Source organism: Eleutherodactylus coqui, chromosome 2, assembly GCF_035609145.1.
Source record: "Eleutherodactylus coqui strain aEleCoq1 chromosome 2, aEleCoq1.hap1, whole genome shotgun sequence".
In the NCBI taxonomy this organism is placed as follows: domain Eukaryota; kingdom Metazoa; phylum Chordata; class Amphibia; order Anura; family Eleutherodactylidae; genus Eleutherodactylus; species Eleutherodactylus coqui.
Window position 1 is genome coordinate 307,906,401 of NC_089838.1, and position 72,089 is coordinate 307,978,489.

Below are 72,089 nucleotides of genomic sequence, written 5' to 3' on the forward strand. Positions count from 1 at the left end.
TAACGGGATCTCCTTCCCGAGGGCCTTATAGGATTCAATGATGGCCAGACGGATCCACCTGGCTATGGACCTTTTTGCTGCTTTGTTACCCTTATTTGGGCCACTGAACTGGACGAACAAGTTGTCGTCCCGCCTCCAGTGGCTCGTTGTATCTATGTAGGTTAGGACTGCTCTCCTAACGTCCAGGCAGCTTAGGGTTCTTTCCTCCTCGTTTTTTGGGTTACTGAAGAATGAGGGGATTATTATATCCTGGGACCTATGAAAATCTGACACTACTTTTGGCATAAAGGCCGGGTCTGTTTTAAATATTAGTTTGGTGTCTGCGATTTTCATGAACGGGTGGCGGATGGACAAGGCCTGTAGTTCGCTAACCCGTCTTGCGGAGGTGATGGCTACTAGGAAGATGGTCTTGATTGTAAGCATTCTTATAGGTAGCGCCTCGATCGGTTCGAATGGTACCGCTGTCATGGCCCTTAGAACCCAATTAAGGTTCCAGTCTGGGAACAGGTTTATGGGCCTAGGTCGTAGTCTAGCTGCTGCTGTTAGGAACCTGTGGACCCATCTGTCGTCTGCGAATTTTGTGTCGCAGATGGCGCTAAGGGCTGAAACTTGGACTTTTAGGGTGCTCGGGGAGAGGCCCATCTCTAAGCCCTCCTGCAGGAATTCTAAGATTAGCGGAGTGTCGGGGATAGAATCCCCGCAATCCCTTCCCTGTCTCCATGAGGAAAACCTTCTCCAGACCTTCTGGTAGATCAGGTGGGTCGTCTTTTTCCTACTGGACATTAGGGTTTCTACTACTTTCTCTGAGAATCCTTTCTTTCTTAGCGAGGATTCTTCAAGAGCCATGCCGTTAAATGGAGTTTGTCTAGGCCGGGGTGGTTCAGTGGCCCCTGCGATAGAAGATCTGTCCAGGTAGGGAAGGTGACTGGGTCCTGGACGCTCAGTGTTGTCAGAAGACCGAACCAGCTTCTTTTCGGCCAGAAGGGGGTCACCAGGATTAGCGTGCATCCCTGGGTTCTGAAGTGCTGTAAGACCCTGGGAATTAGTGGTATGGGAGGAAAGGCGTAAGCCAGTCCTTGTCCCCAGTCCTGGCCTAGGGCGTCTACCGCTATCGGGCGATCTCCTGGCCGGAGGGAGAAAAAGTTGCCTACTTTTGTGTTCTCCCTGGTTGCGAAGAGGTCCAACTGTGGGGTCCCCCACCGGTTGGTTAGGATTCTGAATGCCTCTGGGGAGAGGGACCACTCTCCTGGGTCTATTTGCTTCCTGCTGAGGAAGTCTGCTTTTTCGTTTAGTGTCCCCTTCAAGTGGGTTGCCGTGATCGAGAGGATCCGGCCCTCCGCCCAGTGAAAGATTTTCTGTGCGATGCTTTGCAGTGGGGGAGATCTTGTGCCCCCTTGGTGTCGTATGTGAGCGACCGCGGTGACATTGTCTGACAGTATTTTTATGTGTTGGTTCTGTAGCGAGTTGCCCAACTGCTGTAGAACCTGCCAAACTGCCTGTAGTTCTCTGAAATTTGAGGACTGTTCTTTTATCCTCTGAGGCCAGGGACCCTGAAAGAATTGGTTCCCCACATGCGCTCCCCATCCACAAGCGCTTGCGTCTGTTGTGATGTGGATGGCTGGGTTTTGTAGCCAGTGAACCCCTCTCCGCAGGTTCTCTGGGGATGTCCACCAACGCAGGGATGTTTTTGCCCTGTTTGGGATGTACATCCTTGCCCCTAACGAGGACTGCCTTTTGTCCCACGAGGATAGGACTACGGCCTGCAGGGCTCTGGTGTGGGCCTGGGCCCATGCTACTCCTGGGATGCATGATGTCAAGCTCCCTAGGAGAGACATTGCCTCCCGAATTGTGCAGAATCGTCTTCGTAGGAAAGTTTTGACTATTCTGCGGATTTTTTGTATTCTCTCCCCGGGTAGGTAGGAGCATTGCGATTCTGAGTCGAGAGTTATTCCCAGAAACGTCTTCTGCTTGTCGGGATCTAGGCTGGATTTTTCCCAGTTTATAATCCATCCCAACGATTGGAGAAGTTCTAGTACAGTCTCCAGGTGTTTTGTTAGGAGTTTTTTGGACTCTGCTATTAATAGAACATCGTCCAGGTAGGGTACTACTAGGATCGATTTTTCTCTCAAGTGGGCGGCTACCTCCGCCATAATCTTGGTAAAGATTCTGGGGGCTGAGGATATCCCGAAGGGCAAGCATCCGAATTGGTGGTGCTCTATTCTTCTGCCCATGTCCACTGCGAACCGCAGGTATTTCTGAGAATCTTTGTGGATCAGGATGTGAAAATAAGCGTCCTTTAGGTCGATGGACGCCATGTAGGCTCCTCTGGGGATCAACTTTATTGTCGAGGAGATGGTTTCCATTTTGAATCTCCTGTATCGGACGCAGGTGTTCAGGTCTTTCAGATTTATTATTGTCCGGTGTTTCCCTCCGGGTTTTTTTTTACTAGAAAGAGCCTGGAATAATAGCCCTGGGTTTCCTCGTTTCGTGGTACGGGAGATATTGCGTTTAACCGTTGCAAGTCGCGCACGCTTTGCCTTAGTAAATGTAGCTGTTTTTTTTGGGGCTCGCGTGGTAATAAATTTCCTTCTGGGGATGGACACTAGCTCTATCCGGTATCCGTACTGTAGGATTTTTGGGATCCATGGGCCCCGCAGATTGCGGCCCATTGATCCGCAAAGCTCCCCAGCCTTGCCCCTACGGGGATGGCGTCAGGGTCTCTGCTTCGGCTCCCCCTGGTGGGGGTTGAAGAGGATATTCCTTCCTCTGCCCCCCTTGGGGTAACTCCAGCGGCCTGTCTTGCCCTTGCCTCGGTAGGCCTCGGGCTGCTGCATTGGGGCCCGGGAAAAGGTCTTCGCTCTCTGTGGCTTTTCTAGAATTTTGTCTAGGTCCGGTCCGAATAGAAATTGGCCGTAGAATGGGAGGGCACACAATTTGTTTTTCGAGGCCAGGTCGCCTGACCATGATCTCAGCCATAACACCCTTCTGGCTGAGTTAGAGCGGGCTGTGGCCTTTGCTGAGAGCTTGATGGTCTCGGCCGCGGCGTCCGCTAGGAAGTTAGTTGCCATGCGCAAGATGGGAAGGGAGTTAAGGATCTGATCTCTTGGTGTTTTGTTGGTCAGGTGTAGTTCCAACTGCTCTAACCATACCCCCAGGGTCCGCGCCACGCAAGTGGCTGCGATACCTGGCCTAAGGATGTTTGCCGCTGCCTCCCATGATTTCTTTAGGAGTCCCTCTGCCTTGCGATCCATGGGGTCTTTTAGCTGTGCGGCATCCTCAAAGGGAAGAGTCGTCCTCTTGGCTACCTTGGCCACGGGACGTCTACTTTAGGTATTTCGTCCCAGCTTGCGCAAGCTTCCTCTTCCAAGGGGTATCTCCTTTTTACGCCTCGAGCGGAGAAGGAACCTGCGTCTGGTTTACTCCACTCTCTCTGAATTATTTTAGAGATGTTTTTGTGGACCGGGAAGGTATGCTTACGTCTCTCCCCAAGTCCACTGAATATTTCATCCTGTAGAGTCCGCGGCTCTCTGGGCTGTTCCATTTTTAATGTAGCCCTGACTGATTTAATTAATTCCGTCAACTCGTCTTGATGGAACAAATATTTCCTGTAGTCCTCCTCCTCTGAGGACTCCTCGGCCGCCTGTTCCTCTTGCTCTGATCCGATGGAATTCTCGGAATCAGAAGGCTCCTCGGGAACATACGCGTTTTTCTGGCGTTTTGCTGGCGGTGCCGGCTGTGACGTTAGAGCTGATCGGACCTCCTCCTTCACCAGCTTCCTAACGTCATCTAGGAATCCCCCCGATTCCTCTCTGACTAGCCTAGCCACGCATGCCTTGCATAGAGGCCTCTGGTACGTGGCTGGCAGTCTCGTCCCGCATTCCACGCATTTTCGCAGTTTTGTTCTGGGGGGGGGATGTCTTTTTTATCCCCCTGACAAACAAAGCATTTTTGCGGGTAAACATGCAATTTTTCCATATACAACATACTGGATATTTGCATTGTATTTTTGCCGCACTGGCTACTTACGGCCGCTGAGGCTGAGGTTTCAGCTGTCTCTGGGGCTGGAGCACTCATCTTTATACCAGTGCTGCAGACACCCTGCGACCTGTAGTGCTGGTGTTCTGGCTTCTCTCAGGTTCCTATTTGAATTTTCGCGCTCCTGCGCTAAGCCCCACCCCCTCCGCTCCTAATGCAGACGCGATGACGTCATCGCGCTGGACGCGAGATGCGGCGCCCCGCCCCCTGCCGTCAAAGGGCTTCCTGGAGCGCCGCGCTGTAATTTCTGCCGGAGGACGAGGGGGACTGAGGCTCCCGCTTTGAACCCCCCATGGGCCGCCGCGGGAGGAACCTGGCCCGGGGGTTACCACCCCATGTGGCGTCCCGGGAGTCGTCTGGCTGCGAAGGGATGACAGGGTGAGCCACTGCCTTCCGATCCGCCTGTATACTTTCGCTGGCTTCTCCACCAGCTCCTCTCACGATCCTGCCTCCTGGCAGGCTAGGAAGACACTGAGGAAAGTGGGGAAGGGGGGGGGGGGAGCTTTTAACCTCTCAGTATGTTCCTGTCCTACCAGGAGGAGGCAATCTCAGTTGGTGCTGTCGTGGAGACGACTGGGGGAAAGTAATGTTACATTTGTACGTCTCCTAAATGGTTAAAAAAAAAATAACGTTTTTCCAATGTGCGCCCAAAATAAAGTAAACAGATGGAAATATAAATCTTAGCAAAAAGTTCTATATTATGTTTGCACATAATTGAGATATTGCAGTTGGAAATGTGAAAAAAATGACGATTTTTTCAAAATTTTCCCAATTTTGGCGCTTTTAATAAATAAACACAAATTCTATCGGTCTTTTTTTTCCACCTAAATGAAGTACAATATGTGGCAAAAAAACAATGTCAGAATCGCTTGGATATGCAAAACCTTTCTGGTCTTTTTCCATGCTAAAGTGACACGTGTCAGATTTGCAAAATTTGGCCAGGTCATTAAGGCGCAAACAGGCTTGGTCACTAAGGGGTTTATAAGTCAGCGTGCCATCCCTGTGCAGGCGGTGGCAAATGCAGACGTGAAAACCGCCTGCGTGCATGAGCTCTAAGGGCTCCCACACTTGCGCTTGGTTAACGCGGCATTAATTTTAGCGCAAATGTCAATAGAACTTTCTAATGTTAAAAACAAAAATCGCAAAGCACAAACCAGTGATGCGTTTTTAACATTAGAAAGTCCCATTGACATTTGTGCTAACAAACACGCACGTCTGTGGTAGCCCTGCAGAGGCTGATATGCAAAGAGCAGCTTCCAGCAGTTTAGGCCGGCTTCTCATGGCGTAAGCACAATTGAGCACGCCATGCCATAGTGCAACTTTTTTGTACTATGAACACATTTTTTTTCCCCCACGTGTCAGGCGTATTTTACTTATTTTCTCTACCCTCAAAGCATATTCATATCCAAGCAGCAAACAAATGCACCGATTAAAATGGCTAATGGGTTCCAGATGTGTTTCTTTCAGTTGATTACGCAGCATTTCACGTTACTACTTGCGTATTCCACAAGCATTTGTGTACTTGCCCCTGACTTTTATGGGAACCTGTAATGCACAGGTGCACTCTTTTTGTGTGGCTGAAAATCAATGGGTTCTATCCACTGTGTATTGTGCGCACAAATACATCCATGCAAATGAGCCGTTAATGGCAAAAAAAAGTTGCTAATTTTTGTGCATTGCCATTTCGCACAAAACTTTGCAGAGCTTTTTAGCTCTGTAATGCTAAATTAGCTCTGTAATTCTGTGTGTAATGCCAGAAACCAGTATAAATTACAGCACAAATCTAGGCCAGCCCAGAGCCCACAGCTTTTCATACAAGTAAGATGAGATGCGACAAATTTATTAATAGGTATGTGTATCTTATTGCTCCTGCACACATGCGTTTTTCTTGCACGTTTTCTTCAGTCGATTGTCAATGGGACTTTCCAATGTTAAAACCGCATCACAAGTTGGTGCTTTGCAATTTTTGTGTGATGCGTTTTTAACATTAGAAAGTCCCATTGACAATCGGGTGAAAAAAATGCAGCGATATCACGTGAAAAAAAAAAAAAAACGAGCAAGAAAAACACAAGTGTGCAGGAGCCCTTAATCAGTTTGTCACGGTGCAAGAGGGAGAAATAGAGTGGCGGATGCAATGGCAGTCTTGATAAATGTGCCCCAATTCTGGTGTATGCCAATCAAGCTGCACAGCGCTGGGCTGGGAGCACAGGCCCTATTACAGGATGTCATGCGCTAAGGGCGCCTGCAGATGGCAGAGTGCGAGCTTGCAGCGGAATCGGACCCTGACGGCAGCTGCATTAGTGTAATTACGCTTCTTTACCTGTACTGTGGATGGACCCAGCGTCTCGCCGTCGGAGATGTGCAGTATACCTTTTTTTTTTTTCAAATGTTTATTCTTCCCACACCATCTCTAGACAAGGACGTGGAAACCGTGACCTGTCCGCAATATTTATTACAGACGGACCACGGATTGGATGGCTTTAATTGAGGCAGTCTGTGCGGACATAGCACGAAAATGGAGCATGCTGCGATTTTTCCTCCACTTGCAGAAATCACAATTGATTTCCACAAGTGTGTAGGTAAAAGCATTTTTCCTTAGCATGCAATGGATGCCATTTGCTGCGGATCTGCGATGCAGATGCCAACCGAAGATTCTGCAATGCAGACGCCTGTGGGCAGGCGGCCAAATGGAGTCAGTTTCTGGGAGTCTGGTCAGAAATATGCACAGCAGTAGCCCACTGAAGGTAGTCTTGTAGGGCTCTGGCAGCGCTCCTCCAGTCTTGATGCCCTTCTATGGCTTGTCTAGCTCTCCTCATCTAATGGCCCATATCCGGCTATATGCTCCATGCTACCGAGAGCGAGCTGGGAGAGACAGCAAACCTTCGAGTGACGGCATGTATGGATGTGCCATCCTGAAGGACCAGTACAACCTGACTGCACTGCAGGTAGTGCCGCGTGTACCAGTAGTGACAAGGATACCAGTAACAAAGGAACTAGAGTAGAATCATGAAGGAGAGCGGAATTGTTTCCACTCCCTTTTTTGGGGTGTCTTGCCGTTTCCTCTACGGCGCTCCTGTTGTCACTTTCATTTGCACCAAAGCGGGCGATATGGATTCCCAATAACTTCTGCTTCCTAACTGGACAGATGGACAGCCCTGCAGTGAAAGTAGCTTGGGGTTATACGAGGATGCTTAAGTGTTCCAAATTTTTTTTGGAGAAGTGTAAGATAGACATGCTGGCTTTTAATTGAAGGAAGAAACATTGGAAGTACATGCGCACATATGACATTTTATTCATCCTTATCTACTCAATGTAAACATATTTGTACAAAAAAAAAAACAAAACATAATGCTGCTATAGAAAATATCCGCCCTCATCATCCCTCTCCTCATCATATTTATTAGACGGAAAGTTATAAGAGGACTTTCTCCCGGGAATAAGAGAGTAGAAACGTTTCATAGGAACTTGCATGGTAACTGCTCCAATGTCACTATCAACTAAGAAGGGAACGTCTTTGTCACATCTGGTCCATTTAGGTTCACCAGGGCTCCAGTAGAACATTTGATCAGGTAGACAACTATCCCTATCATTTCCTCCCATGATGTAGATCCTATGTTTCCAAACTACTACTGCTGACAAGTTGACATTTTCCAGGAGGGGGGGTATTTTAGAGTGACAAATTCTTCCCATGTAATCCACACAAAAACTTCTAGATATATTTGGCTGCTCACTATACAATCGATAGGATTGATCACCACAAGGCGGGTATGCCCAACACTCTTGACGTCTGCAGCCATATCTTGCAATGACGTACAACGTCTCATCTAACACAACAGCAGCGGCGTCCAGTAACTTCACTGGAAGGTAAACCTTGCTCCATGTGTCAGAGGGTATATCATAAATGAGAAATCCCTGATAGTATGAGAATTGATTAACAGAGCCAGTCTTTCCACCAATGAGAAACAGCCTTCCTTTAAACTCTGCCGATGTAAAACTGAACAACGGCACCGGCATAGAAGAGACAGCAGTCCAAGAGTTCTCCACCAGATTGAAACATTCAGCTGAACTAATTATTTCAGTATTCGAACATCCCCCAAACACATATAGAACTTGTCTGTAATGTAGGAGACCATGTCTATGTCTGGGAATAGCCATTGAGGGCAATTCCTTCCACTCATTTTTTATCGAATCATATGCATGCAGTAGATTGGAAACTGGATGGTCGTCAGCTTGACCTCCAGATACATACAAGATGTTGCCTACAGCTATAAGTCCGGATCCATATGTAGTGCTGATAAATGGAAGCTTTTCCCAGGAGTCTGTAATTGGATCATATGAGTTTATAGGATAATGCTCTTCTTCAGAAATTATTTCATCTCTTTCCAACATATCCATGCACAAGATCCTGTCTTCAAACATTCCTTGACGCAAGTGGAATTCTGTGAAGGTTTGGGTTGGGTTTTCAGAAGGAATATCAATATTGACTTCCTTTAACTCATTTGGGATCATAAGTGGAAATCTGACAACCTGTATTAACTCTTCTGGAAGAGGGTTGCCTTTGTCAGATTGAAATTCCCACCACTGGCAAACAATGTTATAGATGGTGAACTCTGATGAAACCATCAACTGATCGGAAGAGAGGATTCTGGTTAACTCTGATAGCTCCAGGTCAGAGAAGGCCTCTTTTTCAGATAGAGTAGTCACATGCTGGCTAATGTAATGCATAGTTACATCCAGCAGGCTTTGGTCATTGTGACTAAGAGCCAATCTGTAGATCCATAGGCAGTTTTCACAGTCAGTATTTTTCATGAGGAACCTGAAATAAAGCCACAGAAGATACCAGGATTTATCATGTTGAATATGAAAACTTTAAAACCAGTATTTACATCCCCCCCCCCCCCCCCCCTCGCAAAATGTGTGAAATTTGATACATTTGCAGCTTTTATAATTTTTAATTTTGGCTAACAAAGTTTAAAGTAATAGAAAATGCAAAAAGCATACATTTAAAGCGACTCTCCCATTTTGGGATAAAATTCATGTGAAGGAGAGGGTTACATTACCTGCAGTTAATCTTCGCTGATGTCCCTCCGATCCTCCAGGTTTGGGCCCCGTTTTCCACCATCCAAGATGGCCGCAGCAATTTTCTAAATATCTAATGCACACTGCACTACTCTGATTGTGCAGTGCAGATCACATGAGCAACTGTGGCCAATCAGACAGCAAGCATAGTGCATTGGTATTCTAATGCTACCAATGCATGGTGGGGATTAGGTAGTCTGAAGATTGCGTCAGCCATCTTGGATGCCTAATAGCAGCTGCTAGAACTAGCAGATTAGATAGCTAGCAAAGAAGAACAATTGCAGGTAATATACCCCACTCCTCCTCCGGTCCCGGGACAGAATTTTATCCCAAAACTGGTGGGTTGCTTTAATGAAATCAGAAGTACACTAGCATGCATTGTGATCATAGGTCTATAATTGAAGAGAAACAGCTGTGTTCTTGAATTACTGATAGACACTAAGACACTGCAATGAGAATTCTATATGCACCATGGGCCAATAGTCAATTGGTCAATAAAGTCAATAAAGTATCTTTACTAGGTTAGCATAATGTCTCTCTGCTGTCCATCTCGGCTTGACACTCTGGCCTACACTGGTATATAAAGTAAAGTCTTGGGGTGCATTAAAGGAGGTATAGGGGCAAGGGACAAGAACATTATTCTTCCACTATATAGGCAGGGGTCCCAAACTCCAGTCCTCAGGGACCACCAACAGGTCATGTTTTCAGGATATCCTACGGTAAGAACACCTGTGGCAATGTCTGAGGCACTGACAATTACATCACCTGTGCAATACTGAAGAAATCCTGAAAACATGACCTGTTGGCGGTCCCTGAGGACTGGAGTTGGGGAACCCTGATATAAGGCACTTGTCAGGCCTCACATAGAATACTGTGTACAGAAAAGACATTGCAGTGCTTGAGGGCATTCCAACAAGGGCAACTAAATTAATAAATGGAACAGGAGAACTGGAATACCCAGAGAGGCATCAAAATTGGGATTATTCATCCTGGAAAAAAAAAAAAAAAGACTGTTATGAGGCGACCAAATAACTATGTATAAATACATAAGGGGACAATACAAGGATCTCTCTCATGATCTGTTTATACACAGGACTGCGACAGTAACTAGAGGGCATCCGCTATGTCTAGAGAAAAGAAGGTTTCATCAACAACACAGAAGGGGGTTCTTTACTGTAAGAGCAGTGAGACTGTGGAACTCTCTGCCTGAGGACAGTGGTGATGGCAAGATCCATAGAGGAATTTAAGAGGGGACTAGACGTCTTTCTAAAGCACTATGACATTGCAGGTTGTGAACATTAAATATTCAGAAGGGTTGTTGATTCGGAGGATCTTCTGACTGACAGACTGAGTTAGGAAGGAACTTTTCTCTGAAGAGTGTTGATCCAGGAATTATTCCGATTGTCATTATGAAGTCGGGAAGGAATTATTTCCCCCAAATGGGGAAAGTTGGCTTCTACCACTGGAGGTTTTTGACTTCCTCTGAATCAACATGGGATTGGGGGGGGACTGGATGGACATTTGTCTTTTTTCAGCCAAGCTTACCATGTTAATATGTAAAGGTGCGGGGATCTTGCCCTTTGTTAGCCAACAGGTCTGACAATTTGTACTTTATTTTAGATGGGAAATTTAATGAAAATGATGTTCTAATATGTTATAGTTACAAGTAAGATGATCGCATTGGTGAAGGCAGAAACTTTGCAGCTGATTGGACCTGTGGTTGGAAAGTCTGAGATTTCCAAAAAATAGAAATGTTAGTGGTTAATCTTTGTTTATATAGCACCAACATATTCTGCAACGCTTACAAGACAGGGGAAATAAAACAAGACCATGAAGTAATCAATTGATGGAAACAGTAGGGGTGAGGGTCCTGCTCCAACAAGCTAACATACTACAAATAGTGGGGGGATACAGAAGGTAAAGGGGCTGGAGATGTGCACGGTATAGTGATGTGGAGAGTCAAGGATACCCTCATAATTATATAGCGGAAGATAGTTTTGACTGTATATCTCCTTTGAGAAAAATGCCCCATAACCACATTCTGAACTATTATAGCACTCTGGCAGAAAACCACAAGGAGTCTTGGTGGTTCGGCCATAATACAAATATGAAATACATCCACATTAGGCCCGTGTGACATTGGCCATTTGCAGTCCCTACATAATCCAATTGGACACTAGAACAATAAACCATGTAGATAACCACGGTGAGCTTCAAAGATCCTCAAGATACTATTGTGGATAGAGGTTTCATGGCCCTTGTGTCTCCCCCATATTTAGAGTCATTGTAATTACATTTGACTGGACATAGTCGAACAGGAAACCTCATTTAGTGTGTATTTGACCAGGTTTACAGTTTTGTATGTACAGTCACTGATCATGCACATTACCTGCTACATAGATCCTGCAATGGCTCAATCTGCAAACGACTGGATACAGTAAACAGCTCTACCATGTTATCTATGCTGAATGTAACTTCACCAGTATATATAAAGTGCAGGATGACCTGCACGACTGACGAAGGGATATCCAGAAGAGAAACCTCTCCACTCGCCGACTCCTTCATTGGACAAACGAACAACGCTCGAAAGTAGGGACTGATGGATGAAAGGACAACTCTGTGGAACATAGAGAGTAAATGTCAGAGTGAATATCAGTATACATCCAGAACTATAAAAGGTGAAGTCTTGTATAGAGATGAGCGAGCACCAAAATGCTCGGGTGCTCGTTACTCGAGTCGAACTTTCAGTGATGCTCGAGAGTTTGTTTCGAGTAATAAACCCCATTGAAGTCAATGTGGGCTAAGGTTTTCATTTGTGAAAACCTGGGAAATTCAAGAAAGTGATGGGAACGACACAGAAACGGATAGGGCAGGTGAGGGGCTACATCTCAAGTTCCCAGGTCCCATTATTAAGCCACAATAGTGGCAAGAGTGAGGCCCCCTTCCCCCCCCCCGCACTGTCAGCGTAAAGATCGTTCTCCTCTGCCACAGCTGTAACAGCTGTGGCAGAGAACAATGTTAGCCCATTGAATTCAATGGAGCCGGCAATACAGCAATGGGCTGCCGGCGATCGCGGGATAAATTGTCGGGAAGGGCTTAAATATATAAGCCCTTCCCTGCAATTCGTCCAGAAATGTGTAAAAAAAAAAAAATTATATTATATATATATATATATATATATATATATATATATATATATATATATATATATATATATATATACACACATATATACACACTCTCCTGGTCCCGGCAGACGAAGTTCAGCGCGGCCGGCTGCAGTCCTCCTGAACTGCTCTGAACAGCTGTGAGTAGTATTCAGCAGCCGGGGATTAAAATCCCCGCCTGCTGAATGAGCTGCCCTGATTGGTCACAGCCTGACCAATCAGAGGCAGATCTCACTCACACCCATTCATGAATTCATAAATGAGATAAAAGGGAAAAAAACCTCAGCGCTCGCACCGTAGAATAGGTAGAAATAGAGTATACTGAAGAGATTAAGGTTATATCACTTACTTCAGGGAGGCGCCTTTAGGGTAGGCGCCTCCTAATCCAAATAGGCGTATCAAATATGGTGCCGATCAACAATGGTGAACAGGTTCCACGATTTTAATAAAATAGAATAAAATATAATACACAACGCGTTTCGGCCGCACGGCCTTTTTCAAGTGACACTTGAAAAAGGCCGTGCGGCCGAAACGCGTTGTGTATTATATTTTATTCTATTTTATTAAAATCGTGGAACCTGTTCACCATTGTTGATCGGCACCATATTTGATACGCCTATTTGGATTAGGAGGCGCCTACCCTAAAGGCGCCTCCCTGAAGTAAGTGATATAACCTTAATCTCTTCAGTATACTCTATTTCTACCTATTCTACGGTGCGAGCGCTGAGGTTTTTTTCCCTTTTATCTCATTTATATCTTCCTCCTTCATGCCATGATCGGAGTTTCCCTCTAGCTGCTCTCTCTTATGAGATTGTTTACAGCACCTAGGAATATTCGTCTTTACCTGGCAATCAAGACCCCTCACCTACTACATTTTTCAGTATCCTTCCAGTGAGCGCCAAATCCTTACTCATCACTATTCATGAATTCATGAATGGGTGAGTGAGTGCTGCCTCTGATTGGCTCAGGGGCAGCTCTCAGCTGAATCTCATTCAGCTGAATGTCATTCAGCTGACAGCTGTCCCTGAGCCAATCAGAGGCAGCACTCACCCAGTCATGAATGGGTGTGAGTGAGACCTGCCTCTGATTGGCTCAGCGCTGAGCCAATCGGGGGCAGGTCTCACTCACACCCCCTTCACACCCACTGCAGGCCGGCCGCGCTGAACTCCGTCTGCCAGGACAAGGTGAGTATATATATATTTTTTTATTTTTACACATTTCTGGATGAATTGCAGGGAAGGGCTTATATATTTAAGCCCTTCCCGACAATTCATCCCGCGATTGCCGGCAGCCCATTGCTTTCCATGGAGCCGGCTGTATTGCCGGCTCCATTGAATTCAATGGTCAGTGCTCGTTTAATTGAGACGAGTACCGCATCAAGCTCGGACGAGTATGCTTGCTCATCTCTAGTCTTGTACTTAACCTGGATTTAAAAAAAAAACAAAAACTGCTGCTTTCCTAGGTCTTCCAATATAACAGATATTCACAAAAAACAAATTTACGCATTTCAAATCACGCACTATTCTTACTCACAGCCTAAGCTGGCCATACACTTCAGTTGGATGTTTGGCCCACAGTTATTTCTCCCGCCCACCCCCATACTCTAAAAGGTGGTGTCACACCTGCACGCAGGGTTCCGCTTTCCTACTCCATTCGGGGAACAGGAACGAGGAATTCCCACTGCTGAACGGCTCTGTCTCAGGACGCAACCTAATAGACCCCATTGACTATAATTGTTCCCGTTCAGTTTCTGCTTAGATACCTGGTATTTTGCAAAAAACAAAAGTTTGTAGCTAACAACCTCTTCTTTCTCCATCCCACTTCAATGGTCGGTTTAATACCCAGCCTCCAAGGCAAAATCGTGTAATCCTCCACGATATTCACACAGAATAAATTCAAAAAAGTTTAAGCCATCGGTGGTGTGAATTAGTTAAGCCTTTGTTGAAGAGTGTCACGAAATTGTTACGGGAGGGACATGTTTCGGTCTAAACAGACCTTGGTCACCCTCATCTTTTAATTGTCGTCACTGGGACAGGTGGGGTCCTTTAAATGAAATACAATTTCACTGTGAAAGTACCCCAGAAATATTAGATTAGATAATCTGTTCTATTATTAAAATATAAAACTTATTATAGGACTTTATTTAAAATACACTAAATCACACCACCAAATGGCCCAGCACACATCAGAAAACTAGACGAACATAAACATACAAACACCCAAAGAACATACAGGACAGGGGATAGGTATATCACCTTATCGTGGTGATCCGCTATACCGATGTTAATTACCGTTCCCTTAATAGATTTACAGGTACGGTTATATTACTATTTATACAGTGGTAATAACGGTATAAATCTTATTTCAGAAGGCTAAGGATGATAGACAAATAATATTTAATCGACGCGTTTCTACGGCCCTGATGTAATAAGTGAGCCGATTCATCAGGATCAAGACAAATAGCCTCTGTCTTTGGTACTCAAATGCCCCAAATGAAAAATGGTTCGTAGGGCTTATAACACTTATATGTAGTTAGTTCGTGATTATTTCTATTGTCCTTCTAGAGGTACAGGTGGTCGGCGCCTGCGACCGATAATACCACTGATTCATACTGTATTTAACATAGTGGTATATTTGCCTGGGCACAGAATTGCCTGAGGTGTTTCTAGTACTTGTGATGGAGTAGTTCAGAGGGTTAAGGAGTGTAACTCAATTATATGGGGATATCCCCTCTTTTTGCGATCAGAGCCGATGTTGGCACTTGCATCAAATATGTGGATGATGTGGTATTTGATGCTTATACACACATCTCCAAAGTGTTTATGCCCAATGGCTAAAGATCGCACTGTTTAATGTATCAGTGTAAGAGTGCTCTGTTTTTAGGCTAGGAGGACTGATAGTCATCAGAGCATCCACTTAAGATAGTACAGATAAAGCCCTGAGAAATTCAGATAACATATGTCTCAGTTTTGGGCAATCTGTGCTTATCTAGTTGGAAGTCCGGACGTGCATTCACGCCCAAGAGTTGGTAGAAACTATACTTGATTGTAGCCTCCAGCAAGAGCCCTGCACTCCTCAAACACCTCTATGTCTGCACTTCACAGCGTCTTAGCCCATACTGACATCCCTGATGTCATCATCTTTTAATTGATTTTAAATTGCACAAACTTTATTAAGGAGACACAGTTTTCCATGAAGATCAGGGTGACCAAGGTCTGTTTAGTCCTAAATGTGTCCCTCCCGTAACAGGTCGTGACACTCTTCAACAAAGGCTTAACTAATTCACACCACCTGGTACTTTGAACTGGATCTGCGAGTCAACCTCTGACCAGACGTTCCAACACAGATGTAAAACTGGTCTTGTATGATCAGCTTGGCCGAGCATGCATGTCTACTGTGTGGGAAGAGTGGAGTAAGCCGCTACCATACATCTCTGATGGTGGCTTATCTGCCCAAGAACACAATGATTGTACATGAAATCCAAGTGCAATGGCAGACACTGAAACGGTTTATGGGACCTTTGACTCTCTGCAGTTTGTTGGCAGGTTCTCACACTTATGGGTATAGGGCTTCATGTTTTTTTCCCTGTACTAGATTTCTAATGTATTAAAGCTCTTTGGGGAAGGAAAAAACATTTTTCTGCCAACCATTATTTTATTTTTCCATTGACAGAGCTGTGTGAGAGCTCATCCCGTTTCAGAGAAAGAATTTCAATAAAAAGCGATCAAAAAGTCAAACGAACTCCAAGAAACTACGGGACATCTTCTATTTTCTAGGAGCTCATTTGACTTTCTGATAGCTTTTGATTGAAATTCTTTCTTAGAGACGGGATGACCAGGAGAGCGCAGTGCTGGCATTGTGCATTTTTTCTGACAATGTTCACCATCCGGGATAAATACTACATTACTTTGATAGACTGGACTTTCACGGACGCAGCCATACCAAATACATTTAAAATTGAAACAAAAAAAATTCTAAATATTGGAAAAGGTTGATTGTTATTTTAAGATGCATTACTTTTTGTTTTTACTAACTAGGTTAGCCTATAATTTGGCGCAAGCAGCATGAATTAATAACCCCTTTCTGTCTGGCTGGTCAAAACATGTCAGCACCTCCATTTATTTGTCACCATGACAGAAAGGAAAACCCTGTGTGTCAACAAGCCTATCACCGAGGGAATCACTAAAATATAACTTTTATTAGGTAAAGATAAACATAAAAATGTATAAAAGGCGTGGACTCTTATTCCAGTTACACTCCTACTGGACAAGTAGATATTCTAACAGTAGTAAGTCCATATAAGTATATACCAGATGATGCGCTAAGTTCTAACTCCACAACCACAATGACCCCATCTATATTGTTGGTGCATGGGTCGAGATATATATTATGGTTGTGTACAGCTCCACGTGTATAAATGGCCACAAGGGCTAACAAAGCACAATGTAGGTTATATTTATTGTATTTATACGTTGGAGCCGATAAATGGGTAAAGGCCAGAATAATAAATGTAACCCCCGTCTGGCAGAGTATTGAGGCATATATTAATGCCCAGGAAATATAGCATCAATCAGGTATATACTATGTGGTATATCCCCTATTATGGTGGATTATACCCTGATGCGATAACCAGCTATAGTAAACACGGTCACTAATTTCATCTATATAGTGACTCGCTTGACTGACGTCATTTAGCGTGTTTATCTAGTTTATATAAAAGCTGGCAAATAGACTGCAGCGCTGAGTGGTCTGTAACTCGGAGTTAAATGGTGCAAGGACATATTACAGCACCAAACGTTCCTTTTATTTTACCACATTCCCATTAGGGACAGACACAGCGGACAGTCTTAGACCAGGGTCATTAACTCATAAGACCCTGTCCATGTGACAGGGTCTTATGAGTGAATGACCCTGGTCTAAGACTGTCCGCTGTGTCTGTCCCTAATGGGAATGTGGTAAAATAAAAGGAACGTTTGGTGCTGTAATATGTCCTTGCACCATTTAACTCCGAGTTACAGACCACTCAGCGCTGCAGTCTATTTGCCAGCTTTTATATAAACTAGATAAACACGCTAAATGACGTCAGTCAAGCGGGTCACTATATAGATGAAATTAGTGACCGTGTTTACTATAGCTGGTTATCGCATCAGGGTATAATCCACCATAATAGGGGATATACCACATAGTATATACCTGATTGATGCTATATTTCCTGGGCATTAATATATGCCTCAATACTCTGCCAGACGGGGGTTACATTTATTATTCTGGCCTTTACCCATTTATCGGCTCCAACGTATAAATACAATAAATATAACCTACATTGTGCTTTGTTAGCCCTTGTGGCCATTTATACACGTGGAGCTGTACACAACCATAATATATATCTCGACCCATGCACCAACAATATAGATGGGGTCATTGTGGTTGTGGAGTTAGAACTTAGCGCATCATCTGGTATATACTTATATGGACTTACTACTGTTAGAATATCTACTTGTCCAGTAGGAGTGTAACTGGAATAAGAGTCCACGCCTTTTATACATTTTTATGTTTATCTTTACCTAATAAAAGTTATATTTTAGTGATTCCCTCGGTGATAAGCACCTCCATTTAATATTATAGCAACTACTAGAAACTTCCTGTTTGCAGCGGCCAATATTCCTGCAGAACGGTTTTATCACCTGGTGGAATCGACGCCATGATGAACTGCTGCGGTGCAGAAGGCCAAAGGAAGCCCGATGCACCACTAGATGGGGTCTCTAATAATTTGGCCTTTCAATGCATTTGTCAGTTCTGGTATTTTTCCCTCCACATGTGCATTGTGAAGATCAGTACTTACTTGTGACATAGGAACCTTTTATCAGCCGTCACTATAGTGGCATCACATAGGATTTCTGACAGGTAGAATTCTCGCAGTCCTGATACATCAATTAATATAGAAAGAAAGGAAAATCACATAAAGCAGCATTAACATAGCAGGCCTCATTTATCAGGACTGTAGCAGTAAGACTGTTCTTGTTGCCCATAGCAACCAATCAAAGCTCAGCTTACATGTCTTAAACAACTCTGGAAACATGAAAGCTGAACTTTGATTGGTTGCTATGGGCAACGGTGTTAACGCCTTAGTAACAGCCAAAAGTGCTGGAGTGCCGGCCCGCATATGCACAGTCGAGAGGTTGCTGCGCTGTCGCTACGGTGATGACGCGACTCCTGCGGCCATTCTGCAATGATGATTGCAGAATGGCCACGGGACGGACAGCTTCCATTGGCTTCAATGGATGCCGGCCGTGTGTAGCTCGCACAAAATCGCAGCATGCTGTGATTTCTCCCCCACGAGTGGAAAATTGCAATCGATTTCCGCTTGTGGGCAGGAAATTGCGTGTTCTCATAGTATGTTTTCCGCTGGATTTGCTGTAGAATCCGGAGGTGGAATCCCGCTTCAGATTTCGCAATGCAAATCCGCTGGTGTGCAGTAGGCCTTAATTGTATAAAATACAAAAACATTAAAAAACAAAAACATGTAACATAATAAGCATTACCGCACTCGTAATAACTCAGACAATAAAAATAGGTCGCTAATTATTGTGCATGGTGAAAGCTGTAAAAGTAAATTTTAAAAAAATGATGCCAGAGTTGCTATTTTTCCTTTGTTCGCCACCAAAAAAAATCAGAATGAAAAGGTAATTCAAAAGTCACATGTACCTCACTCAAACGGTTACCAACTAGAACTACAACTCTTCCAGCAGACAAGCCCTCACACACAACACCACTGCGTGAAAAGTGAAAAATAAAAAGGTTATGGGTCTTAGAAGACGTTGGTGAAGTCAAATGCTCTTTAAAAAGGGTGTTTTAACGCGCTGAAGTAGTAAAAAAAAAAAAAATGTAAAAAATAAAAACAGTTCTATAAATTTGGCCTCACAGTAATCGTGCCGATCCAGGTAAGAAAGTTATGTTATTTTTACTGAACGGTGAACGCCATAAAAACAAATAAAACCCCAAACCAATGGCAGAATTCCTGGGGAGGGATTGCATTTACACACAAAAAAAAAGTAATAAAAAGTTCTACAACACATTATATGTACCCCAGAATTCTGCTATTAAAATGTCCTAAAAAAAATAAAAAATAGGCGGTCATACGTAGCGTCAACGAGTTATGGCTCTTGCAATGTGACAATTAGAAGAGGGGGGGGGGGGGAATAAAAAAATCGCTTGGCCCTTAAAGTAAAAATAAGGCTGGTCACTAAGAGGTTAATCTTGGTACAAGAAGCTCAACACATCAAAACACAAGGAAAACAGAAGGCAGAAGAGCAGAAAGATTGAAGACCTTCCTCTCACCAAGAGAAAACCTGGCCAGGTAGGAATGTCCTCTAAGCTCAGTTATTAGAGCTTCTATCATCTAGTCTTGGTAACTTACCACTCATGATGCTTTTCCCCACAAAGTCATGCTTGTCCCCATAGTCCTCAATATGGGGCATGTTGCAGGTTGTCGTTTGTGAAATCTTCAAAAATCTACAAAAAGTATGAATAAGGCTGGGATCACACGGGACATATTTACCACAGAATGTCCGCACAGACATTCCACCCGCAGCTTTTTATCCCGGCCAGCAAAGTGAACGAGATTTGTAGAAATCTCGTCCACCCGCTGTGCTGATCCATTGCGGCCAAACTGCGCTGAAATTGATGTGCCACGCGGAAGTCAAAGACGCGGCACGTCAATTCTTTCGATGTTTCCGTAGTGGCCTCTCTATGGGGAGAGATGGCCGCAGCAGAATGCAGGTGGCAAAGCCGCTCCAAAATCTGTGGTGGAAGGCTGCAGGCTTTGAAGCTGCATTTCTCCCACAGAAATCTCGCAGTATTTCCGTGAGGTCATTCTGCAAGATTTTGGTCCCATGTGACCTCAGCCTTAGGCCTCCTTCACACGGGCGACAAAGTCAAGCTGCTATAATGCTACAAATCGCATGTATGTGAAGCCACGCTTTCCTATGGGTTCCTTCACACATGCGATGTTTTGTAGCATGCAACATCCCAACACAAAAACCTCACAAGGAAATCCTACTGTCAAAGCTATAATCTAAGCCCTAGTTGCAGAAAGAAAATTAAAAAGACATACATCACCTTAGAAGCGCTCTCCGCCGCAGCTTCTCCCCAGGTCCCAGCACTGCTTCTCTTCTTCATTTTCTGACTGGGGGTTGAAAAATCCTTGCCTTCTGGAAGCGCTGGCTGTGATTGGCTGACGCTTAGCCAATCACAGCAAGTGCACGATGAATAGCAGTGATTGAACCAATCACAGCCATTCATCAAGCACTGGCTGCGATTGGCTAAGCGGCAGCCAGTCACAGCCAGCGGTTCCAGAAGCTGAGGATTTTTCAATCCCCGGCCAGAAGATGAAGATTATCAGTGCCGGGACCCGGGGAGAAGCTGCTGCGGCGCCCCAGACAGCGCGGGAGAGGTGATGTATACTTTTTTTCTCCCCCCCCCCCCCTCCCCCCCCTTCAGTTACAGCTTATTTTATGGGTAGGGTTTCTATTTAAAGCCACACTCCGAAAATCCTTGCTTGTGATGCTACAAAGTTGCGCTACAAAAATCACCATATTTCCACGAGAAGATGCAGCGATATCTCTGCGATTTTTTTGTGGCAATGCCGTGTCGCTCGTGTAAAGGAGGCCTTAAAGTTAATTTCCAGAAGAATTTGACCGTAGTTGGAAAACGTCTATTATGTTGAGAAAATTAAAATACCCTTAAACTCTAAAAGGTGGCCAACTTCTCAGATAGTTGTAGACCAAATCTCATTGAGCTTTCTGTTATCTTTCCAGACTCCTTCACACTCCTCCCCATAATCACACAGGGGCAGATTTAGGCCTCATTTACACACGTGAATGCAATTTTGGTCAGTGAAAAACGCACCATTTTCACTGTGTGTGTATGTAGAGGAGAGGATCAAAGTAATGCACAAAAATAAAAGGGTAAAAAAAAATTAAAGGGGTTGTCCCGAGGCAGCAAGTGGGTCTATACACTTCTGTATGGCCATAATAATGCACTTTGTAATATACATTGTGCATTAATTATGAGCCATACAGAAGTTATAAAAAGTTTTTTACTTACCTGCTCCGTTGCTAGCGTCCTCGTTCCCATGGAGCCGACTAATTTTTGGCCTCCGATGGCCAAATTAGCCGCGCTTGCGCAGTCCGGGTCTTCAGCAGTCTTCTATGGAGCCGCTCGTGCCAGAGAGCGGCTCCGTGTAGCTCCGCCCCGTCACGTGCCGATTCCAGCCAATCAGGAGGCTGGAATCGGCAGTGGACCGCACAGAAGAGCTGCGGTCCACGAAGGTAGAAGATCCCGGCGGCCATCTTCAGCGGTAAGTATTGAAGTCACCGGACCGCCGGGATTCAGGTAAGCGCTGTGCGGGTGGTTTTTTTAACCCCTGCATCGGGGTTGTCTCGCGCCGAACGGGGGGGGGGGGGTTTAAAAAAAAAAAAACCCGTTTCGGCGCGGGACATCTCCTTTAAGATTCAATTTGTTATGCTTTTATTCAACACACACACACACACGCACACACGCACACACGCACACACGCACACACGCACACACGCACACACGCACACACGCACACACGCACACACGCACACACGCACACACGCACACACACTCACACGCGCACACACTCACACGCGCACACACTCACACGCACACACGCACACACGCACACACGCACACACGCACACACGCACACACGCACACACGCACACACGCACACACGCACACACGCACACACGCACGCACACACGCACACACGCGCGCACGCACGCACGCACACGCGCGCGCACGCGCGCACGCACGCACACACGCACACACGCACACGCGCGCACGCGCGCACGCACACACGCACACGCGCGCACGCACGCACGCACGCACGCACGCACACACGCACACACGCACACACGCACACACGCACGCACGCACGCACGCACGCACGCACGCACGCACGCACGCACGCACACGCTTTTTATCCTGCACAGCAAAAAGCATAAAAAACCACTAAACACTAGAGATGAGCGAGCCAACCCGGCCACGCCCCTTTTTTGCCCGAAAAAAAAGTTGTGTGCCCCAAAATGGTACCAATAAAAACCGCAGTTCATCTCGCAAAAAATAAGCCCTTACCGAGCTCCATACATGAAAAAAATGTTTTAAAAAGTTACAGGACTTTAAATGCAGCGATTTAGAAAAAAAAAAATCCCCCAAACAATTCACACAAGAGGAAAAACCTAAAAAAAATAAAAAATAAAAAATTTGGTATCGTTGTAATCGTACCGACCTGCTTAAAAAATGGAGTGCGTCATTTATGCTGCATGATTAACGCTTAAAAAAAGAATTAACCCTTTCCAATCCAATGTCGGGCCTGCCCCAACATCATCATTTTCCTCCACAACTCCGATGTCGGGGCAGGCCCGACACTGCAGTGCAGGAGTGCATCTGCACCCGATCGGCAGACACACTCCTGCACTGGTCCTCATCGAGGACCCCCGAGGAGAAGGCAGAAAGGGTTTTTAACCTTTTCTGCCTTCTCCTTTACACATTACATAGCGCTCAATTAGCGCTATGTAATGCAGGAGATTCCGCCCGGCGACCATGTGACTGCCGGTGTTACCTGACCCCCAGTGGTCACATGAACTCCGAGCCGGGAGCCTGCACCGTGGGGGAAGGGGGGGGGGGGGGGGGCGCCTGCTTACCTGACCAGCGTCTTGCGCATTCTCCTTATGTCTCCCGGCCCGGCGATCATGTGACCGCCATGTGCGACCTGACCCCAGCGGTCACATGATCGCCGAGCCGGGAGGCAGAGGAAGAATGCGGAAGACGCCTGACAGGTAAGCAGGTCCCTCCACGGTGCAGTGAGCACCTGCACCCTCCTGAACTCTGTCAGTTCAGGAGGGTGCAGGGAAAATTTATTTTTTCTCACCCATTTTCCCCAGCTCTAATTTATTTGGAGCTGGGGAGAATGGGTGAGAAAAAATAAATGGATTGGAAAGGGTTAAAAAAAAAAAAAAAATCTATGGCAGAATTGATGCGTTTTCTGTCCCTGCAATCATAAAAAAAAATAATAAGTTTTACAATATAGTCAATGTACCCAAAAATGGCAACGCTAAAAATTACAGTTTACCGCACAAAAAAAAACAAGCCCTTATACGGCCGCGTCGATGGAAAAATACGGAAGTTATGGCTTTTGAAAAAAGGAGATTAAAACCTGCCAAAAAAAAAAAATTATAAAAATTGCTGCGTCCTTAAGCCCAAAATAAGCCGTGTCCTTAGGCCCCCTGTCCACGGGCATTGCGGTATCCCACTGTGTTTCTCCGCCGCGGGAGCCACAGACGGCTCTCCGCTGTCAGCCTGACAGATAGGCTGACCGCGGAGAATCGCAGGCTATTCCCTGCATGCTGCGAATTGCCGTCTGCGAGCGGAGGATCACAATGATTCTCCACTCATGGACAGGGGGCGGCGCTTTACATAGCAATGCTATGGAGAGCTTTAAACGGCGTGATTCGCTGGCGATATCACATTTATGGACAGGGGGTCTTAAGGGGTTAAAGAGCCTCTATGTGTGAGATCTGGGCTGAGGCTCACCGGTGTCAGTTTCTGCTCACTGGCCAAGAACAGACTATCAGGCAGCATATAGGGGGGCAAATACTTTAATCTGCATATCCTAATGGAAGTATAAGATTTAAGGAACTAGCAACCAATCACAAGTAGCCGCCCCTCCCCCCCTCCAGGTGCGCACAGAAACCATCTGGAATTAGTGTAAATATCTCTAATTCAAATACCTGTCGTAACATGGTCCAGAATACAGCCCGGAGCAAACGGCGTCCACTGTCACCAACTGCGCGTGCGCGAGAATACAGGGGCAGTACGTAACCTCCATTGAGAACTACGCCCCCTCTCCACTCAGCCGCGCATACGCGGGAATCCAAAAGAGTTCCCGGGAGCAAATATTTATATGCCACAGCACTTCTACTCGACCCAACCCAAACAACCAATCACTGCGAATCAGCCACCCATACAACCAATCACTGCGAATCAGCCACCCATACAACCAATCACTGCGAATCAGCCACCCATACAACCAATCACTGCGAATCAGCCACCCAAACAACCAATCACTGTGAATCAGCCATTCCAAACAACCAATCAGGTTGCGAATCGAGTAGAAGTGCTGTGGAATATAATAATATGTTCCCGCGGAGCATATATTCCCTTTACTCCCCACTTATGCACTATAGCAACCTCTGCAGCTTACCGAGGCTCCCTGCGCTCTGGTGACTGCCACTGGGGGCTCTGTACGTGCTTCTCGTGCACTCTCTCTTCTCTGTATCCTCGTGCACATCTCAAGGGGTTGTGGGTGATTTTTTTTTTTTTGGGGGGGGGCGGCGGCAGTGTCCCAAACAACCAATCAGGTTGCTATAGTGGATAAGTGTGGAGTAAAAGGAATATATGCCCTGCGGGCTCCAGCAGCTAGCGCTCCATGGCAGCCCTGGACTACATCTCCACGGGCTCTGCACCTCAGTCAGTTGTGCTGTAAGCAGGATTCCGTGTGCATGTATGACCCAGGTGTGAATGTGTCCCTTTGTGTGATAACAGGGTTGTACTCATATCCCCTCATTGATAAGATATGGGGTCACACGTGCATGGGAAAAAGTCATGTTTAAAGCCGCACACATAGATATTATAGTGGCATAAAACCTCCCATCCACCAAACAAACCAGTTCTAATGTTCTAAACCCATCCATCATTATTACCGTCTAACCAGATATTAGAGGTATTATTGTACCTTGTCACCACTGGAAGTTAGGGGTGGTGACAAGGTAGCAGCTGTCAAAGAATGTAGCAGCGCCCCCAGCTTCTGATTGGGGGGAGACACGTTACTAAATTCAAGGAGGGCAGGAGGACAGCGCCGAGGCAGGGAGCTGGCGCCGGAGGACACTGACCACTGCTATTCAGCAACGGCATGAAGACAGCGCCGATTCTGCCACTGCATAAAGACAGGGCCATGGCGGGGAGGGCCAGCACACACAGAGACGTCGAATACATAGGGAGGACGACCGCGGCAACACTCTGAGCGGCGGGTGAGGCAGAAGCGGCAGCTGAGCCACAGCAACACCGCACCCCATGAGTGAGTGGCCAGGGCAATTGGTGGCAGCTACGGAGCTCACAGGCAGCACAGCGGCTGCAAATAAATGCTAGAATGGAGCACTGAGGGAGCGCAGGGCCAGCTGCAGCATTTGTACTGCTTTTGCCATGGCCTGGATGGTTAGGGTTACGGGTTAGTTTTGCTATTAGGCTTTCATTATTAGCTGTTAAGGCTTCTGCAGTTACAGCTAATATTTAAAGCCTAATAGGAAAGCTACCGTGTTTCCCTGAAAATAGGTCCTACGCCGATAGTAAGACCTATCGGGTTTTCGGGGGAGGCTTGAAATATAAGGCCTCCCCTGAAAGAGGACCTAGCGGAGGTGCCCCAAAAATAAAAAAAAATCAATACTCACCTGGTCCACGGCATCCCAATGGTCTCCGGCAGCGCTGCGGCAAATGGCCGAGTCCTCTTTGAATTACCCGTCACCAGCAGAGCGAGCCCTGTGATTGGCTAATCTCAGTGCCATCTGCCAATCACAGCCGACGCTTGATGAGCCAATCACAGCCATTCAGTGGATGACATCACTGAATGGCTGTAATTGGCTCATCGAGCGCCGGCTGCGATTGGCTGCTGGTGCTGTGATTAGCCAATAACAGCGCCCGCTTTGCTGTAAGTGGGGTATTCAAAGCCCCGTCACCAGAAAGAAGTTGAGTAGGCAGACAGGGAGGACACTTGCCACAGCGCCGCCGGAGACCATTCGGATGCTGTAGACCAGGCAAGAACCCCCCCCGCACCCCTCCGAAAATAAGACACTGTGCCCTTTTGGGGGCAAAAAATAATGTAATACAGTGTCGGAGAAACACGATAATCTTTAATCCTAACCATCCAGGCCATGGCAAAAGCAGTACAGATGCTGCAGCTAGGACCTTCAAGGCCCTTACTAAAGTCACCCAATCAGGAGCTAGGGAATGACAGGGGTGTTTCTCCATGGAAGCCCTGTCAAACCCCTAGCTTCCTGGTGGTGACAAGATACAATAATGATATTATCATGCGTCTGTACTCACAGTGAGTGTATCCCGCATTACCTTATTGGCATGGAATAAAAAACATATCCATAAATTATCGGATCTGATGTGATTTTTGTTCACCACAACAACAGCAAGCAATCCATTAACCCCTTAAGGACCAGGCTGTTTTGTACCTTAAGAACCAGACACTCTTTAGGGATTTTACCCTATATTTTTTCTTTCAGCTACCAAAATTATTTTTGCCTTTTTTTTTCCCCGTGACATAGGCCTCCTGCAGACGGCTGGGTCGGATCCTGCTGCGTGGATTCTCGCAGCCGGATGCGAGTCATGGCCCCGAAGTGACCAGTGCGGCTCACCTGCTCCTGGCGTCTTCCCTCTCTGCTATGTGCCGGGTGCCGCCCAGCAGGTGCGTCACTAGTGATGTTTTTGTGCGGGCCTCTGTGAGGCTCGCACAGAAGTAGGACATGCCGCGATTTATTTACCGCGCGTGTTTTACTTTTTTGTTTTACTATCTAGGTCCCCCATGATGCTATATAAGACCTAAGGGGAACATTCACGTTTGTTTGTTTTTTTAATTTGACACTTTTTCACTGTGGCTGGAGCATCCATAGGAGCCCTAGTTATAGGAGAAAACATCCCTTTATTGTGACAATAGTCACTGGCAGGGCTGATCAGGGTCTGATACGACCCTGCAGCTCTGCTGTAGCAGGGAATTCCCGGTGGTCACATAACCGCCGGCTCGTGTAGTGGAAGTTATACTTCACTTTTACTTTTTAGTACATAGTGCTCATTGAGCGCTTTGTACTAAAGAAAGAAGAAGGCAGAAAGGGTTAAAAACCCCTCCTAACTTCTCCTCCGGGTTATCAGCTGTGACTAACAGCAGACAACCTGACATGCTTCTGATTTATTGCAGAAACAGGGGCTTTAAACCCCCGCCGTATTTTTACTATTGGCTGGGATTAAAGCCCAGGACCAAGTGCTGTAAATTTACAGTGCTTGGTCCGTAATGGGTTAAGCATGAGCAAAGCAACCACACTAGAAAACGCAGCCATTATTTTCCGCAATATAGAAGACCTTTTTTATTAATTATTCCTCCAATATTCTTAATTTTAGACAGGGATAGAGTCCCACACACCAACGCCAATTCCCAACGAATCTGTAAAAAAATACAAAATATATTTATAAAAATTTCCTGTACATATATATTAAAGAATGCTGCAAACAGATACCTCTCAGAAAAAAGGCAACGGATTATACTCCAAATTCACGCCTTTAGTCTGTAAAGTATCTAACTCAAAAATCTATTTAGGTTCCAAAAACTTCAATCTCTTCTCGCTATTCCCACCCCTGATGTTCCAGAGTACATGGTCAATGTTGCAAAACCGTAAGGCCTCATGTCCACGGGGAAAATCAGGCCCGCTACGGATTCTCCATGGAGAATCCATAGCGGGTCCCTCCTGCCCCGCGGACATGAGGGCTGAAAATAAGAATAAACTCACCTGCTGCGGGCCGTGCGTGTCTTCCCTTTTTCGCGGCCGAATCTTCTTTCTTCGGCCCGACGGATATGCTCGGCACGCCGACTGTGTGCCGCGCGCGTGCGCCGGGCACATCCGCCGGGCCGAAGAAAGAAGTTTCCGGCCACGAAGGAAGAAAGACCTGCATCTCCCGGAGCAGGTGAGTTTAATTCAGACGCGGGTCTCCTGCGGATCCGGACGGCTTCCATAGGCTTCAATAGAAGCCTGCGGGAGCCATCCCCGTGGGAGAACCGCACCTAAATGGAGCATGTCCGGATTTTTTCCTGCACGCTGGACCCGCACCTGCAGGGAAAAATGACATCCGCAGGTATTTAACTACCTGCGGGTGTCTAATGCATCCCTATGGGGCGCGGATCCGCGTGCAGGAAAAACGCTGCGGATTTAAATTGTTAATTTGCCCATGGACATGAGGCCTAACTGGCTTACCAAATGTCCCTTTTCCACAAAGTGTCTAGCTACTAGTACATCGATTGTTTTTCTTCATATGGTACTTTCATGTTTTGTAATCCAGCTTCTAGCCTCCATAGCTGTTTTGCCTGTATATAATAGCCCACAAGGCCATGTCAATCATATAAATAACAAATGACGAAGTGCAAGAAAGCCTTTCCCTAATAAGATATATCTCACCTGCGAATTGGTGAGAAAAGCCGTCACCCTTCACCATGTTGTGACAGCATGCACATCCAAGGCAGGGAAAATTACCATTCTTCACCGGAATGACTGTGTGTTGCCTAACTCGCTCACCTGATCTCCTGACTGTATGTACCAGTTTAGCCTTGAGCTTAGTACCTCTAAGGTAGGTCATCATATGTGGAACTTTAAATTCTGTTATGTCAGGGTAACAGAGAGACAACATAGGCCAATGCTTTCTAAAGATCTGTGAAACCCTGCCGCTCAGAAGTCCATATGTGAACACAAAAGGAATATGTGCCGTTTCCTTTTCCCTTGCCTTCTGTGTCAAAAGAGTCTCCCGTGTACTCAGACGGGCTTTTGTGCTGAGTTCTTCAACCAGTTTCCTGGGATATCTCCTCATGCAGAACTTCCCACAAATTTGTTGTAGATGGTTGTCTACATACTCATCATCAGCAATCCATCTTAACAGCAACATCTGACTCCATGTTAAGCATGTTGGGTGAGTGGTGACTGTTGTAACTCAATAAATTGTTCCTGTCTGTGGACATTAGATGTGGGTCATCACACTTCTAGACTACAACATCAAGGACATGCACCTGTTTAGAGTACGTGAGGGTGAATTTGAGTTTTGAAAATATATTAAGTTCACTGTGGAAGGAATGTAATTCCACATTAGTGCCTTCCCAAATCCTAAAAACATAATCAATATACCGCCACCATGCCTGGACCTTGATCCAGGATGAGGAGGTATATATGTATGACTCCTCAATGTGATTCATAAACACATTTGCATACATTGGGGCCACGTTCGATCCCATTGCAGTTCCCTGTTTTTGAGACTAGAATAGGTCATCATACAGAAAAAAATATTTTTGCAACAATTTCCAAAAGACTCTGATCTACCAATACTCCTACTTGGTAGATCAGAATTCACCAGATGACTTGTAGTGGCCTCCAAACCTCTAATGTGCCTGATATTGATATATAGAGAGATAATGTCAATTAATCCTGATGTATGATGCAACATCAGATGCGATACCCAGGACGTAGGAAGTGAACAAAGTGTCAGGCTGCTGGGGTTCGAGTAAGTGGAAGTACCTGAAACTACCCGCAACCCCTGTCCCTACCTACTTGCCCCCTTAGGCTAGGCCCTAGGGCGACAACTGGGCGACAGTCCCTAGGCTCGCTAGGGATGAGGGGCAGGAGTCAGACACACAGACAAATACAGGTAAACACACAAACACAAAGGCAGGTCAGGAAATCTGGGTCAGCAACAGGAGAGAACGAGGTACAAGGGGGTCAGGCGAAGGCTAAGTCAAGTCCCAAGTCAAAAACGAATCAAATGTAAATAACGCAAGTGTAGCTGGAAACCAAACATACACTGGCAACCTCAGGAGGAAACTAAGCAGTTTAAATGCTGCCAGAACTCCCACTCCAGCAGCTAATTGGGGTGGTGAGCCTGACAGCAGCAGGACCCAATCACAGGACACTGGGAGAAACAGCTTGACAAAGACTCACATTTTAGAGTCGAAACGTCGCCATCTTGTGTGCTGAGGAGGCATTATTGTCTGTGTATTCTTATGAATGCATAAAATACAACCGCACCAAACCTGCTGCCTGACGTCTCTCCTATTATAGTTATTACATCACTGACATAGCTTTATATATGGAGTAGGCAGGCTTATTAAAAGCTAACACTTATTGGCACATCTTCACACAAAAATCAGGAAATATATATTTGCTTTCACTTTAGCAAGTTTAAGAAAGGGAGGGGTTAAGAGAAAGCATGACTACGACGACGGGGGGTGGGGGTGGGGTGGATGAATTCCAACTGCCGCTAAAGTTCTTGGTATCTGATTACACAGTGTATCTTAGCTACAGCTAGTATCACATGGATGAGGATTATATAAAAGCAAAAAAGATTGTATCTACTTTTGTTGGCGAGAAAAACATCTTTTTGTACACTACGTTTATACCAAGGGAAAATAATAAAAGGTAAAGTTAGTATACAGCAGCTACATTTCATTTGCAATAGATACACTGTAATAAACAGAACAATATATAATATGCTTGAGCCTTCGGGCTGATAACCGAAAAAACAATAGCTTATAAGTCCTTGTACTACAATCCTAAAATGGTGTTCTCTGTAACTTCATGGATCTTTAATAAAAATGTCCATAGTGTCCCATATATAGGACTAGCTGATATACCCGGCTTCGCCCCAGTTAATTTGGTACAGGTGTTTGTTTACCTGTTGTTCGCACTGAATTTTGTAGAATCATTGTTACTTCAAAAATACTGAGAAATAAAATATGTATACACACTGAGAAGCATTAGATTCTCCTCAGACTGCATGTACTGATGGCGCTCTGCAGAATGTGCCACCCCTCCCACTCGCCTCACTTTTTACCTTTAAAGATAGCACCCCTTTTATTCAAATTTAACCCCAGACATGAGGTTGCAGCCACTTTTTAGTCTTAAATGCATGCTCCATCCCTGCAGTTCATGGCCGCTTCCTTATGTACTCTTTACAGCCTCTCAGTATAGTCTCAGTAAATACACATAGGGGTTAGGTAGATTGACTGACTCACTGACTGACTCACTGACTGACTCACTGACTGACTCACTGACTGACTCACTGACTGACTCGCCAAAAGTTCTCCAACTTCCCGATATCGTAGAAACATGAAATTTGGCAAAAGCATAGATTATCTCCAAAATAGGAAAAGAAATTGGGTCCCAACTCGATTATTCAATTCTAGCGCAAAAGAATTGGCATCGAAATTTTACGTACATAATCTAAATCTGTCACTTCCCCATGTCATAGAAACGGGAAATTTGGCACGAGCATTGATTGTGTCAAAAATAGGAAAAGCGAATGGGTCCCAACTCCATTATTCAATTCTAGCGCAAAAGAATTGGCGTCAAAATTTTACGTGCGGAATGTAATTTTTTCACTTTCTGGTGTCATAGAAATGTGAAATTTGGCACGAGCATTGATTAGGTCATAAATAGGAAAAGCTAATGGGTCCCAACTCGATTATTCAATTCTATGCGCAAAAGAATTAGCGTCCAAATTTTACGTGCGGAATGTAATTTCTTCACTTTCCGGTGTCATAGAAACGGGAAATTTGCCACGAGCATTGATTATGTCATAAATAGGGAAAGTTAATAGGTCCCAACTCGATTATTCAATTCTAGCGCAAAAGAATTGGCGTCGAAATTTTACGTACATAATCTAAATCTGTCACTTCCCAATGTCATAGAAACGGGAAATTTGGCATGAGCATTGATTATGTCATAAATAGTAAAAGCTAATGGGTCCCAACTCCATTATTCAATTCTATGCGCAAAAGAATTAGCGTCCAAATTTTACGTGCGGTATGTAATTTTCTCACTTTCCGGTGTCATAGAAACAGGAAATATGGCACGAGCATTGATTATGTCATAAATAGTAAAAGCTAATGGGTCCCAACTCCATTATTCAATTCTATGCGCAAAAGAATTAGCGTCCAAATTGTACGTACGGAATGTAATTTTTTCATTTTCCGGTGTCATAGAAACGCGAAATTTGCCACGAGCATTGATTATGTCATAAATAGGAAAAGCTAATGGGTCCCAACTCGATTATTCAATTCTAGTGCAAAAGAATTGGCGTCGAAATTTTACGTACATAATCTAAATCTGTCACTTCCCAATGTCATAGAAACGGGAAATTTGGCACGAGCATTGATTATGTCATAAATAGTAAAAGCTAATGGGTCCCAACTCCATTATTCAATTCTATGCGCAAAAGAATTAGCGTCCAAATTTTACGTGCGGTATGTAATTTTCTCACTTTCCGGTGTCATAGAAACGGGATTTTGGCACAAGCATTGATTATGTCATAAATAGGAAAAGTTAATAGGTCCCACCTCCATTATTCAATTCTAGCGCAAAAGAATTAGCGTCCAAATTTTACGTGCGGAATGTAATTTTCTCACTTTCCGGTGTCATAGAAACAGGAAATATGGCACGAGCATTGATTATGTCATAAATAGTAAAAGCTAATGGGTCCCAACTCCATTATTCAATTCTATGCGGAAAAGAATTAGCGTCCAAATTGTACGTACGGAATGTAATTTTTTCACTTTCCGGTGTCATAGAAACGTGAAATTTGGCACGAGCAATGATTATGTCATAAATAGGAAAAGCTAATGGGTCCCAACTCGATTATTCAATTCTAGCGCAAAAGAATTGGCATCGAAATTTTACATGCGGAATGTAATTTTCTCACTTTCCGGTGTCATAGAAACATGAAATTTGGCACGAGCATTGATTATGTCCGAAATAGGAAAAGCTAATGGGTCCCAACTCCTTCATTCAATTCTATGTGCAAAAGAATTAGCGTCCAAATTTTACGTGCGGAATGTAATTTTCTCACTTTCCGGTGTCATAGAAACGGGAAATTTGGCACGAGCATTGATTATGTCATAAATAGGAAAAGCTAATGGGTCTCAACTCCATTATTCAATTCTATGCGCATTAGAATTAGCGTCCAAATTTTACATACATAATCTAAATCTCTCACTTCCCAATGTCATAAAAACATGAAATTTGGCACAAGCATTGATTGTGTCATAAATATGAAAAGTTAATGGGTCCCAAATTAGTGTCCAAATTTTATGTATGTAATTTAATTCTCTCACTTCCTGATGTCATTTTATATAAAGGAAGCGTTGCATGGTTACCTCCACGTGGTGTTTTCTGGGTAACGCAGAGAACTATGCAAAATGGTGAACATATGTTTTTCCTCAGTATCTCTAAAGTAACCACGACTTCCTAAGATTTTCCGTGTGAACACCAGATAAACACCAGTACCAAATGAACTCGGGCGAAGCCGGGTATATCAGCTAGTATATATATATATATATGCATAGAGGTGAGGTAAATTCTTCTCAGTATATACACATAGAGGTGAGGTAGATTCTGCTCAGAGTATACAAATAATTTCCCTAGGCTTTATGTTTTCTGAGAAAAGAACAATGTCATGTATCACAAATTTTCACAGTTTTTCATGCTTAGAAGTTACAATACTTTTCCTACTAGGATTTAAAGAATGATCGTACCAAATTTCAAGTTTGTACAACACCTGGAAGTTACATAACATAGGGGTGCACTTACCTTTGCACTTAGCAATGAATAATCAAGTTGTGACCCCTTTACTTTTCCTATTTAGGACCTAAGAAATGGTCGTACCAAATTTCAAGTTTGTACGACACTGGGAAGTTAGAGAATTAGATTAGGTACATTACATAGGGGTGCACTTACTTTTGCAATTAGCACTGAATAATTAAGTTGTGACCCTTTTCTTATTTACGACATAAAAAATGCTCGTGCCAATTTTCATGTTTGAACGACACTGGGAAGTTAGAGAATTAGTGGCCAGTCAGTGAGGGCTTTCGCCTTTTTATATATAGAATTTGGACTCTATCGCAAAACACCTTAAGACTCTATCCAAAAACCTTGATGTGATGTTATACTAAGAGCTCCTCCCAAAAATGATAGGGCGTCGAGGAGGCGTATCTAAATTTTTGTGTATTTGGGGGGAGTGTGTAAAGGATAGGCCTATTAAGGAATGCTGGAAATAGAAAATATCTCAACTGCTGATCAATGATCCCCTGTTCAAAGGCAACATCTAGTAATACATTTAAATTAGCCTGGTATTGTGATGCAGGGTTACTCTTTAGGGATTCACACACACTCCTATCCCCTAGTTGAGTAAGAATTTCCTCATGATAGGACCTAGTGTCCATAACTACTATGGCCCCACCTTTGTCGGCTGCCCTAATGATGATTGTCGAATCATCACCAAGTGTGTTGAGCGCCTACAGCTCTGATTTCTTAAGATTATTCTTAGATCTAAGCGTAAATCGCTGTGCCCTTAGTCTACCCAAATCATTTCTCACTAGTTTTTCAGAGATATAAATCACACATTCACTGCTAGGAGGTTAAAACATACTTTTGTTGCTCAGTCCAACAGCCCTCGAAGAAAAGGTCTCACAGGGATTGGACTGCGCAACATCAGAGGCACCATTCATATTTTGAGATGAAAAATAGGACTTCAACCGCAATGTCCTAAAGAACTTTATGCTGTCAAGATCCAGTTGGAGCCAAGTGGTTCTTGTAATTGGGCAATAAGACAGCCCCTTAGGGAGGTCTCTTACTTGAGTATCTGTCAGTACCTTTTGAAGATATATTCACCACAAGAGAATACTCCATCAACGTGTCCTTTGGTGTGCCCCTCAGAATCAGTTTAGCAAAAAAATACTCTTTCAGAGTGACAGCATGTAGGCTAAGGGAGATTAAGCGTTTACTTGTTAGTTCACACTTCCTTTGTAGCAGATTAACATTAGGAGTGCTAAGGAAAGAGCCATCCGCCTCAGTGCCCAAGAGGATCATTGCAGCATCTGTGTCCGTGTAGGCAAAAATAGCAGAGTTCTCTGGTGATCCTTGCTTCAGATCCATCAAATAACCCATGCCTCGAGTGGGCGCCTCCTGGCTAGAGTCCATCATTTTCCACAATTATGTAAATGCTGTCAGCAGCACAACCAAACACCAATAACTGGGAAGCAGTAAAAATGCACATTCAATAAACAGATTTAAACCTGAAATCCACCGCATTATTGGCCAAGAAGAGGCAGCATATAGGGAGTCAAAAACTTTTTTCATTCTCTCCAAATAAAAGGCGACGTTTCGACCACCGGTTGTGGTCTTTATCAAGCTTATACAAACTCACAACATATGTACAATGTATAAGAAAGATTCCTGCTAACTGGCACTCAGCTGGCAACATAAAGACCTTTGGGACTTTGTAATTTACATGTAGCCCGAGTTAGGCCTGAGCATTAACTCTCGTGTTATTTACATTACACTGATTCATGCAGCCTGATTAAAGCCTCCTGTTGAACTGTTCTATTAAAATAGGAGTTTTGGTTATTGGCATAAAGATGCGCAAGACTCCAGAGTTACCTGTGTATTATCCGATAGGTGGCTAAGCCTAAGACTATGCCTGAAACAGTCACATCAGCTGCGCCCTGATCAGCACATGATTCCTCTGTCTGATGTCTAGTTCCCTGGCTAAACAATGACAACGACCTTTCCTGCAGAACTGGAGTTTGTCTTTGCAGGCCTCCAGGCCTTGCAGCCATCTTCTGCAAGGGAAATTAACAGTGAAATTGTGGCTGGTCGGCAGTTTTTCCAAAATCATCAGCACACAGCACCTAACATGCGTGGCTGACCCTTCACCCCTTTTTTTCCCCTAAGAGGATACTGTTTGACCCAGGGGTGTGTATCCAGGTCTCTATATATTATCATGGTGGGTACATTCAATTTCCCTATGTCTGTCTTGTAGGTGGCCCATAATTTTTCAGGAACTGTGGAAAGCAGAGTTTCCGCACCGGCTATCAGGCCAAACACATAAGCCAGCTCCACCACAAGACAGAGCAGTTAATTTATGAAAAACTCTTCTGAACTGGCACCTGAGGTCCCAACCCGTACCGATCCATCAGGCGCCGTTATGATGGATGCAGATAGGGTTTGTAAAATATCAGTGCCAATAACAGAGACGTGCCTTCCATCAGGGCAACCATATTTAAAATGTGATATTCTTTAAGAGAATTCATTATTAATTTAATCTGATCCTGTCTGCAATGTCTCATCATATTTGAGACAGGAGAAAAAAACTTTTCCTGGCTGTCTATGATTCTCACCCCTCCTTGTGGACAAGAGAGGGATGACCCATTACGTATTCTTGCATCGTCTAGCTCCACCCCTCTAAACTTGGCTGATCACTTGCTTCTAGAGATGAGCAAACCTACTCGGACACGCCCTTTTTTCGCCTGAGCGCCGCGATTTTCGAGTACTTCCGTACTTGGGTGAAAAGAATCGGGGGGCGCCGTGGGTGAGTGGGGGGTTGCAGCGGGGAGTGGGGGGGGGAGAGGGAGAGCTCCTCCCTGTTCCCCGCTGCTACCCCCTGATCCGCCACGCCTCCCCTCGCCCCCCGGCGCCCCCCGAATCTTTTCACCCGAGTACGGAAGTACTCGAAAATCACGGTTCTCGATCGAGTGATTACTCAAAACGAGTATATTCGCTCATCTCTACTTGCTTCCTTATTTTTTTATTCAAAGGTTGCAGCCATCCGATCCACATTACAAACACATAAAATCTTATGCATCACACAATTTACATTTATCACAGGCCGAACACGGGTCAAGTCTGCCCCGTCCCTCCGGTAGATACCAGGCCTTATCGCTACCTGCTTGTTCCCCATTCTTTGGCTTCTCCGCTTAACTTGGATTTATACCTAACTTCCCGTAATTTGTTTCATTTTTTACTGTCTGCTAGTTTATCTACCCTGAGACTGCTGTAGTGCTAAGTTCTCCCAGCAAGTTCCTCTTTTTAAATTCCCCCTCCCATGGCAGCCCCTCCTTTTTCTAACACAGAATGGAAGAGACAGGATTATTAGGGAGAATTTACTCTTATAACAGTTCTGTCCCAGACTTGTTCCGGGTCGTCCCTCTAGCATCAAGGCTTCCCCATCGCCCGCAAGGCCCTACTCTTAGGGTGAGTGTAATCCCTACCTCCCCTCAGAAGGAGGACATGTATCCCCCCGGGCTATGTTTTTCAGGTATCCACGTCCTCTATCTGTACAAGTTATCACTCCGCAGAGTGCGCCCTCGCTGGAACCTACGGCCTTCTACACTATCCCTAGGCGAATGGGAAACCAACTGACATTTTAAACCGGAGACCGGAGCAGATGCGGTCTTAGATGCCAGGCATCTCCATCTGATTGGTAACATACTGTAGTTCACATATTGTGTGCCAAAGGTTGCAGAGTGACTGATATATTATTTTATCTCCTTATTTACTGAACTGTTATACAACTTAACCTGTTATATTGAACGCCGGTGTCTTTGGCATACGTGGGTACCGACGCCATTTCAGCCCGCCTTCTCTCCCTCTGACTGACATTCAGGGAAATTCTAACGTCTAATGTATAACTACTATGTTGTAACTTTACGGTCACAGCTGTGACCACCTAACATTGTATGTGGTTACAATTGAATTTGGGGACTTGGCAAACATAGATGTATTTTCTTGCGGGCATGGTGGGCTATGCAGTTTGTTACAGTTTGTAACGCAACATTTTCTGAATTCTTTAACCCTTGTATTCTTAAAGGCCCCCACAGGATGTGAGTGGCATATAACTTTTTACATTTGTATGAAGGACGTACAACAAAGATTAGATTACATAACAAGACATACGAACAGTAGTTGTTATTTGTCACAGCACATGAATTTGCTTTCTCTTCTATCGCTTGGGTCTAATCCACCTGCTCTAACAATTTAGTACATCACTGAACGTCCATCTGTGACTTTAGACACCAGTAAGAACGCACCTTACAATACTTCTCTCTTACCTGCCTTCTAAGACAATATAATTCATTACATTCATTATAACTTTTTATTCCTATTAAAGCAACAAAGTTATTTCTTACATTTAGTGTTACAGCATTTCCTTCTAGAAAATGAGGAAGTAAGGGGGTCGAGCAAGCAGCCTTTCTCACTGAAACAAACTCGGTTAACCCTTTTTATACATTCACATACATATATATCTACATCTAAATTCCAAACTCACAACGCCGCTGTGTACGGTGCATCAATCTTGGCTATAACCCAGCCAATGCTTCTCATTGCCAACAATCCCAGTTTGAGTACGACTGCTACTAATTCTATATGATAGACAAACAGACTATTTCTATATTAACAACTCAGAAGGATTAACTCTACACAACAGACAAGCACACTAACTTATATTAAGAACAGGTAGGACTACTTAAATTCAAAGAAAATACAATCAATTTATTCCTTTAGTTTTGCTAGTAGTTCTCAGCAATATGCCTGTTATTCAGTATCCAACATGACGCTTTGAGCACACAGAAAGATTGCTTGATTAATCAATGATAACTTGACTCTCCACACCTTCCACACTTTTCTGGAGGGTGTAAGAATTGACCTTGATAGACTATTTGCTGCCTCTCAATCTCAATCATGGCAGCCAGATTTATGATTATAAGATCCTCCTCAGACGCCGGACACAGTATGTCCCGCCCTAGAGTCTCTTGCATTTCTGTCACTACACAGTTCAATAATCTACCCTCAGACAGAGGGATCCACTACATGAACGTTCAAACGATAAACAAATAAGTGTGGATAGTAACCCTCAACCAGTGGACCATAGCCACACTGATGAGCTGGATAGGGGTTATCCTGCTTACAGATCTCCCATCCCCATGTGCTTATGGTTAACAATAATCCTTTTTTACAATCAGGACACGACATGGAAGTGGGACGTACACACAAATAGACAGAACACCAGTACGGCTGGCTTAGTCTCACTGCCCCTCGGGATCCGCGTCTGACAGCTCCCTCTCTCCAGGGCCCTACAAACAGGCCTTGTAGGAGCGGAAATCCCTTATCAGACTCTCTAGCAGTCTCTCCCTCTCCCGGGCCCTACAAACAGGCCTTGCAGGAGTTGAGTCTCTGAACAAAACATCTGACCGCTTCCTGCTTCTCTAGGAGGGGAAGATCCAGTCCAGGCCCTCCCTTGGGCAACCTGTTGACTTCACCAGGGATGTATATTCAAATAGACAGAGCACTCGTACAACTGGCTTAGTCTCACTGCCCCTTGGGATCCACGTCTGACAGCTCCCTTCTCCCAGGCCCCACAAACAGGCCTTGCAGGAGCGGAAATACCTTATCAGACTCTCTCTGGCAGTCTCTCTCTCTCCCGGGCCCTACAAACAGGCCTTGCAGGAGTTGAGTCTCTGCACAGGCTCTCCCTGGGACAGCCTGTTGACGTTACCAGTTAACCAGTACCCTCAAGCCAACAGGCATAGGCATGCAAACACTCCCTCTTTGTTCTTATGACAGGTTCTATTTATGTGTTCGAGACTTAAAATACCTGTCGCGCGGATCCAAATCGATCAGCCTTGACACGGCACATAGGCGAACTTGGAGTCAGCCACACAGGTATAGATAATTAATTTATCTTACCATGTTCTGATGATTTGTTGGGCCCGCCAAGTCCAAGGTCCCCTATGTCTGCGCCTTGTTTCCGATCGTCTCTAGATCCCATCGACCACTCCTCGTACGGGCCACCAACTGTCGTGGAATTCCTTTGTGAGTCCACGGCCTACTCAATAGGAAATGTTTGCACCCTTCCAGATTAATTTATGAATTGGTTATGAGACTGTGCGCACAGCCTGAAGCAATCACACTGACACAAGTTCAGCATATGAAAACTTCCTTACTTCCTTTATTTGTGGGCGCACAGCCTCTTTTAAAGAGTTTAACATATTTGCTCATCTGGGCAGGTCAAAAATTACATAGATACAACGTATTGTTTAATAATTGGATAAGCATCTTGAAATTCTTTCATCATCCAGTCATCTGTTATTGCCCGTCACGTGGTATCAGTCCGGAGAGGGCAGGATGAGATGAGTGGGTTGTCTTGGACCCACGTGTGGTTGCTCCAGTATGATTGGAGGTTACAGCTTGAACTATTAATTGCATAAATTTCCCATGTTATTTGCATAAGTTTCCAGTAAAACTGCTTGGGTTATTATTGCGGTAGCTAAAAGCGGTACTGCTTCAGACTGCGGTTATTTATGTCTGATTTTACTTCTTCTAGAGTTACAAGAAATCGGAAAATAGAGCTTTCTTGCTAAATACTAGCTTTGTTTACAGAGTTCAGAGAATAGAAGTTTCATTATAAGGAAGTGAATATATTGGATACATGAAAGAATATATATCTATATTTGTAGGAAAAACAAACAACAATGGAAAAGTACTGTCATTGGTATACAGAATGCTTAACATATAAAAAACAGGTCCACTGTCCACTACACAGGTCCACTGTCCAGAAAATATAGATATAGGGGATTTTCACTACACAAACTTATTGAAATCAATGGGTTCTATACACTGCATATGGCACCTAATATGCTGTGCAATTCCGCTCATGGGAACAAGCCCTTACTGTATAATTACCATTACAATTACCATTAGCTCTTTGAAGGCATCGTTAAGGCCAGTTGTACATAAACATAATTTGCTGCATCCTTCCTGCATGTGATAGTCACACAGGAAGTACGCAATGACATTGCGCAGTTAGAATCATAGAATGGTAGAGTTGAAAGGAACCTCCAGGGTCCAACCCCCCGCTCAATGCAGAATTTACTAAATCATCCCAGACAGATATTTGTCCAGCCTTTGTTTGAACTCTTCCATTGAAGGAGAACTCACCACCTCCTGTGGTAACCTGTTCCACTCATTGATCACCCTCACTGTCAGAAAGTTTATCCTATTATCTAATTTGTGTCTCCTCCCTTTCAGTTTCATCCCATTGATTCTAGTCTTTCCTTGTGCGAATGAAAATAGGGCTGATCCCACTGCACATTGACAGTTTTTGCACATGGCATTATATTCTTCTTTAGATATTCCCCCCTCTTTCCATTTGATAAACATATTGTTCTTTGTTTTTAACATGTGTGCAAGTTCTGTGTTCATCTATCCTGGTCTCTTTAAATGCTTCCCATTCTTCCTTCTTTTAGGGATTGTTAACGATTTGATAATCTTATTTTGCAATATTTCCCAACCTTCTTGGATTTTTCCTACCCTCTTTCTGAGTTCATTGAAATCTGCCTTTCTGAAATCCAAACTTGAGGTCTGAGTTTTCTCCGGTCTTCCTCCCCATTTTATCCAGAATTCAGGGATAGCATGATCACTGCCTCCTAAGGTCCCTGCCACCCTTACTTCCCCCACCATTTTCTCCCTGTTGGTGAGAACTAGGTACAAGATAGCAGATGCCCTTGTTTTCTCTTCGACATTTTGGAAGATAAAGTTGTCAGCAAGACCAGATAAGAATTTTTGGATTCATTACTTTTACCTTAGAGAGATTCCCAACAAATGTCTGGATCGGTAAAATCTCCTATAATCGCTATGTAATGCTTTTTTGAGAGCTTGGCCATCTGATGTAGAAAGATTTCATCCGTATCTTCTGCTTGTACAGGCAATCTATAGTAAATGCCTACAATGGTGTCCTTTCTGCTGTTTTCTCCTTGTATTCTTACCCAAACAGTTTCTACAGAACTAACATGCTCTGAAGGCTGAATCTCTATGGAGATTAATATTTTCCTTACATACAACACAACACCTCCTCCCTTTTTATTGGTCTGTTTCTTATAAATAAGTTGTATACTTCAAGCCTTGTTTTCCAATTGTGTATAATTCCACCATGTTTCCGTGATGCCTATGACATCATATTTCTTTTCCTGTGTTAGGAGCTCCAATTCTCCTTGTTTGTTTCCCATGCTCTGTGCATTTGTGTAAATAACATTTTAGTTTGTGATCGGTGTCTCATGCTCCTCTACTTTCCGTCTGAATTTTTTTTATCTTTGTTCTTTCTTCCCACTTCTAAATGTATTAATTAGCTGTATATTTTTACATGGCCTTTCATTTTCCTTCCCATATTGTTGTAGTTTAAAGCTCTCCTAATGAGTGAAGCAAGGCACCCACCAAATATATGCTTACCTGTTTTTGTAAGGTGCAACCAGTTTCTAGCAAGCAATCCATCATATCAGTAATTCACTCCATAGTCTAGAAATCCAAATCTTTGCTGATGGCACCATCGACGTAGTCAGTTGTTCCCCTCTAGAATCCTGTTCCATCTTCTTATTTCATGGTCATCCTCTGGGAGGATGGATGAGAAGACCACCTGTGCTCCTAGTTCCTTCACCTTCTTTCTGAGGTCTTCAGTCTCTGCAGATAGTTGCAATGTCCTTTTCTGTAGTGTCATTTGTCCCTACATGCATTAGTAGGAATGGGTTGTGTTATGTAGGACTGAAGAGTCTTGACAGCCTATCAGACACATCTTTTATTTGTGCACCTGAAAGACAGCACACCTCTTGTGAAGTGTCAGGTCTGCAGACAGCAGCCTCTGTTCTTCATGAGGTGTCAGGTCTGCAGACAGCAGCCTCTGAGCTTACTACACAGTTCTTTGTGGGTAGAGTCATTTCTTGCTCTACCTCTTTCTCCTCTGCTCTGTTCTTTGTGGATATAGTCATTTCTTGCAGTACCTCTTTCTCCTTCTGCTCAAGAACCTGGTGCTGGTTCCCAAGCAGTATGGGTGTTGGCTGACTTCTGATTCTCCTGCATCTTTGGGTCACATGCTTTCATTCCTCTGCTTATGCAGGTACACTGGACATTTCTTTTCCTTCAACATTTTGAAGACTTTCTTCTACTCTGTCCAAGAAATCCTCATCTTCCTTAATACGTTTCAATGTAGCAATTCTCTTCTGAAGACTATGCACCTTTTTTTCCAGTAGAGACACAAGATTGCATTTCTGGCAGGTAAAGTTTAGCTTTTCCTCTGATAGGTCTGTAAACATATAGCATTCGTTGCAGCTCAACAAATGGCTCCTCTCCTTTTCCATATCTTCAGATGATGTCCACTTTCAAACTTCTAAAAGTCAAGAATTGTAGCGAAGATATATAATCTGTAAAATACTAAGTGTACAATTTCACAGGGAATATGCAAATGATCTTCCTGCAGCTCCAATCTCTGGTTTGTCGATGTTCTTCGAGCAGCTAGACCCGGGTAATCCCAGCAATCTTCCCGCTTACAGTGATTCTTTGCTCTTCCCAGATTGCACAAGGAATATGCAAATGTTCCTCCCTCAGCTCCAATCTATGGTTTTCAATCTCTGCCGATCACCATATACTATGTCTAAGCTAAAGGTGGTACAAAAGGGTGCCAGAACCTCCATGCCCACCTGTATCCCATCTTGTATCCAAGTTAGAGGCAGTACAACAGGGTAATAGTGCCTCCATGCCCACCCATTTCACATCTTGTATCCAAGCTAGATGCAGTACAACAGGGTACTAGTGCCTCCATCCCTGCCGTATTACATCTTGTACCCAAGCTAGAGGTGGTACAACAGGGTACAAGTGCTGCCATGCCTGCCTGGATCACATCTTGTATCCAAGCTAGAAGCAGCCCAACACGGTACTATAGCCTCCATGCCCGCCCATATCACATCTTGCATCCAAGCTATATGTGGTACAACAGGGTACTAGAGCCTTCATACCTTTCGTATCACATCTTGTATCCAAATTAGAGGCGGTACAACAGGGTACTAGAGCCTCCATGCCCACCCACATCACATCTTGTAACCAAGCTAGAGGCAGCCAAACAGGGTCCTAGAGCCTCCATGCCTGCCCAAATCACTTCTTGTATCCAAGCTAGAGGCACCCCAACAGAGTTCTAGAGCCTCCATACCTGCCCAAATCACATCTTGTATCCAAGTGAGAGGTGGCCCAACCGGGTACTAGAGCCTCCATGTCCACATGTATCACATCTTTTATCCAAGCTAGAGGCAGTACAACAGGGTATGTGGGAATTAGCGTCCAAATTTTACGTGCGGAATGTAATTTTCTCACTTTCCGGTGTCATAGAAACGGGAAATTTGGCACGAGCATTGATTATGTCATAAATAGGAAAAGCTAATGGGTCCCAACTCCATTATTCAATTCTATGCGCAAAAGAATTAGCGTCCAAATTTTACGTACATAATCTAAATCTCTCACTTCCCAATGTCATAGAAACATGAAATTTGGCACAAGCATTGATTGTGTCATAAATATGAAAAGTTAATGGGTCCCAACTCGATTATTCAATTCTAAGCGCAAAAGAATTAGTGTCCAAATTTTATGTACGTAATCTAATTCTCTCACTTCCTGATGTCATACTATATAAAGGGAACGTCGCATGGTTACCTCCACGTGGTGTTTCCCGGGTAACGCAGAGAACTATGCAAAATGGTGAACATATGTTTTTTCTCAGTATCTCTAAAGTAACCACGACTTCATAAGATTTTCCGTGTGAACACCAGATAAACACCAGTACCAAATTAACTCGGGCGAAGCCGGGTATATCAGCTAGTCTATATATATAAAGCTGAAAGCCCTCACTGACTCAATGACTGACTGACTGACTCAATGACTCACTGACTGACTCGCCAAAAGTTCTCCAACTTCCCAATATCGTAGAAACATGAAATTTGGCGCAAGCATAGATTATCTCCAAAATAGGAAAAGGAATTGGGTCCCAACTCGATTATTCAATTCTAGCGCCAAAGAATTGGCGTCGAAATTTAACGTACATAATCTAAATCACTCACTTCCCAATGCCATAGAAACGGGAAATTTGGCATGAGCATTGATTGTGTCATAAATAGGAAAAGTTAATGGGTCCCAACTCGATTATTCAATTCTATGCGCAAAAGAATTGGCGTCAAAATTTTACGTACATAATCTAAATCTCTCACTTCCCAATGTCATAGAAACTGGAAATTTGGCAGGAGCATTGATTATGTCATAAAAAGGAAAAGCTAATGGGTCCCAATTCGATTATTCAATTCTATGCGCAAAAGAATTAGCGTCCAAATTTTACGTGCGGAATGTAATTTTCTCACTTTATGGTGTCATAGAAACGTGAAATTTGGCACGAGCATTGATTATGTCATAAATAGGAAAAGCGAATGGGTCCCAACTTGATTATTCAATTCTAGCGCAAAAGAATTAGCGTCGAAATTTTACGTGCGGAATGTAATTTTCTCACTTTCCGGTGTCATAGAAACGGCAAATTTGGCACGAGCATTGATTATGTCATAAATAGGAAAAGCTAATGGGTCCCAACTCGATTATTCAATTCTTTGCGCAAATGAATTAGCGTCCAAATTTTACGTGCGGAATCTAATTTTCTCACTTTCTGGTGTCATAGAAACCTGAAATTTGGCACGAGCATTGATTATGTTATAAATAGGAAAAGTTAATAGGTCCCAACTTGATTATTCAATTCTAGCGCAAAAGAATTGGCGTCAAAATTTTACGTGCAGAATGTAATTTCTTCACTTTCCAGTGTCATAGAAACAGGAAATTTGGCACGAGCATTGATTATGTCATAAATAGTAAAAGCTAATGGGTCTCAACTCCATTATTCAATTCTATGCGCAAAAGAATTAGCGTCCAAATTTTACATACGGAATCTAATTTTCTCACATTCCGGTGTCATAGAAACGGGAAATTTGGCACGAGCATTGATTATGTCATAAATAGTAAAAGCTAATGGGTCCCAACTCCATTATTCAATTCTATGCACTAAAAATTTGCTTCCAAATTTTACGTACGGAATCTAATTTTCTCACTTTCCGGTGTCATAGAAACGGGAAATTTGGCACGAGTATTGATTATGTCATAAATAGGAAAAGCTAATGGGTCCCAACTTGATTATTCAATTCTATGCGCAAAAGAATTAGCGTCCAAATTTTACGTGCGGAATGTAATTTTCTCACTTTCCGGTGTCATAGAAACGGGAAATTAAGCACGAGCATTAATTATGTCATAAATAGGAAAAGCTAATGGGTCCCAGCTCGATTATTCAATTCTTTGCGCAAAACAATTAGCGTCCAAATTTTACGTGCGTAGTGTGATTTTCTCACATTCCGGTGTCATAGAAACAGGAAATTTGGCACGAGCATTGATTATGTCATAAATAGGGAAAGCTAATGGGTCCCTCCCAACTCCATTATTCAATTCTATGTGCAAAAGAATTAGCGTCCAAATTTTACGTACATAATCTAAATCGCTCACTTCCCAATGTCAAAAAAACATGAAATTTGGCACAAGCATTGATTGTGTCATAAATATGAAAAGCTAATGGGTCCCAACTCGATTATTCAATTCTAAGCGCAAAAGAATTAGTGTCCAAATTTTATGTACGTAATCTAATTCTTTCACTTCATGATGTCATTTTATATGAAGGAAACATCGCATGGTTACCTCCACGTGGTGCTTCCTGGGTAACGCAGAGAACTATGCAAAATGGTGAACATATGTTTTTCCTCAGTATCTCTAAAGTAACCACGACTTCATAAGATTTTCCGTGTGAACACCAGATAAACACCAGTACCAAATTAACTTGGGCGAAGCTGGGTATATCAGCTAGTTTATATATATAAAGCTGAAAGCCCTCACTGACTCACTGACTGACTGACTGACTGACTCACTGACTGACTCGCCAAAAGTTCTCCAACTTCCCGATGTCGTAGAAACATGAAATTTGATTATCTCCAAAATAGGAAAAGAAATTTGGTCCCAACTCGATTATTCAATTCTAGCGCAAAATAATTGGCGTCGAAATTTAACGTACATAATCTAAATCACTCACTTCCCAATGCCATAGAAACGGGAAATTTGGCACGAGCATTGGATATGTCATAAATAGGAAAAGTTAATAGGTCCCAACTCGATTGTCCAATTCTAAGCGCAAAATAATTGGTGTCAAAATTTTACGTACATAATCTAAATCTCTCACTTCCCAATGTCATAGAAACGTGAAATTTGGCAGGAGCATTGATTATGTCATAAAAAGGAAAAGCTAATGGGTCCTAACTCGATTATTCAATTCTATGCGCAAAAGAATTAGCGTCCAAATTTTACGTGTGGAATGTAATTTTCTCACTTTCCGGTGCCATAGAAAGGTGAAATTTGGCACGAGCATTGATTATGTCATAAATAGGGAAAGCTAATGGGTCCCAACTCCATTATTCAATTCTATGCGCAAAAGAATTAGCGTCCAAATTTTACGTACGGAAAGTAATTTTCTCACTTTCCGGTGTCATAGAAAAGGGAAATTTGGCACGAGCATTGATTATGTCATAAATAGGAAAAGCTAATGGGTCCCAACTCGATTATTCAATTCTATGCGCAAAAGATTTAGCGTCCAAATTTTACGTGCGGAATGTAATTTTCCCACTTTCCAGTGTCATAGAAAAGGGAAATTTGGCACGAGCATTGATTATGTCATAAATAGGAAAAGTGAATGGGTTCCAACTCGATTATTCAATTCTAGCGCAAAAGAATTGGCGTCGCAATTTTACGTACATAATCTAATTCTCTCACTTCCTGATGTCATTTTATATGAAGGAAACGTCGCATGGTTACCTCCACGTGGTGCTTCCTGGGTAACGCAGAGAACTATGCAAAATGGTGAACATATGTTTTTCCTCAGTATCTCTTAAGTAACCACGACTTCATAAGATTTTCCGTGTGAACACCAGATAAACACCAGTACCAAATTAACTTGGCGAAGCTGGGTATATCAGCTAGTCTATATATATAAAGCTGAAAGCCCTCACTGACTCACTGACTCACTGACTGACTGACTCACTGACTCGCCAAAAGTTCTCCAACTTCCCGATGTCGTAGAAACATGAAATTTGGCGCAAGCATAGATTATCTCCAAAATAGGAAAAGAAATTTGGTCCCAACTCGATTATTCAATTCTAGCGCAAAATAATTGGCGTCGAAATTTAACGTACATAATCTAAATCACTCACTTCCCAATGTCATAGAAACGGGAAATTTGGCACGAGCATTGGATATGTCATAAATAGGAAAAGTTAATAGGTCCCAACTCGATTGTCCAATTCTAAGCGCAAAAGAATTGGTGTCAAAATTTTACGTACATAATCTAAATCTCTCACTTCCCAATGTCATAGAAACGTGAAATTTGGCAGGAGCATTGATTATGTCATAAAAAGGAAAAGCTAATGGGTCCTAACTCGATTATTCAATTCTATGCGCAAAAGAATTAGCGTCCAAATTTTACGTGCGGAATGTAATTTTCTCACTTTCCGGTGCCATAGAAAGGTGAAATTTGGCACGAGCATTGATTATGTCATAAATAGGAAAAGCGAATGGGTCCCAACTCGATTATTCAATTCTAGCGCAAAAGAATTGGCGTCAAAATTTTACATGCGGAATGTAATTTCTTTACTTTCCAGTGTAATAGAAACAGGAAATTTGGCACAAGCACTGATTATGTCATAAATAGTAAAAGCTAATGGTTCCCAACTCCATTATTCAATTCTATGCGCAAAAGAATTAGCATCCAAATTTTACGTACGGAATCTAATTTTCTCACATTCGGTGTCATAGAAACGGGAAATTTGGCACGAGCATTGATTATGTCATAAATAGGAAAAGCTGGGGGGCGGAGCCTGACTGGGAAGCAAAATGGCCGCTTAGGACCGGAGCTCCCACAGAACGGCACCTTCAGGGATCCCTCAGACGCAACCACAGCGGCAAAATGCCTAAACAAATGAAGGAAAAAGGAGGGGAACTCACCAGCACGCCGAGGACAGCAAAAAGCCAGACAGGGATGCAGCGCTTCCTCAAAGAACGGAGCTCCCGCTCTCCGCACCCCCCCAGCAAGATGGCACCGGTTCCGGAGGCTACTGCTGCACACAGTAAGGAGGGGGAGGGTGACTCATCCTCTGATGAAGAGGACTCTGCAGCTGTGTCTCGGGGGTTTATGAAGGAGCTCCTGTCCACTGCCCTGCGCCCTCTGATAAGTGAACTGTCTGAAATAAAAGAGGATATAAGACAGATGGGCGGCAGGGTAGAGGAGCTGGAAGCTGCATCTACCTCAATCACATCCCATGCTCTGGCTATGGCTGCCGTTTTAAAGGAACAGCACGCTAATTTAAACAAAGTCCTCATTCTCCAGGAAGACCTGGAGAATAGAAATCGGAGATGTAATGTCCGCTTTAAAGGACTGTCAGAATCCTGGGCGGCAGAAGTTCTGCCTAAAGTTGCCGCGGAAATATTCGCTCAATTATTCGGTCATGATAGAGCAGCGACGATTTCTGTGGACCGCATCCACCGGGCTCTTAGACCCCTTCCCCCCCCCCCCACAGAGCCCCCCAGGGACGTCATCTGCAGACTCCTTACCTTTCAGGATACGTCCGCTGTCCTTAAAGCTGCCAGACAACATAAAGACCTCTCTTATGGTGACTCTCTGGTACAGATCTTTCAAGATCTTTCACCCGCAACCCTTGCAAAAAGGCGAGCCATGCGCCCGTTGTTGGAAGTCCTCAGAGCAAGGGACATCCGCTACGCGTGGCTCTTTCCCTTTGGTATTAATATCTTCTACAAGGGCCGCAGATTACTGATCCGTACCCCTGCCGACCTTAGTGACTCCTGGGAACACCTCGAGATGGACCCGATAGATTTACCAAGCTGGATGCCCTTACCGGAGTTTCCTAAGCTCCCTAAATTAGCCCCGCCAGAGGTTTGGCAGCCAGCGGGCAGTTCCAAATCACCCAGAGGCAAAAAAAAAGAAAACAAAGGACTCTCCTGCTGATCCTGACGGTTGAGAAGGAGAGAGACACTCTATTTTCTATTCCGTCCATCAACGGACGCTCTTCACGTTTTATTACGTCCTGAAGTACCGTTTATTAATGCCTTCATACGCTCCGACTAGAGTGCTAGATTATGTTATTCCTGTTATCTGTGCTCTACTCAAGTTACTGCATTGTTGAATTCTTTTCTCCCCACAGCGCACAAATGCCCTCGGTATTTGCCACTAGTACTGGATTCCTGGGGGTGCCTACCTGATCAGGCTGTTATTTGTGTAGTTGGTGATCCTTCTGGTAAGGTACACCCAACTCGCCCCCAATCCCCTCCCTCAGCGGGGTCTACAATACTGGGACCCGCTGACTCAATTTTCAATTTCTGTGTCGTAGTTTGCGACATATCTGTTAGTATTTGTTCTTCCCTTTTGTGTTTACCCGGTGTTTTTTCCTTTGTCTCTCTGCACTCCCCCTCCGTCCCCCCTCGCTCACAAGCCCCTCCGGGAGCCAGAGGCATAGGCTTGAATCACTAAGATCTTACTCACACAAACTTGTCTCCCTTTTCTACTATTCCTCTAGGATACCACTGACCGCTCCTACGGGCCCGCGATGACAAAACCTCTACTATTTACTACCTTCAACACCAATGGACTGAACTCTCCCAACAAAAGGCACCATGTGGCTCTTCTGCTAAAAAGGTATGGTTCGGGGGTGGTGTTTTTACAGGAGACACACTTTAAAGGGGACAGATGCCTAGCTCTACCGGGGGGTCAGTTCCCGATGGCGTTCCATAGCTCCCACCCCTCCGCCTCAAAAGGAGTGTCCACTCTGATCCACAGGTCTCTGAAGTTTACTTGTGAGGCCCGCTACGCAGATGAGGAGGGCAGAGTTCTATTTTTGAGAGGATACCTAAACGAAACTAAAGTAACCCTTGAGAATCTCTATGCCCCTAACAAGGACCAAATAGAATGGCTCATAAAACAACTGGAAACACTTAAAATCTTTGCATCGGGCCAAGTCATTTTAGGAGGGGACTTAAATCTCACCATCTCCCCCCCTGTAGACTCATCATCAGGAAAGTCCCAGATATCACAAAAAAAATTAAGCAAACTGTGTAGGTACTTTGCGCAACTTGAGATCATTGACGCATGGAGGTATTCTAACCCGTCCTCCAAGGACTATACCTTTTTTTCGCAGGTCCACTCCTCCTTTCAGCGCTTGGACTATATTTTTATATCCTCCTCCCTCCTACAACACACAAAAAAAGTTTCGATAGATGCCATTGCCCTGTCGGATCATGCCCCAGTTCACCTGTCACTCAATCTCCCAGGGTCCCTTCCCCGTGAATGGAGGTGGAAACTTAATCCCACCCTCCTCGACTCAGCGGAGGATAGGTCCCAGCTTAACAAAGCATTGGAGGAATACTTCCATCTCAACTCCTCAGCAGATATCTCAGTCCCGATGGTGTGGGAGGCCCACAAGGCCTACATGAGGGGGCTTTTGATCTCTGCAGGCTCGAAAGCAAAAAAAAAAACAACAGAAAGATATTGACGAGAAACTTGCTCAAATCGCAAAATTAGAGCGCTTGACCAAGCTCTCACAGAGTGTAGCAGCCGCAGAAAAACTCACTTCCCTCCGGTCCGATCTCAAACTTCTGCTAGAGGTTAGGTACAACAAAAAACATCTCTACCTTAGACACATCTCGTATGCCCAGGGCAACAAGGGTAGCAAATTCACGTCATCCCTGATTAAAAAAGCCCAAACAAGGAACCTCATAAAAGCAATTAAACCCCCTATAGGCCCAAGAGTCACATCCACCCCTGATATTGCTAAAGAATTTCAGTCCTTCTACCACCGCCTATACAATCTCAAAGATCCGCCTACTTCTGCTGAGATATCGGCCTTAAAAAATCAAATCGACCTCTTCCTTGAAGAGCTAAACCTCCCTAAAATCCCTGATGAGGCGACCACTTCCCTCCTATCTCCAATTACCCCGCAAGAGATACAGGACCTCATAAACTCATCTCCCCCGGGCAAAAGCCCGGGACCAGATGGCTTCCCCCTTATTTACTATAAGGCCCTGGGTACCTCCCTCATTCCCAGACTAGTCGAGCTATACAATGCTCTCCTGAGCGGGACCCCCCTGCCTAGACAAGCGCAAGAAGTGCATATTACCCTTGTGCATAAGGAAAATAAAGACCCCGAAGCTTGCGGAAGCTACCGCCCCATCTCCCTGATCAACTTCGACATGAAGCTGTGGGCCACAATTTTGACAAAACGTTTAGAAAAATTTACCAGCACCTTGATTAATCCGGAGCAGACGGGCTTTGTACAGGGGAGGGAGGGGAGAGACAGCTGTCTTAGACTCTTGCACGCAGCCAGATTTGCCCAAAAGCAAAACATATCACTCGCCTTAGTAGGCACTGACGCTGAAAAGGCGTTTGATCGAGTTAATTGGTTATACATCAAGCAAGTCCTGCTGCATTTTAACATTCCCCCCAATTTCGTGGAAGCGATCTTCTCGCTCTATGCTACACCCCATGCGAGACTTAAGATCAACGGCTCACTCTCCCCTCCCTTTGAAATAGGAAATGGCACTAGGCAGGGGTGTCCCCTCTCTCCCACACTCTTTATACTGGCCCTGGAGCCCTTTCTCCAAAAAGTTAGATTAGACCCTGGCATACAGGGACTTAAAATTGAGAGCGCTACGCTCTCAACGACGGCTTACGCCGATGATATTATTTTTTTCATCACTAACCCGGAGGAGGGGCTCCCCCGCCTCGTATCGATGCTGGAGAAATTTGGAGACCTATCCAACTTTAAAATTAATCTTACCAAATCTGTAGCCTTAAACGTCTCTATCACCCCCAAAAGATTTAATGAGATTAAAAAAGTATCCCCCTTTGCGTGGTCCGACACGGCAATTGATTTCTTGGGTATAAAGCTCTCCAAGAAAGCAGAAGATCTCTACGCGACAAACTTCCTTCCCATCATACCCAGAATTAAGAAACTACTACGCTCATATGACCTCCCTTTTATCTCATGGCTGGGACGCAAGAATATACTAAAGTCCTATGTTATCCCCATAATCCTTTACACAATGAGACTTCTTCCTATCTCCCTCCCTTCCAGCTTTTTTAAAGCACTTCGCACATTGTTCTCTAGATACCTATGGAGAGGAAGAAGGCCCAGACTGGCATATTGCCTGTTGACCAAAAGACGCACGGAAGGAGGGGTGGACCTCCCCTGCCCAAGAGAGTTTTACCTTGCTAACCTCCTAAATCATTGGATGGAGCTTACACAACCCATAAGAGACCCACTCTTACAACGCCTCGCAAAAGGCTCCTACGGCCCTACCCTGATAGAAGACCTATGGTTTCCTGAAAAGATGAGCGGTAGAGACCGAAAGAAAAATCCCCTCCTGGAGGGAGCAATGGGTTCCTGGGCCACTCTAGGAGGAACCTTGGCTCCTCCTCCCTCTCCGTGTACGCCCCTTTCAGCTTTATATAAATTCATGGGCCTCTCTCTTGACCCTTGCTCAACACGGATGTGGAGGATGCTCTCCAACAAGCGTTTCCGAGATGTCCCTGCTCTTAATCAGGAGGCCCACCTCACACAAGTAGAAGATCTCCTGCCTGATCGCCCCCTCCCCTTCCTAGTAACGACCCACGTAAAGAGGGTCTTAAGCGACTATCGGAAAACTCATGGTCCCCCCAGGCCACTCACCCCCTTTGAAACAGCAATTAGTTCCCCACTTAACCCCTCCCTGAGAAGAATATCTCTCCTACGCAAAAAGTTTGTATCCCGCCCCTCATATACAAAACCTGCCTTCCTCATCTCCTGGGAAATGGATCTTCACATCACCCTTTCAGAAAGCGAGACCAGGTCGATCTTGAGGACAGCATTTGGACTTTCACCCTGCGTCACCGCCCAGGAGTCACACTACAAACTCCTGGCGCGGTGGTACAGAACACCGCAGTGGTTATTTGATCATAGATTGATGGCGGAGGACGTGTGTTGGAGATGTGAGGAAGCCGCGGGCTCTTACCTCCATATTTGGTGGGAATGCCCAATCATAATCCCTTTCTGGAGAGATCTGGCTGTCGTGCTAAAAAAATTCCTACCTGACTTGGTGCTCTCCCCTGATGTGGTGCTCCTGTGGAGACCTACCCCTGATTTCCACCCATACAAACACAAATTGGTCGCTATGCTGATCGATTCTGCAAAATCTCTTATTCCACTGCTGTGGAAACAGAAAGAGCCTCCCACAGCGGCCTTATGGAAGTCCAAAGTTGAAATGCTAGCAAATTTAGAGGAGCTATCCAGCTGGTCAAACGGAACACATGACAGATTCCTTGAGATTTGGGAACCCTGGCATACGTACAGGAAAGCTGACCTAGATCATCTGCACTAAGACACGGGTGCACGCTCCAGCCTTCTGTAAGCGATTGCCCCCCCAGATCTCCGTGACTGTAGACTGCCTTAGATTGCCCTCAGATGCTCAAAGTCTTACGTGATAAGATAAATGGTATTCTTCTGAGTGAATCTACGACGACATGACTCTTTAGAGTGAGGTTGGTCTGAAGAAGTGCAGAGTGTCCCCCTCCCCATCTCCCCTACCACACTCCCCTTCCTCCCCCCTGTTCATCCCCGTCTCATGTACCCACTTAACTGTTCCCCCCCATATTGTCTGTCATGCCCTGTACGAAAATTAAGAGGTGGCTAAGTGGAAACATTGACACCCCATCCTAACCAGAGCCTCCTAATTAGAAGAGATACATTTAATTTCTAACTACTTGAGGAAGCCCTCGCCCTCCTGGACTGCGCATTAAGATATATGTGGTATTTTGGCTCTAACCGTTATTGGAGAGGCGACGTAGGTCCCTCACAGTTGATACCTGTATTTCTCACCATGATTTGTACTGGCACGTATGTGTATTCCTACAAAACTAATAAAATTTGATTTATAAAAAATAAATAGGAAAAGCTAATGGGTCCCAACTCGATTATTCAATTCTATGCGCAAAAGAATTAGCGTCCAAATTTTACGTGCGGAATGTAATTTTCTCACTTGCCGGTGTCATAGAAACGGGAAATTGGCCATCAGCATTGATTAGGTCATAAATAGGAAAAGTGAATGGGTCCCAACTTGATTATTCAATTCTATGCGCAAAAGAATTAGCGTCCAAATTTTACGTGCGGAATGTAATTTTCTCACTTTCCGGTGTCATAGAAACGGGAAAATTGGGAAGAGCATTGATTATGTAATAAATAGGAAACGCTAATAGGTCCCAACTCCATTATTCAATTCTATGCGCAAAAGAATTGGCGTCAAAATTTTACGTGCGGAATGTAATTTTTTCAATTTCCGGTGTCATAGAAACAGGAAATTTGGCAAGAGCATTGATTATGTCATAAATAGTAAAAGCTAATGGGTCCCAACTCCATTATTCAATTCTATGCGCAAAAGAATTAGCGTCCAAATTTTACGTACGGAATCCAATTTTCTCACTTTCCGGTGTCATAGAAACGGGACATTTGGCACGAGCATTGATTATGTCATAAATAGGAAAAGCTAATGGGTCCCCACTCGATTATTCAATTCTATGCGCAAAAGAATTAGCGTCCAAATTTTACGTGCGGAATGTAATTTTTTCACTTTCCGGTGTCATAGAAACAGGAAATTTGGCACGAGCATTGATTATGTCATAAAAAGTAAAAGCTAATGAGTCCAAACTCGATTATTCAATTCTATGCGCAAAAGAATTAGCGTCCAAATTTTACGTGCGATATGTAATTTTCTCACTTTCCGGTGTCATAGAAACGGGAAATTTGGCACGAGCATTGATTATGTCATAAATAGGAAAAGTTAATAGGTCCCACCTCCATTATTCAATTCTAGCGCAAAAGAATTAGCATCCAAATTTTACGTGCGGAATGTAATTTTCTCACTTTCCGGTGTCATAGAAACAGGAAATATGGCACGAGCATTGATTATGTCATAAATAGTAAAAGCTAATGGGTCCCAACTCCATTATTCAATTCTATGCGCAAAAGAATTAGCGTCCAAATTTTACGTACGAAATCTAATTTTCTCACTTTCCGGTGTCATAGAAAAGGGAAATTTGGCACGAGCATTGATTATGTCATAAATAGGAAAAGCTAATGGGTCCCAACTCGATTATTCAATTCTATGCGCAAAACATTTAGCGTCCAAATTTTACGTGCGGAATGTAATTTTCCCACTTTCCGGTGTCATAGAAACGGGAAATTTGGCACGAGCATTGATTATGTCATAAATAGGAAAAGCGAATGGGTCCCAACTTGATTATTCAATTCTAGCGCAAAAGAATTGGTGTCGCAATTTTACGTGCGGAATGTAATTTTTTCACTTTCCGGTGTCAAAGAAACAGGAAATTTGGAACAAGCATTGATTATGTGATAAATAGTAAAAGCTAATGGGTCCAAACTCCATTATTCAATTCTATGCGCAAAAAATTAGCGTCCAAATTTTACGTACATAATCTAATTCTCTCACTTCCTGATGTCATTTTATATGAAGGAAACGTCGCATGGTTACCTCCACGTGGTGTTTCCCGGACAACGCAGAGAACTATGCAAAATGGTGAACATATGTTTTTCCTCAGTATCTCTAAAGTAACCACAACTTCATAAGATTTTCCGTGTGAACAGCAGATAAACACTACTACCAAATTAACTCGGGCGAAGCCGGGTATATCAGCTAGTACCTACATATATCTGAAAGTTTAAAGCAAGCTGTGAAAGCAACTTTTCCCATATGGTCTAGCAGTTAGGATTCCTGGTTTTCACCCAGGTGGCCCGGGTTCGACTCCTGGTATGGGAATGAGTGTTTTGCTAAGCTTGTGCCTGCATTCAAAGGCCTGCACCTTTCTTGCAGAATTAAGCAGCTTAGGTTGCAGATGCTCTTGGCAGCCCAAAATACTGCGCTAACGAGGCCACTTGCAAGTGGTTGTTGATGCCATCCATGCTTAAAAATGAGTTTTCAAATCATGAAACTGATTTTTTTTCTACTTATTACTGAAAAAGGGTCTCAGCGGTTCCCATATGATCTAGCGGTTAGGATTCCTGGTTCTCACCCAGGCGGCCCGGATTCGACTCCCGGTATGGGAATGAGCATTTTCCTAAGCTTGCAACTACATCGAAAGACCCTCTGAATTAAGATAGCGCTCAAAAAGTTCATAAAAGTATCATTCAGGTTTGCCGCACAGGGAGTCTACAAGAGCACCTTTGCTTTTCCATCAAGAATGCCGTGACCCAGATTCGAACCGGGGTTGCTGCGGCCACAACGCAGAGTACTAACCACTATACGATCACGGCGACATTCACGAGCGAAACATACAATCTTCTGATCTGTAGTCAGACGCGTTATCCATTGCGCCACTGGCCCTGTGTGAGAGGTTGTCACTAATCATGCTCCCAATTTTGGACTTTTGCTACGCTCGCAGCCATATTCAAACAGCTCAACACGGTTGCTGTTAGCCGATAGCCAAAACCCTTCTGCCTTGTTTGCTACCTTTCCATATTATCCAGTATCGTTTCGGTATTGAATGGCAAAGAGCTGTGCCTATCCAGTTAAGGCGGAGGCAAAACACAAGGATAGATCCATGCCCCTATGAGGATCGAACTCACAACCTTCAGATTATGAGACTTACGCACTACCTACTCCGCTAACGAGGCATCTTGGATGTGATTGGTTGTTGCCGTCTAGAGATAAGATGGAATTCTGTAAGCACAAAACTTCTTTTTTTTTTTAAATATGTACATGTATATATCTACATATATCGGAAAGTTTAAAGCAAGCTGTGAAAGCAACTTTTCCCATATGGTCTAGCACTTAGGATACCTGGTTTTCACCCAGGCGGCCTGGGTTCGACTCCCGGTATGGGAATGAGTGTTTTGCTAAGCTTGTGCCTGCATTCAAAGGCCTGCACCTTTCTTGCAGAATTAAGCGGCTTAGGTTGCAGATGCTCTTGGCAGCCAAAAATGCTGCGCTAACGAGGCCACTTGCAAGTGGTTGTTGATGCCATCCATGCTTAAAAATAAGTTTTCAAATCATGAAACTGATTTTTTTTCTACTTATTACTGAAAAAGGGTCTCAGCGGTTCCCATATGATCTAGCGGTTAGGATTCCTGGTTCTCACCCAGGCGGCCCGGATTCGACTCCCGGTATGGGAATGAGCATTTTCCTAAGCTTGCAACTACATCGAAAGACCCTCTGAATTAAGATAGCGCTCAAAAAGTTCATAAAAGTATCATTCAGGCTTGCCGCACAGGGAGTCTACAAGAGCACCTTTGCTTTTTCATCAAGAATGTCATGACCCGGATTCGAACCGGGGTTGCTGCGGCCACAACGCAGAGTAATAACCACTATACGATCACGGCGACATTCACGAGCCAAACCTACAATATCCATTGCGCCACTGGCCCTGTGTGAGAGGTTGCCACTAATCATGCTCCCCATTTTGGACTTTTACTACGCTCGCAGCCATAACATGCATAGTAACATAGTATGTAAGGCTGAATGAAGACAATGTCCATCTAGTTCAGCCTGTCTATCCTCCTGTGTTGATCCAGAGGAAGGCAAAAAAACCCAAGGCCAGAAACCAATTAGCCCTTTTGGGGAAAAAATTCCTTCCCGACTCCCTAATGGCAATCAGACTGTTCCCTGGATCAACCCCTAATAGTTCCTACCTGCCTATATACCAGGATTGACACTTAACCTAATATTTATATCCTGTAATATCCTTCTTCTCCAGAAAGACATCAAGTCCCCTTTTAAACTCCTCTATGGATTTTGCCATCACCACTTCCTCCGGTAGAGAGTTCCACAGTCTAACTGCTCTTACTGTAAAGAATCCCCTTTTATGTTGGTGATGAAACCTACTTTCCTCCAATCGTAGCGTGTGTCCTCTTGTTACCATCGTGGTCCTGGGTGTAAACAGATCGCGGGAGAGATCCATGTGTTGTCCCCTCATGTACTTATACATGGTTATTTGATCGCCTCTTAACCCTCTTTTTTCAAGAGTAAATAGTCCCAATTTGGATAGCCTCTCTGGGTATTCCAGTCCCGTCATTCCATGTATTAGTTTAGTTGCCCTTCTTTGAACCCCCTCAAGCACTGTGACATCTTTCCTGAGCACTGGTGACCAGAATTGTACGCAGTATTCCATGTGAGGCCTGACAAGTGCCTTATATAATGGAAGGATGATGTTCTCGTCCTTCGCCCCTATACCTCTTTTAATGCATCCCAAAACTTTATTTGCCTTTGCAGCAGTTGACTGGCATTGGTTACTCCAGCTCCGTCTATTATCCACTAATACCCCCAGATCCTTTTCCATATCACTTTTCCCCAGCGGTACCCCATTAAGTGAATATTGGTGACATCCGTTTCTCCTGCCCATGTGCATAGTCTTACACTTTTCAACATTGAACTTCATTTGCCATTTTTCTGCCCAAGCCCCAAGCTTGTCCAGGTCCGTTTGTAGCCGTACATTGTCCTTCGTTGTATTAATTATATTGTATAGTTTTGTGTCATCTGCAAATATTGATATTTTGCTGTGCAGCCCCTCTATCAGGTCATTGATAAATATGTTGAACAGAGTGGGGCCTAATACTGAACCCTGTGGCACCCCGCTAGCGACTGTGGTCCAATCAGAGTACGCACCATTTATTACCACCCTCTGCTTTCTATCATTGAGCCAATTGTTTACCCAATTACACACGTTTTCGCCCAGTCCGAGCTGCCTCATTTTGTATATTAGCCTATTATGTGGCACGGTGTCAAAGGCTTTAGAGAAGTCCAGATATACAAGATCAATAGATTCTCCCTGGTCCAGCTTAGAGCTTACTTCATCGTAGAAACTGATCAGATTTGTCTGACATGAGCGACCCTTCATGAATCCATGCTGGTGAGGAGTTATTCCCTTAATTTCCTTGAGGTACTCATCGATGGCGTCTCTCAGAATCCCCTCGATGATTTTTCCCGTTACTGAAGTGAGACTTACTGGCCTGTAGTTTCCAGGCTCACTTTTGCTCCCTTTTTTGTAAATTGGAACCACGCTGGCAATGCGCCAATCCAATGGTACTACACCGGTCTTGATAGTGTCTAGAAATATTAGGTATAGCGGCCTAGCTATCTCGTCACTTAGTTCCCTTAGTATCCTTGGGTGTAATCCATCTGGGCCCGGCGATTTATCAATTTTAGTTTTCTTTAGACGCTTCCGCACTTCCTCCTGCGTTAGGTATGAGATATTTTGTGAGGGGTTCGTTTTATTCCCCTGCATCTCGTGTGGCATTTCCTTTTCTTTTGTGAATACACTTGAGAAAAAACTGTTTAGTAGATTCGCTTTCCCTTCGTCATCATCAATGATTTCTCCTGCATTGTTTTTTAAAGGGCCAGCGCTCTCCCTGCAAATCCTTTTGCTGTTGATGTAGTCGAAAAATAGCTTCGGGTTGTTTTTGCTCTCTTTGGCGATCCGTCTTTCTGCTTCCTCCTTGGCAGTTTTGATCATATCTTTGCATATTTTGTTTTTTTCCCTGTATGATTTTAGCGCTTCTTCGCTGCCTTGTTGCTTTAGTAGTTTGAACGCTTTCTTTTTTTCGTTTATTGCCCCTCTTACCGTCTTGTCGAGCCACATTGGTTTCCTTTTACTTGAGTTCCTTTTATTTTTAAAGGGAATGAACTGCTCACATGAGGTGATTAGGATCCTTTTGAACTTTTCCCATTTGTCCTCCGTACTGATATTTTTGAGAATGTTGTCCCAATTAATGTTACTGATAGTAGTTCTAAGCTCATCAAATTTTGCCTTACTAAAGTTTAGTCTCTTTGTCACTCCCTGATAAGGCTTCCTATTGATTGATAGCTGGAAGTTGATTATATTGTGGTCACTGTTCCCCAAGTGCCCCTCAACCTGTACCCCCTTTATTTGGTCCGGTTTGTTAGTTAGTACTAGGTCCAGAATGGCCCTCCCTCTTGTTGGTTCCTGCACAAGTTGGTTCAGGTAATTGTCTTTAATTACTCTCAAGAATTTATCCCCCCTATGAGATTTGCAGGTTTCCTTCTCCCATGTTATATCTGGATAATTAAAGTCCCCCATGATAATTACTTCGTTTCGCTTTGACACCTCTTCTATCTGCCTTAGTAGTAAGTTCTCAGTTTCTTCTGTTGCTTTTGGTGGTCTATAGAAGACCCCTATCAGGATTTTGTTATTTTTTCCTCCCTGTATTTCTACCCACAGAGATTCCACCTGTTCGTCTCCTACCCCTATATCCTCCCGTAGCCTCGGCTTCAAGTTTGACTTGACGTACAGACATACCCCTCCCCCTTTCTGGTTCCTTCGGTCTCTTCTGAAGAGATTGTACCCCTGCAAATTCGCCGCCCAATCGCACTTATCGTCAAGCCATGTTTCCGTATTTCCGACTATATCATAGTTTTCATCAATCATTCTCGCTTCAAGCTCACCCACTTTACCGATCAGACTTCTTGCATTCGTGGTCATACAATTTATATCATTTTTTTTGTTTCTTAAATTTGTTTTGTTGCTATTCGTACTTATGGCTGATCTATCAGTTCTAACTGTACTAACCCCACCCCCTGCTCGTCCCCCATTCCCTTTGCTTGGACCCGGATCGCTAATTACACTGGCTACCCCACTATTTCTCATTTTACCCTCCCCCCCAGTCCCTAGTTTAAACACTCCTCCAGCCTTCTAGCCATCTTATCCCCCAGCACAGCTGCACCCTCCCCATTAAGATGCAGCCTGTCCCTACGGTAGAGCCTGTAGCCGACAGCAAAGTCAGCCCAGTTCTCCAGGAACCCAAATCCCTCCTTCTTACACCAACTTCGGAGCCACTTGTTTACCTCCCTAAGATCCTGCTGCCTTTCTAGTGTGGCTTTAGGTACAGGTAGTATTTCCGAGAAAACTACCCTGGAGGTCCTCGCCCTGAGCTTGGACCCTAAGTCCCTGAAATCATTTTTGAGGGCCCTCCATTGACCTCTAACTTGTTCATTGGTGCCAACGTGCACCATGACCGCTGGGTCCTCACCAGTCCCTCCCAGTAATCTGTCAATCCGATCCGCGATGTGTCGAACTCGAGCGCCAGGAAGACAACACACCGTTCGACGATCCCGGTCTTTATGGCAGATTGCCCTCTCTGTCCCCCTAATAATTGAGCCCCCCACCACTAGAACCTGTCTAGCCTGCCCTGCTCTCCCCGTCCCCGTCTCACTGGAGCAGTTATCCCCCTGGCGTTCAGAGGGCATGTCGTGCTGCAGCGGTGCTGGCTCTGTAATGGCATTCCCCTCATCTGCCAACGTTGCAGACATGTTGGGTTGTGCCAGTTCAGGACTAGCCTCCCTGAATCTATTCCCTCTATGCCTCCTTCTATCTGACACCCAGCTGACTGCCTGCTCCCCCTGCTCTTCCGTACCACCATCTGCCCCCGCCTCTACCCCAGCGAGTGTCTGCTCAGTGAGCACCAAACTCCTTTCCATGATGTCAATGGCTCTCAGTGTTGCCAGTTGCCCATTTAGATCCAGAATTTGGGCTTCTAAATGTGCCACGTGCACGCATCTTGCGCAACAATTTGCACCCTCGATCGGCTGATCAAGGACCACATACATTGCACAAGTAGCACACTGGATGACATTGCCAGGCATGGAGCTCATCCTAATGGGGATCTACAATTTACTTGTGGAAGTAGTGAAGAAAGACTTGTTCACACTCCGCTCACACGCTACTGCAACCGCTCACCCGCTGCTGCAACCGCTCACCCGCTGCTGCAACCGCTCACCCGCTGCTGCAACCGCACACCCGCTACTGCAACCGCACACCCGCTGACCCGCTGCTGCAACCGCTCACACTCTGCTCACACTCCGCTCACACGCTGCTATAACCGCTCAACCCCTCACCCGCCGCTGCAACCCCTCACCCGCCACTGCAACCGCTCAACTGCTCACACGCCGTTGCAACCGCTCACACGCTGCTGCCTCTGTGCAACCACTCACACGCTGCTGCTCTCACACAAACGCTTACCCGCTGACACTTACGCGCTACTGGTCACAAAATTTTTTTTTTTTTTTTACCCCCCTCACAAACACTTAGACCCCCAGACACACACACACAGAAGACACAACTAACCAGATACACAAAAGACACACATAGCTCACAAACACACACAGAAGATACTTATCAGCTCCTCCGCTCCTCCTGGTGACGTCACCCGCTGTCCCGGCGGCCGCTCACTCAGCCTCCTGTCTCAGCTGCTCCGTACTGGTGCCCTCCGCTGCTGCCGGCCTCTCCTTGCTGCCCCCACACCTGCTTCGGCTCCGGTAACGGCTGCTCCGCTCCTTGCTGCCCCCGCACCTGCTTCGGCTCCGGTAACGGCTGCTCCGCTCCTTGCTGACCCCGCACCTGCTTCGGCGCTGGTAACAGCTGCTCCGCTCCGCTCCTTGCTGCCCCCGCACCTGCTTCGGCTCCGGTAACCGCTGCTCCGCTGTCCCCTTCGGCCCCCCGCTCGTGCCGCTACTGCTGGCGTCTGACGTCACTTCCGGTCAATGGTCTACATAGACCTCAGGCCCCACGGGCATATTCAAAGACCTCAACACGGTTGCTTTTAGCCCCTAGCCAAAACCCTTCTGCCTTGTTTGCTACCTTTCCATATTATCCAGTATCGTTTCGGTATTGAATGGCAAAGAGCTGTGCCTATCCAGTTAAGGCGGAGGGAAAAAACAAGGATAGATCCATGCCCCGGGTGAGGATCGAACTCACGACCTTCAGATTATGAGACTGACGCGCTACCTACTGCGCTAACGAGGCATCTTGCGTGTGATTGGTTGTTGCCGTCCAAAGATAAGATGGAATTCTGTAAGCACAAAAAATTTTTTTTATTTTAATATGTACATGTATATATCTACATATATCGGAAAGTTTAAAGCAAGCTGTGAAAGCAACTTTTCCCATATGGTCTAGCGGTTAGGATTCCTGGTTCTCACCCAGGCGGCCCGGGTTCGACTCCCGGTATGGGAATGAGCATTTTCCTAAGCTTGCAACTACATCGAAAGACCCTCTGAATTAAGATAGCGCTCAAAAAGTTCATAAAAGTATCATTCAGGCTTGCTGTCTACAAGAGCACCTTTGCTTTTTCATCAAGAATGCCGTGACCCGGATTCGAACCGGGGTTGCTGCGGCCACAACGCAGAGTACTAACCACTATACGATCACGGCGACATTCACGAGCCAGGTAGGTCGGACCTACAATCTTCTGATCCGTAGTCAGGCGCGTTATCCATTGCGCCACTGGCCCTGTGTGAGAGGTTGCCACTAATCATGCTCCCCATTTTGGACTTTTGCTACGCTCGCAGCCATATTCAAAGACCTCAACACGGTTGCTTTTAGCCCCTAGCCAAAACCCTTCTGCCTTGTTTGCTACCTTTCCATATTATCCAGTATCGTTTCGGTATTGAATGGCAAAGAGCAGTGCCTATCCAGTTAAGGCGGAGGCAAAACACAAGGATAGATCCATGCCCCGTGTGAGGATCGAACTCACGACCTTCAGATTATGAGACTGACGCACTACCTACTGCGCTAACGAGGCATCTTGCGTGTGATTGGTTGTTGCCGTCCAAAGATAAGATGGAATTCTGTAAGCAGAAAACTTCTTTCTTTTTTTTTTTTTAATATGTACATGTATATATCTACATATATCGGAAAGTTTAAAGCAAGCTGTGAAAGCAACTTTTCCCATATGGTCTAGCGGTTAGGATTCCTGGTTTTCACCCAGGCGGCCCGGGTTCGACTCCTGGTATGGGAATGAGTGTTTTGCTAAGCTTGTGCCTGCATTCAAAGGCCTGCACCTTTCTTGCAGAATTAAGCGGCTTAGGTTGCAGATGCTCTTGGCAGCCAAAAATGCTGCGCTAACGAGGCCACTAGCAAGTGGTTGTTGATGCCATCCATGCTTAAAAATGAGCTTTCAAATCATGAAACTGATTTTTTTTCTACTTATTACTGAAAAAGGGTCTCAGCGGTTCCCATATGGTCTAGCGGTTAGGATTCCTGGTTCTCACCCAGGCGGCCCGGGTTCGACTCCCGGTATGGGAATGAGCATTTTCCTAAGCTTGCAACTACATCGAAAGACCCTCTGAATTAAGATACCGCTCAAAAAGTTCATAAAAGTATCATTCAGGCCTGCCGTCTACAAGAGCACCTTTGCTTTTTCATCAAGAATGCCGTGACCCGGGGTTGCTGCGGCCACAACGCAGAGTACTAACCACTATACGATCACGGCGACATTCACGAGCCAGGTAGGAGTCGAACCTACAATCTTCTGATCCGTAGTCAGACGCGTTATCCATTGCGCCACTGGCCCTGTGTGAGAGGTTGCCACTAATCATGCTCCCCATTTTGGACTTTTGCTACGCTCGCAGCCATATTCAAAGACCTCAACACGGTTGCTTTTAGCCCCTAGCCAAAACCCTTCTGCCTTGTTTGCTACCTTTCCATATTATCCAGTATCGTTTCGGTATTGAATGGCAAAGAGCAGTGCCTCTCCAGTTAAGGCGGAGGGAAAAAACAAGGATAAATCCATGCCCCGTGTGAGGATCGAACTCACGACCTTCAGATTATGAGACTGACGCGCTACCTACTGCGCTAACGAGGCATCTTGCATGTGATTGGTTGTTGCCGTCCAAAGATAAGATGGAATTCTGTAAGCAGAAAACTTCTTTCTTTTTTTTTTTTTAATATGTACATGTATATATCTACATATATCGGAAAGTTTAAAGCAAGCTGTGAAAGCAACTTTTCCCATATGGTCTAGCGGTTAGGATTCCTGGTTTTCACCCAGGCGGCCCGGGTTCGACTCCCGGTATGGGAATGAGTGTTTTGCTAAGCTTGTGCCTGCATTCAAAGGCCTGCACCTTTCTTGCAGAATTAAGCGGCTTAGGGCGAGCACACACTGGCGTTTTTTTACCTGCGTTTTGCGTTTTGCGTTTTTCCTGCACAGGCATAGAGATAGCATGTGTTCCTGTCCACTGGCGTTTTTTTTGCGTTGCGTTTGCGTTTTTAACATAGGAGCTGTCAGTTGCATATGTGTCCTTATTTTTCTCCATGGAAATTAATGGAAAAGCCGCGAAAACGCCGCGAAAACGCCGCGAAAAACGCCGCGGAAAACGGGCGGAAAAAACGCGGGGAACGCGGCGAAAACGCTGCGTTTTTTCCCGCGGAAAACGCAAACGCCAGTGGGTGCTCGCCCTTAGGTTGCAGATGCTCTTGGCAGCCAAAAATGCTGCGCTAACGAGGCCACTTGCAAGTGGTTGTTGATGCCATCCATGCTTAAAAATGAGTTTTCAAATCATGAAACTGATTTTTTTTCTACTTATTACTGAAAAAGGGTCTCAGCGGTTCCCATATGGTCTAGCGGTTAGGATTCCTGGTTCTCACCCAGGCGGCCCGGGTTCGACTCCCGGTATGGGAATGAGCATTTTCCTAAGCTTGCAACTACATCGAATGACCTCTGAATTAAGATAGCGCTCAAAAAGTTCATAAAAGTATCATTCAGGCTTGCCGTCTACAAGAGCACCTTTGCTTTTTCATCAAGAATGCCGTGACCCAGATTCGAATCGGGGTTGCTGCGGCCACAACGCAGAGTACTAACCACTATACAATCACGGCGACATTCACGAGCCAGGTAGGAGTCGAACCAACAATCTTCTGATCCGTAGTCAGACTTCTTATCCATTGCGCCACTGGCCCTGTGTGAGAGGTTGCCACTAGAGATGAGCGAACACCAAAATGTTCGGGTGTTCGTTATTCGGAACGAACTTCCCGTGATGCTCGAGGGTTCGTTTCGAACAACGAACCCCATTGAAGTCAATGGGCGACCAGAACATTTTTGTATTTCGCCGATGCTCGCTAAGGTTTTCATGTGTGAAAATCTGGGCAATTCAGGAAAGTGATGGGAATGACACAGTGACGGATAGGGCAGGCGAGGGGCTACGTGTTGGGCTGCATCTCAAGTTCACAGGTCCCACTATTAAGCCACAATACCGGCAAGAGTGGGCCCCCCCCCTCCCAACAACTTTTACTTCTGAAAAGCCCTCATTAGCATGGCATACCTTTGCTAAGCACCACACTACCTCCAACAAAGCACAATCACTGCCTGCATGACACTCCACTGACACTTCTCCTGGGTTACATGCTGCCCAACCGCCCCCCCTCCCCCCCCACAGCGCACACCAAAGTGTCCCTGGGCAGCCTTCAGCTGCCCTCATGCCACACCACGCTCATGTCTATTTAGAATTGCGTCTGCCATGACGAGGGACCGCAGGCACACACTGCAGAGGTTGGCACGGCTAGGCAGCGACCCTCTTTAAAAGTGGCGGAGCGATAGCCCACAATGCTGTACAGAAGCAATGAGAAATAGAATCCTGTGCCACCGCCATCAGGAGCTGCACACGTGGGCATAGCAATGGGGAACCTATGTGCCACACACTATTCATTCTGTCAAGGTGTCTGCATGCCCCAGTCAGACCGGGCTTTTTAATTCATAGACACAGGCAGGTACAACTCCCTATTGTGAAGTCCCTGTCGACCCACAGCATGGGTGGCTCCCTGGAACCCACCGGCGGTACACAGAAATATCCCATTGCATTGCCCAACACAGCTGAGGTAGTAATGTTGTGCTTAACCCTTTCCAATCCAATTTGTATATGGTTTTCCTAGGGGGCTTACTCTTTTTCTGCCGTTATACAACGGCGCTATATGCTGGCTAAAGCCAGTACTGCATGAGCTGACACGTAGGATAGGCTCCGACAGCAGAGAGGCTGGCAATATACAGTAAGAGAACCCCGACGGACGTCTACCAACAACGGAGCTGTACAGCCTTAAACCCTAATGTCTTCACAGGTCACACAGTGGACTGGAAAGGGTTAATGCAGGTGGGTTTCGGCCCACACTGCATGCCCCAGTCAGACTGGGGTTCTTTACAAGTGGACACATGTAGGTTAAACTCCCTGTGGACCCACTGCCTGGGTGGGTGCCAGGAAGCCACCGGCGGTACATAGAAATATCCCATTGCATTGCCCAACACAGCTGAGGTAGTAATGTCGTGCGTAATACAGGTGGGCTTCGGCCCACACTGCATGCCCCAGTCAGACGGGTTCTTTAGAAGTGTACAGATGTATTAAAAACTCAGTGTGCACCTACAGCATGGGTGGCTCCCTGGAACCCACCGGCGGTACACAAAAATATCCCATTGCATTGCCCAACACAGCTGAGGTAGTAATGTCGTGCTTAATGCAGGTGGGCTTCGGCCCACACTGCATGCCCCAGTCAGACTGGGGTTCTTTACAAGCGGACACATGTAGGTTAAACTCCCTGTGGACCCACTGCCTGGGTGGGTGCCAGGAAGCCACCGGCGGTACATAGAAATATCCCATTGCATTGCCCAACACAGCTGAGGTAGTAATGTCGTGCGTAATACAGGTGGGCTTCGGCCCACACTGCATGCCCCAGTCAGACGGGTTCTTTAGAAGTGTACAGATGTATTAAAAACTCAGTGTGCACCTACAGCATGGGTGGCTCCCTGGAACCCACCAGCGGTACATAAAAATATCCCATTGCATTGCCCAACACAGCTGAGGTAACGTCAGCTGTAATGCAGGTGGGCTAAAAATTAATTTGATTACACTGTAGGCGAGGGCCCACAAAAATTGCTGTATCAACAGTACTAATGTACATCCCAAAAATTGGCCATGGCCAGCCAAGAGGGCAGGTGAAACCCATTAATCGCTTTGGTTAATGTGGCTTAAGTGGTAACTAGGCCTGGAGGCAGCCCAGTGTAACGAAAAATTGGTTCAAGTTAAAGTTCCAATGCTTTTAAGCGCATTGAAACTTATAAAAATTGTTCTGAAATATTATTTGAGTGAGCCTTGTGGCCCTAAGAAAAATTGCCCGTTCAGCGTGATTACGTGAGGTTTCAGGAGGAGGAGCAGGAGGAGGAGGAGGAGGAATATTAGACACAGATTGATGAAGCAGAAATGTCCCCGTTTTGGATGGTGAGAGAGAACGTAGCTTCCATCCGCGGGTGCAGCCTACGTATTGCTTACGTATCGCTGCTGTCCGCTGGTGGAGAACAGAAGTCTGGGGAAATCCAGCCTTTGTTCATCTTGATGAGTGTTAGCCTGTCGGCACTGTCGGTTGACAAGCGGCTACGCTTATCTGTGATGATTCCCCCAGCCGCACTAAACACCCTCTCCGACAACACGCTAGCCGCAGGACAAGCAAGCACCTCCAGGGCATACAGCGCTAGTTCAGGCCACATGTCCAGCTTCGACACCCAGTAGTTGTAGGGGGCAGAGGCGTCACCAAGGATGGTCGTGCGATCCGCTACGTACTCCCTCACCATCCTTTTACAGTGCTCCCGCCGACTCAGCCGTGACTGGGGAGCGGTGACACAGTCTTGGTGGGGAGCCATAAAGCTGGCCAGGCCCTTAAAGACTGTTGCACTGCCTGGGATGTACATGCTGCTCGATCTACGCACATCCCCTGCTACCTTGCCCTCGGTACTGCGCCTTCTGCCACTAGCGCTGTCGGCTGGGAATTTTACCATCAGCTTGTCCGCAAGGGTCCTGTGGTATAGCAACACTCTCGAACCCCTTTCCTCTTCGGGAATCAGAGTGGGCAGGTTCTCCTTACACCGTGGATCGAGCAGTGTGTACACCCAGTAATCCGTAGTGGCCAGAATGCGTGCAACGCGAGGGTCACGAGAAAGGCATCCTAACATGAAGTCAGCCATGTGTGCCAGGGTACCTGTACGCAACACATGGCTGTCTTCACTAGGAAGATCACTTTCAGGATCCTCCTCCTCCTCCTCCTCCTCCTCCTCCTCCTCCTCAGGCCATACACGCTGAAAGGATGACAGGCAATCAGCCGGTGTACCGTCAGCAGCGGCCCAAGCTGTCTCTTCCCCCTCCTCCTCATCCTCCTCATGCTCCTCCTCCTCCTCCTGTACGCGCTGAGAAATAGACAGGAGGGTGCCCTGACTATCCAGCGGCATACTGTCTTCCCCCGCCCCCGTTTCCGAGCGCAAAGCAGCTGCCTTTATGGTTTGCAGGGAATTTCTCAAGATGCATAGCAGAGGAATGGTGACGCTAATGATTGTAGCATCGCCGCTCACCACCTGGGTAGACTCCTCAAAATTACCAAGGACATGGCAGATGTCTGCCAACCAGGCCCACTCTTCTGAAAGGAATTGAGGAGGCTGACTCCCACTGCGCCGCCCATGTTGGAGTTGGTATTCGACTATAGCTCTACGTTGTTCATAGAGCCTGGCCAACATGTGGAGCGTAGAGTTCCACCGTGTGGGCACGTCGCACAGCAGTCGGTGCACTGGCAGCTTAAAGTGATGTTGCAGGGTGCGCAGGGTGGCAGCGTCCGTGTGGGACTTGCGGAAATGTGCGCAGAGCCGGCGCGCCTTTACGAGCAGGTCTGACAAGCGTGGGTAGCTTTTCAGAAAGCGCTGAACCACCAAATTAAAGACGTGGGCCAGGCATGGCACGTGCGTGAGGCTGCCAAGCTGCAGAGCCGCCACCAGGTTACGCCCGTTGTCACACACGACCATGCCCGGTTGGAGGCTCAGCGGCGCAAGCCAGCGGTCGGTCTGCTCTGTCAGACCCTGCAGCAGTTCGTGGGCCGTGTGCCTCTTATCGCCTAAGCTGAGTAGTTTCAGCACGGCCTGCTGACGCTTGCCCACCGCTGTGCTGCCACACCGCGCGACACCGACTGCTGGCGACATGCTGCTGCTAACACATCTTGATTGCGAGACAGAGGAGGAGGAGGAGGAGGAGGGTGCTTTAGTGGAGGAAGCATACACCTCCGCAGATACCAGCACCGAGCTGGGGCCCGCAATTCTGGGGGTGGGTAGGACGTGAGCGGTCCCAGGCTCTGACTCTGTCCCAGCCTCCACTAAATTCACCCAATGTGCCGTCAGGGAGATGTAGTGGCCCTGCCCGCCTGTGCTTGTCCACGTGTCCGTAGTTAAGTGGACCGTGGCAGTAACCGCGTTGGTGAGGGCGCGCACAATGTTGCGGGAGACGTGGTCGTGCAGGGCTGGGACGGCACATCGGGAAAAGTAGTGGCGACTTGAGCGTGCGGGTGCGTGGCGGCGTACTTGCGCTTGCGCTCGAACACTTGCGCAAGCGACGGCTGAACGGTGCGCTGAACTACACTGCTGGATGGGGCCGAGGACAGCGGAGATGAGGGTGTGGGTGCAGGCCATGAGGCGGTAGTGCCTGTGTCCTGAGAGGGGGGTTGCATCTCAGTGGCAGGTTGGGGCACAGGGGGAGAGGCAGGGGTGCAAACCGGAGGCGGTGAACGGCCTTCGTCCCACCTTGTGGGGTGCTTGGCCATCATATGTCTGCGCATGGTGGTGGTGGTGAGGCTGTTGGTGTTGGCTCCCCGGCTGAGCTTTGCGCAACAAAGGTTGCACACCACTGTTCGTCGGTCGTCAGGCGTCTCTGTGAAAAACTGCCAGACCTTAGAGCACCTCGGCCTCTGCAGGGTGGCATGGCGCGAGGGGGCGCTTTGGGAAACACTTGGTGGATTATTCGGTCTGGCCCTGCCTCTACCCCTGGCCCTGGCCACCGCACTGCCTCTTGCAACCTGCCCTGCTGATGCCCTTGACTCCCCCTCTGAAGACCTGTCCTCCTGAGTAAGCGTTGCACACCAGGTGGGGTCAGTCACCTCATCGTCCTGCTGCTCTTCCTCCGAATCCTCTGTGCGCTGCTCCCTTGGACTTACTGCCCTTACTACTACCTCACTGCAAGACAACTGTGTCTGATCGTCATCGTCCTCCTCACCCACAGAAAGTTGTTGAGACAGTTGGCGGAAGTCCCCAGCCTCTTCCCTCGGACCCCGGGAACTTTCGAATGGTTGGGCATCAGTGACGATAAACTCCTCTGGTGGGAGAGGAACCGCTGCTGCCCAATCTAAGCAGGGGCCCGAGAACAGTTCCTGGGAGTGTTCCCGCTCCTGAGCAGGTGTCATTGTAGTGGAGTGAGGAGGCTGGGAGGAAGGAGGAGCAGCAGACAGAGGATTCGGATTTGCAGCAGTGGACGGCGCAGAACTGCGTGTTGACGATAGGTTGCTCGAAGC

The 72,089-nt window shown here is 45.4% G+C and overlaps 1 protein-coding gene and 4 non-coding genes across 5 annotated transcripts; 1 reads left to right on the plus strand and 4 right to left on the minus strand.

Moving 5' to 3' along the window:
- Nucleotides 1–7,389: 7,389 nt before the first annotated feature.
- LOC136610856 (kelch-like protein 24) lies at nucleotides 7,390–24,152 on the minus strand. Its single transcript, XM_066590055.1, has 5 exons — nucleotides 24,098–24,152; nucleotides 19,699–19,793; nucleotides 18,124–18,202; nucleotides 11,504–11,731; nucleotides 7,390–8,851 (listed from the first exon to the last, which is right to left on the minus strand). The coding sequence occupies exons 2-5, from the start codon at nucleotides 19,757–19,759 to the stop codon at nucleotides 7,390–7,392; spliced, it is 1,830 nt and encodes a 609-aa protein (XP_066446152.1). The 5' UTR covers nucleotides 19,760–19,793; nucleotides 24,098–24,152.
- A 39,939-nt stretch (nucleotides 24,153–64,091) lies between these two features.
- Nucleotides 64,092–64,163, minus strand: TRNAH-GUG (transfer RNA histidin (anticodon GUG)). The gene has a single exon. It is a non-coding gene; the product is annotated as a tRNA-His (tRNA).
- A 1,068-nt stretch (nucleotides 64,164–65,231) lies between these two features.
- TRNAR-ACG (transfer RNA arginine (anticodon ACG)) lies at nucleotides 65,232–65,304 on the minus strand. The gene has a single exon. It is a non-coding gene; the product is annotated as a tRNA-Arg (tRNA).
- A 218-nt stretch (nucleotides 65,305–65,522) lies between these two features.
- On the minus strand, nucleotides 65,523–65,595 carry TRNAM-CAU (transfer RNA methionine (anticodon CAU)). Its single transcript has one exon. It is a non-coding gene; the product is annotated as a tRNA-Met (tRNA).
- A 144-nt stretch (nucleotides 65,596–65,739) lies between these two features.
- On the plus strand, nucleotides 65,740–65,811 carry TRNAE-UUC (transfer RNA glutamic acid (anticodon UUC)). Its single transcript has one exon. It is a non-coding gene; the product is annotated as a tRNA-Glu (tRNA).
- The last annotated feature ends 6,278 nt before the right edge of the window (nucleotides 65,812–72,089 follow it).

Bases quoted from the DNA above. Each gene is read 5' to 3' on its own strand.
- LOC136610856 (XM_066590055.1), bottom strand. From the start codon at position 19,759: ATGCCCCATATTGAGGACTATGGGGACAAGCATGACTTTGTGGGGAAA. The intron at 18,203-19,698 runs GTAAGTTACCAA...TTGATGTATCAG, and splicing joins GGGGAAAAGCATCATGAGTG to GACTGCGAGAATTCTACCTG. The intron at 8,852-11,503 runs GTAATGTGCATG...GCTTTATTTCAG, and splicing joins TTGCAGGATCTATGTAGCAG to GTTCCTCATGAAAAATACTG.